The 72,089-nt window shown below is 37.0% G+C and overlaps 1 protein-coding gene across 1 annotated transcript; it reads right to left on the bottom strand.

Annotated features, from left to right (window-relative positions):
• Window positions 1-22,900: 22,900 nt before the first annotated feature.
• LOC145099288 (uncharacterized) lies at window positions 22,901-33,222 on the bottom strand. Its single transcript, XM_079036877.1, has 4 exons — window positions 32,570-33,222; window positions 31,575-32,452; window positions 23,288-23,514; window positions 22,901-23,020 (listed from the first exon to the last, which is right to left on the bottom strand). Exons 1-4 carry the CDS (start codon window positions 33,220-33,222, stop codon window positions 22,901-22,903), a joined length of 1,878 nt encoding a protein of 625 aa, XP_078893003.1.
• Between the last annotated feature and the right edge of the window lie 38,867 nt (window positions 33,223-72,089).

Below are 72,089 nucleotides of genomic sequence, written 5' to 3'. Positions count from 1 at the left end.
GTCCAGCATTTGTTTCCCGATTTCCGATTTGTTTGACATAGAACTTAATTGAACACATCAACTTAGTTCTAATCGGGCCCGGTACATGGGTCAAAACAAAATCATCGGGGGGCCCAGATATCAGCTTCTAATCCAAGAAGGAACATATAAACTTCGACTCATATGTTTGTTCTACCACTCATTGAATTACACACAAAAGTACGTTTTATAACATCGAGTTACCAATGCGGTTTCGTACAGTCAATGCATAACCAACTTGTAAGTAACAAATCATATCTCTAGGTTTGAAGACTTATATGATATTACCGTCTCACGATCACTCGAGATAAAATTCCATGAAGTGATTCCAGTGAGCGTGGGTTGAGTCCAATGCTCAGAACTTATGAGCACTCATGATTGTTGTAGCCTTGTCCAAGACCTCTACAACCAAACATGACAGTCTTGATTCATATCTACTTCCAACATATGACCGACTGTGGAGGTTTGAATAATATGTTATACCAAACAAAATTATTCTGGAAGTCAAAACATGCAAAAGAAATATAGTAAATGATTGACAAGAGATAGCAACACTTTACTCATAAATAAAACTCCTTTTATTCATCATCAAATGTCAATTACACTTTACAAATTTCGAGGTTATCTAACTACTAAATCTAATATCATCCTTCAGCCCTATGCTCCGAGCATGCTGAAGATGCTTAACCCGAGTCAGTCCCTTTGTGAGGGGATCTGCCGGATTCTCATCTGATGATACCCTCTTTGCCAGGAGGTGTCCTTCTTCGATCCGATGTCTAATGAAATGGTATTTTCTGTCGATGTGTCTGGATCTCCCATGATCCCTTGGTTCCTTGGCTAAGGCAACAACACTTTCACTATCACAGAAAATTTCCATTGGCTCTTTAATAGCTGGTACAACTCCAAGGTCTCCAATGAAGTTCTTCAGCCATATCGCCTCCTTTGCTGCCTCGCTAGCTGCAATATACTCTGATTCACAAGTAGAATCTGCCACTGTCTCTTGCTTGGAACTCTTCCAAGAAATTGCTCCTCTGTTTAGGGTAAAGATCCAGCCCGACTGAGAGCGGAAATTATCCCTATCAGTTTGGAAGCTAGCATCACTATACCCTACTACTCTCAAGTCATCACTCCCATCGAGGGTAAGAACCCAGTCCTTAGTCCTCCGTAGGTACTTGAGGATATTCTTTACCGCAATCCAGTGTGCCTTGCCAGGGTTCGCCTGATACCTGCTAACCATGCTCAAGGCAAAAGCTACATCGGGTCGAGTACACGTCATAGCATACATGATCGATCCTACAGCCGAAGCGTAAGGTGTTCGACTCATTTCTGCTATCTCAGCCTCAGTGCTAGGGCTTTGTGTCTTACTCAATCTGGTGTTACTCTGGATGGGTAACTCTCCTTTCTTGGAATCCTGCATGCTGAATCTCTTCAGCACCTTATCCAAGTAGGTACTCTGACTAAGTCCAATTAGTCTTTTACTCCGATCTCTCAAGATTCTTATCCCTAAAATATAGGCAGCTTCACCAAGGTCCTTCATAGCGAAACACTTCCCAAGCCAGGACTTTACTTCCTGCAGGGTTGGAATGTCGTTTCCTATGAGTAGTATGTCATCCACATACAATACCAAAAAGCTAACTATACTCCCACTAGCCTTGACATACACACAAGATTCATCTTCACTCCTAGAAAAGCCAAATTCCTTGACCTTTTCATCAAAGCAAAGATTCCATCTGCGAGGTGCTTGCTTCAATCCATAAATGGATTTCTCAAGCTTACACACTCTATTAGGGTACTCGTTGCTGACAAAACCCTCTGGCTGACTCATGTAAACATCTTCAGCCAACTTTCCATTAAGGAAAGCGGTTTTGACATCCATCTGCCATATTTCATAATCATGAAATGCAGCTATGGCTAACAGAACCCGAATAGACTTAATCTTGGCTACTGGAGAAAAGGTTTCATCATAATCCACTCCAGGAATTTGAGAGAAGCCCTTTGCAACCAGTCTAGCCTTATAAGTGTGTACTTTACCATCCATGTCGGTCTTCTTCTTGAAGACCCATTTGCACCCTACCGTCTTACGACCTGGTACATTTTCAACCAAGTTCCAAACTTGATTATCATACATGGATTGTATCTCGCTATCCATAGCCTCTTTCCATTTAGCAGACTCGGGGCCTGCCATGGCTTCCTTGTAGTTGTTAGGGTCATCTTGACTTACTAGTGTCCCACCACTAATAAGTGTCTCACCTTCTGCAGTAATATGGAATCCATAGTAATGCTCAGGTGCACTCCTAACTCTCGTGGAACGTCTCAGAGGTACAGATTTGTCAATTTACTCAACATGAGTTTCCTTCTCAAGTTGAGGGCTAGAGTTTGAAGTTCCTTCACCGCTTGATTCTTGAATTTCTTCAAGATCAATTTGCCTCCCACTGTCTCCTTGGCTTATAAACTCTCTTTCTCGAAAGACTCCTCTTCTTGCTACAAAGACCACATTGTCACTAGGTCTGTAGAAGAGGTAACCAAAGGATCGCTGTGGGTAACCGATGAAAATACACCTCTCGCTTCGAGGTTCGAGCTTATCATGAGTCTCGCGTCTCACGAAAGCCTCGCAACCCCAAATCTTGATGTGGTCTAGTTTAGGTACTTTACCAGTCCACATCTCGTGAGGAGTTTTGGCAACTTTCTTTGTAGGGACTAGATTAAGAATATGTGCGGCAGTCTCTAAGGCATACCCCCAGAATGAGATTGGTAGCGTAGCTCAACTCATCATGGAACGAACCATATCTAACAAGGTTCGATTACGCCTCTCAGCCACACCATTCAACTGTGGTGTCCTGGGAGGTGTCAATTGTGAGACTATCCCACATTCCCTTAGATAGTCGAGGAACTCTGAACTAAGATACTCACCACCACGATCGGATCGAAGCATCTTAATGTTCCTGCCTAATTGATTCTCAACTTCCTGTTTAAATTCCTTAAACCTCTCGAAAGTCTCTGACTTATGCTTGATGAAGTAGACATATCCATATCTACTATAATCATCAGTAAAATTCAAATAATAACGATTAGCATCCCTTGTGGCATGTTTGAATGGTCCACACACATCCATGTGTATAAGGTCCAAGAAACCTTCACCCCTCTCACACGAACCTGTGAAGGGTGACTTTGTCATTTTTCCAAGTAAGCATGATTCGCAACTATCATCTGACTTTAGGTCAAACGACTCCAAGACTCCATCCTTTTGGAGTTGGCCTATGCGTTTCTTGCTTATATGTCCAAGACGACAATGCCATAAAGATGCTTTATCCAAGTTATTATTAGTAGAATCAATACACAAAACATTATTTCCTAAGTTATCTACAACAGATACAACTTCATACACACCATCACAAGGTAATGCTTTAAAATAAAGAACATTATTAAAGAAAGCATCAATAGAACCAACTTCATTATTAAATGAAATGGTAAACCCTTGTTTGTACAAAGCATGAAAGGAAATAATATTTCTTGCCATTCCTGGCGAGTAACAACATTTATTCAAATCTAAACTAAACCCACTACTTAGCGATAAAGTATAAACTCCAATCTTGGTAACAGGTATAGGTTTCCTATTCCCCATGATCAAGTTTATCCTTCCTTGCTCCACATCCTCACTTCTTCTTAGTCCCTGCAAGTCACAACAAATATGAATACCACACCCGGTATCAAGGACCCAAGAATTAGAATGGGGTGAGTTATTAGAAATGATAGTGTAAATACCTGCATGGTTGGGTTTAACTTTCCCATCCTTCACATCTTGCTGGTATTTTGGGCAGTTCCGCTTCCAATGAGCTTTTTCATGGCAATAGAAGCATTCAGCCTCTTTTGGGTCAGAAGAAGGAGTAATGAAACCTTTCTTGGTTCCACTTGAAGAAGAGCCATCAAGGGTCCGAACCTTGGTACCCTTCGAAAAGCTCTTTCTGTTCCTCCCTCGACTTTTCCCGATTGACAAAACCGGAGTAGAGTTTTGAGTAGAAGTGATAGCAACCGACTTCCCCTTAAGACCTGATTCTGCGGTCTTGAGAAGTCCCTGAAGTTTGCTGAGGGTGACTTCTTCCTTGTTCATGTGATATGTCATGCGGAATTGATCATAGCACGATGGTAAGGAATGCAAAATAATATCTATTGCAAGATCCTCCGGGAAGTTCACATTAAGCTTCAGCAAATGATCCACATACCTTTGCATTTTCTGCATGTGGCTCGTGACGGATTCCCCGTCCTTCATCATGGTTGTTATCATGGAGCAGATGATTTCATACCTCTCTTGTCGTGCACTTTGATGGTATCTTTCCATCAAATCTTGATGCATTTCATAAGGGTAGAAATCCTCATAAGACTTTTGGAGTTCCGCTGTCATCGTGGCCATCATGATGCAAGCCACTTTCGTAGCATCCCTTTCATGTGCCCGAAATTCAGCGATCTCCTGAGGAGTTGCAGTGGACTCATCAATCTCCTTAAGCTCCTTGTCAAGGACATATTCTTTGTCCTCGTAGCGGGTAATCATCCTGATGTTTCTGATCCACTCATTGAAGTTGGATCCATCAAAGGTGACTTTCCCACACAAGTTCATAAGGGTAAAGGAGCCATTAGGATTAGAGCCAGAAGCATTGTTGAAAGACATCTAAAGGAAAGAGAACAAGATTAGTTTAGATATAAGAGAGTCCTTAATAAAACACCCAAATGTAATATTAAGGCTAGGATCCAATCACAATATAATATAACTTAGAAGAGGTATGCCGTAATCTAAGCTATATCATATTTGAAAGGTAGGTGAATGACGATTCACCAATTTCCACCACGAAAACCGCAATATTTTAGTATTAGGTTCTTGAATGGTTCTTAGAAATTCCTAGATTCTTTGAGATTCAATGAACTTTTCAAAGGCATGTTTCAATCTCGAGTGTGCCCTCCAAGTTTTGTGACTGTGATACCGAGGATCACAAAACGAGGTGTGAAGTAACCATGCAAATCACTTGGTACCCTTAAAGTTTATCACTCAATCGATGTGTCGGTTAACCACACACGCTCCATCGATACTATAATAAACCCTAAGTCACCCTTTACCTACCTTGTTAAGTCCAAGTTAGTGTGCCGGTTAACCACACACGCTCCACCAACGACTTAATCAAAGTGTAAAGTGTAATTTCATGGAATAGCACCTTATTCACATTTTTCCTAAAGTAACTAAGATTGGGAATTTAATAAAACATTTAGTTACTTTATAATATTCATCATACTTTGAATGAGAATTAATAAGTCCTTGTCTTACCCGTTTGGCTAACGACCCTCCACCGATCAAGCAAGCGGTGGGTGAGAGTGGACACCCATTAAGTCACCATTTTATAGGCAACAACCTTATACCCACCTTATAGACCGGCTTCGTGAATGAGGCGTACTAGCGGTAAGACGACTTTGTTCTTATACATATATATATTATTATTAAATCATAATAATATAAGTATAAGGGTTGAATTTTAACTTTTAAAATTCTAGGGGGTGGAACTAAAGTTTTAACTTGACTTTACTTGTTCCAAAACTTGAGGGCAAGTTTTGTAAACTTTCAAAACTTTTCATTTCTTGTAACTTATGAGTTTAATAAAGTAATAAAATGAGGACTTTTCATTTTTCCTAACTCTTGTGTTCTTTTAATGGTTTTTTAATCCAAGAGACTTTTGGTTTTCCATAACTTGAGGACAAGTTATGGACTCCATTAAAACACATTATGATCATGAATTAATCTACCACATAGGTTACAAATAATTCCTATGATCATCTAAACATCATAAGAACAAGAATATGAATATGAACACTTTCAAGAATCAAAATCACATTTAATCTTTGTAATTTTGATAACTAGTTGTTGTAAATGAGTTAGAAAAGACATTACACCTTCTAAAACAAGTTTTCAAGTACCAAAACATTTTAGGGTAATGATTCTAATCCATTTCCAGCAATTCAAGTCGAAATTCTGCACTCTGTCGACCCTACTCGCCGAGTAGGTTGAAGATACACATGAACTCGACGAGTCCTCCCCTTGGACTCGCCGAGTCCATCAGTCAGACAGCAGAATTTTCGACTTTCTTCAAATTTTAAGCACAAATAACAAACAAACAAGCCTAGGCTCTGATACCACTAATGGGTTTTGAGCATTCTAACACTTCCTAAGTGTACATGAAACCCTAATAACCTTGGATCTATGTTTGTCTAATTATCATGCAAAGCTGAATTCCAAGGTTATATTCCTATCTAGCATACATGGGGAACAATTTTAACTTGAATCATAGATAGAATAACTTACCTTGTTGTTGCTTGTGTTCCTTGAAACCTTGTGAGCCTAGCACCCCAAGTGTGATGCCTCAAATGCTTCACACAACACCAAATGCTCTTGGAAAGACTCTTGAGATAACACACACTTCTCAAAATCGGCCAAGCCCTCTAGTTTCTTTTTGTGTAGCCGATTTTGGTGGAGAATATGATCCTTATATAGTGTTGACACATCTAGGGTTACACCATGTAAACCCTAATGTGTCATGACTCTTCATTTCCATGACCCATAGGTTTGTAACTCCCATGGAGCATCCTATGGGTAGAACCCAACTTGATAATCCATGAAGCCTCTTAGCCCACTATACAAGATATGGATGATTTACATAATCAACCCATATATTTAATTAGTTATCCTTTGATCACTTAATTAATTCCAAATTAATTCTTGATCAAACTAATCAAATAATATTATTAATATATTAGAACTTATAATATATTAATAATCCCCAAGTGTTATTCCTCTCATTTAGTCTAACCAATTGCATGGTGCCATGCAACCCAAATGGACCATGCCGGGTCGGGTCAAGTACAAGCCCGAAATAGTTATGGACTTAGACACCTTATCCAACAGTTAGAGCATTGCATTTCCGATGCAGCAGCGGCAGGTGCTATCGCAGCATGAACTGGTACGACCTGCTGCTTTTTGGCAGCCTTCTGCGCAACGTTCTTCTTCTTGTCATCCCAGAATTTCCGCTTTTTATCGATGGATTTGGAGGGTTCTGAGATGGCTAGGGTTGTTGTTGTTGACGGGGTACGGACCCCATGGTCAATGAGTCATTGTGCCAATCGTTTAGCACTATCAAAGGTAGCGGGGTTTGAAGCTAGTACATTCTCGTGAAATGGAGGCACCGGCCCCCAAATATACCTTTCCACCTTCTTTGCTTTAGAAGGGACCATTTCGAGACATAGTGCTACCAGATCGTTGAATCTGGCAGTATAGGAGACTATGTCCGAGCCTTTCATGGTTAGGCTCCAGAGCTCTTGCTCCAACTTCTGAACTTCGCCCCTCGGGGAGTACTCTTCGATCATGAGCTCCTTCAGAGCTTCCCAGCCGATATCATTTGCCATTATAAGAGATAATGACTTGACATGGCTATTCCACCATGTCAGGGCTGGGTCCGTGAAGGTGCAGGCGACAAATTTTACTTTGCTGCCTTGCGAACAAGAGCATATCTCAAAGATCAACTCCCTAGCACGTACTGAGCATCTCCCTGAGCAGACTGAGCAGCTGCACTTCCACCACTAGTGCTGCTATTGCTGAACTGCGCTAAGGCTGCCGCAAAACCACATATACTGTAGCTTGAAGGGCTGCAGAATCGTATTGTGGAGGAGTTGGTGGTTGAGTTGGAGTTATTGAAGTAGTGCGTCTTGCTGATCAATGTGGAGGCATATTGTAGCTATAAGATCACCAAGATAAAGATATTGGTGAGAATTTAATAGAGAGAATGATGAGAGTGACTCATGGACTAATCTCCATAGTCTAACAACACAAATGAAAGTATGATTGAATAGAGATCTAGTACTAGAAAAATGAAAGCACTTGGATATTAATTTCCATGAGGTTAGATATCTGTCAATAATATTGGTATTATAGATTTAGCAAGTTTGGGAAAAATGACCTAGGAGTAGGTCCTACATCACACCAGGATAGGAAAATTTTGAAAGAACTAAGACCTAACAAGATTTAACAGAACTAAGACCTAACAAGATTTAACGAGGTGGAGAAGTTTTCATGTTAGCAATGGCTAATTACTTTTCCAAATGGATAGAAACTGGACTCTTTTTTCAAGTTAGAGAAAAAGAATTGATATCCTTCATCAAGTGCAACATCCTAACTAGGTTTGGCATCCCATCTGAAATTATATATTATAATGGTTCTCAATTTATAGAGAAAATTACACAAAACTTATGTGCAAGTTGGGGAATCAAAATGATCACTTCTGTACTTGTTCATCCTCAAGCTAATGCTCAAGACGATTCATCCAAAAAAATCATTGTCAACAACCTAAAGAAAAGACTCACAGAAAGAAGATGAAGTTTACCTGAAGAATTACCCTTAGTTTATTGGGCAGATATGACCACAACCAAGAATTCTATAGGACAAAGACCATATTATTTGGTATTTGGATGTGAAGCTGTGATTCCCCAAAAGTTCATGATCCTTATACCAGAGACAAGATTCAGCACTAATGAAGAAAATGACAAAATGCTAGCTGAAAATATTCACATAGTGGAAAAGCTAAGGGATCTTTTCAACATAAGGATAACAACCTATTATCAACGGATTTCCAAATCTTATGACAAGAATATCAGAAAAGAAGATTCTAGATAGGTGATCTTGTCATTAGAAAGGTTTTCCAAAACACAACAGAACTTAGTACATGTAAACTTGCCCCAAAATGGGAAGGTCCTTACATTATAGATTCATAAGTTGGAAAGGAGGCATACTTGTTGTCTACCCTATATGGTCAAGTATTACCAAGATCTTGGACTGATATACATCTTAAAACTTACTTTACATAGCCCCGGGATCTTGGCCCAATATACTCAGGTATGTTATCTTTTCAATTTCAATTATGATTATATATGTTCATCCTTGATAATGACTTAAACATTGGAGGGGTGTTAGCTAAGATAACACCCACCCTTTACCCAAGATCTTTGTTTTGAAGATACAGAAAAATCAATATACAAGATCAGGCTTAAATACCTTGTTTGGACGCACAAATTCTTGCTATAGTAAAAGGATACGAGGATCAACTTACGCTTTAGTACCTAACAACATCCATATAACCAACTATATGCTAGTACTTAAGCAAGAATCAATGGAATAACACCAATGTGGCATACACCTTAGAACATATACACATGTATTTAACATTAACCTGATAAACTAAAACAAAGGGACCAAACCTAGGATGGGAATATCCCAAGGACCCATGGGCTTCACACTTGTTCTCTTAAAATGGTTGGGACCAAACCTAGGATGCGGATTTTACATGGAAACTGCCTTGTAAGAATTCATCAAGATTGAAACAAGAGAAGGGAGAACAAGAGCAAGAAAATCTTCAGCTTGTCAAAGTTAGAATAAAATCAGTTAATACTATAAAAAGAACACCAAGATAATCTCAAGAAAATTAAGAGTCTTATCATTCGGCATCTTGGAATATTGAAATTCTATAGACATATCTTGTTTGATGACAGTCTAATTATCCCTAATAACCGAGAAAAAAATCTCTTCTCGGAAGGTAATCTCAAGAAATTATGCTCCATATCATAGGCATAATTTCGACGTAAGAAAACAGAATTGTTTCAAAAAATTCAATCCAACATTGGAAGGGAAAAGAAAGTCCAATTTGAGAAGGGAGATAATAGAAACAAATCCAGTACAATGATACAAAATTAAGCTTTAACCTTATATCACAGGATTTGAAAATTGTTTGTGCAGGAGACTTTCCTTCAGAACGAAAATACTCAATTTTGTTGTTTGTAACATTACAAATTCCATTATGACTTTGAGAAAGGATGTCCAAATCAATAAAATCATCACAAATGAAATCCTCATTATCAGCTTTGGATATAAGAATTTCTTTATCAATAACTATGAACAAAAAAGAAAAGAACGATGTGTGCACGGAAGATTAACCATTCGTAAGTAAATTAGAGATTGTAGGATCAATAATAGGAAGGAAGATACCTAATCACCATACTAAAATTCAAATCTCTTGGGAAATCGAATAATCAGTCTGCCTCTTCAGCACACTTCAACTAATTTTTGCGTCTACAAATCTCTAACTCCCTAGATCCTAAATTGAAGATATATGGGGGAAATTGTTTTGGGTCTAAATGAATCTTTAACATCTTGATTTATGCTAACATCTTAAGTAAGATAAAGATCTTAAATTAAGTCAATATCTTGGGACCGCTTTTGTTTTCTTGTAATATCCAATGTTGTAAAACTTGTTAGACGTTCATAGGGCAACTGACTAGCACCTAGCAAGTATTTGCTCGGGGGGGGGGGGTACTCAGATCGGATAAATTATATGAAATTAATTTTAGGAAACTTATATACATAACAAATATAACAAGTTTATTAAAAGTTATAACAAAATAGACGAATATCAATAATAATTATAGATTTTTTTTCTTAAACAGACGAAAATTTTGAGTTCTTTCGATTTTATAGATTTTTTCTAATTTTAACCAATTCCTAATTTTTATAATTTTGACCGAATTGGAGATAATTTTTTGACCAGTTCTAAGGTTTTTTGGCCGATTCCAAATTAGGCGCCTAGACCCATACCCGATTTCGATTAGTCAGTCGGTTAATCGGCCGCCTATGCCGAGCTGTGTAACACTCGTAAATTCTTATGCAGGTATCACATGATTTACTAGAAAAGAATAAGACCATGTCAAAAGCATGTTTTCAAAGCTAGATTCATTTTGTGGACCTTCGAAAAATCCAAGTGAATCATGGATCAAGGAAGATCCCAACAATATCAAATTATTTGTTATTACGTACAAAAGCCTAGGTGATCATCATACACACACGCACATACTCACTCCTACTCTCATTTTCATTCTCTTACCACTTAAGCTCTCTCACACTCACATCATGATTATCTTGGACTTGTAATTTTTATTTTTATTAATGTAAGTTCTAAGGTTGGTAATTTCATAGCCTCCCGAGGTTTTATGGTAGAAATCTAAAAGGATTAAGGGAATTCCTAGTACATCACTGTGTTTACGCAATTGATTTTGCTTATCTAGCATAGTGTGATCAATTACAATAGTTTCTCATATTTAAGTGATTTTTTAATCTAATTTATAGCCAAAATGGAAGGGGTTTTGATAAATAAAATGGTGAGTTTTTCATAAAAACCAGCAACCAAAGCTTTAAAATTTTCTAGTAAATTTTAAGTATATAACAAAACCAAAACCATCAAGGATCCTTTTATAGAAGTGTGAATGATTTAAGAAAACGATAGGGTGTTTAAGTATAACAACCTTTGAAGGCTTTGGATCCTCTTGGATTTGGGGTATTGGTGTAGATAGCAAGAACGAGTAGCTTGAACTTCTCCATAAGTAATCCACCGCCAAGAGTAAGGTACCCAAAAATGCTAGTTTTCGTCTTGTATGACTTTGTTCTTGAATCCTTAAGTGATTAAAAAATTAAAGAATAAAAGGTTAATCCAAAGTAAGCACCAAAAGAAAAACAAGAACTTCAAAAGGGAGCGAACTGCTACCTCTAAGCTAGTTACGGTTTTGGTGAGAAAAGTGAAGAAAATGAATTAGCCAAAATTCATGCAAACAGTATCCTTTTATATCCCATGCAAAGTAAAGCATTTTTATTATAATAAATTAAAGTATTATAAAGCAAAAATCTAAAGGGGGCAAGGTATGGATGCAAGACATGGGAAGATACACAAGTAACCTCCTATTCCTTGAACATTTCGGCCATGGAGAGGGAAGAAGACAAAAATTAACTTATAGCCATTTTAACCAAGGTAGAGTAAGTCTTTGAATTTACCATGGTTAACCAAAGTTTTCAAAACTTTTTACATGACTTATTTTTTGATACCATATCATATAATGACTAGTTTTCTACTTCTTATGATATTGTTTTCATAAAACAAAATTTTTAGTCTAATTATATAAAAGATTTGAATTTATTTACTAATAACCAATTACTTAAAATATATTCAACAAGTACCAACTTGATTAAGGTGTGACCCTATAGGATCATGTGCCATTAGAAATATCACTGACTAATGATTCTTGAGCATAGAGATTCAACAATCTCGCACTTGCACAAGATTCATTAACAACTGACATAGACAGTAGTTGGTGTAACATCCCCTAGTGGTACGTATCACAATATTGTCCACTTTAGGCTAATTTATCACGTAAGGTTCCTAACTTTACGTGCATGCATGACTTAATGAAGCTTTTAAAGCCCAAAAGGACTTAAGAAATGAATTAATGCATGCATGAGACCACCAAAACCATAAAGCTTGCACCTTTATGCCTAAGAAACTCATTATACGACCAGATCTAAAAGAACAAGCACCAAAAATGACTTAACCCATAAAACTAACCCAAAAGGAACCAAAAGCATTGAAACAAATATATGAAGAGATCTAAGTAAGAAGAAGACAAGGTATGAACTTGATACCTCGAAAGACTTGCAAAATGAGTGGTGATTCTATAAACTTCAAACCAAGCAAAGCACCTTCAATCTTCTTTACTTTCTTCAAAAAGAGCAAAATAACCACCAAGTTCTCCACAACAGCTTGAAAAAAAAACAACAATGGAGGCTAAGGGTCGAGATTTAGGGTTTTAGGGAAATGAAGGCTGATAAAAAGGAAAACCCTATGGGCTTAATCACCTTATATAGGGTGCAACACCATAATGTTAGGGTTTCTTAATCTCCTCATATGCCAAGCGCAACCATTGTATGCCTAGTGTACGAGCCCTCGCATCCACGACCATGTCTGCTTAGTATGCTCAGCATATGCCAATGTATGCCTTGCGTACTCGACCTTGCACTAGTATGCGATGTGTACTCCCTATGTACGCCCCATATACTAGGGTTATCCTTATACATTGAATTCATCCGAAGGCCTTAAATTTCTCATTATATGTCCAATTTCGACGATCCTTATATCCATGAAAAGGTAACGAGAAGCTCTACAATTTTATCAACTCATAACTTTTATAAAATTTGCCAAAAAAAATACAATTTCCATAAAATCCCAAGCTGACACTTTACCAAAATACCCCTTGGCTCCAAAACACAAGCCGACCACCCAAATCATCTAAATTACGTCACCCACACCCAAATGAAAAATGATTCAGGACATGGCATTGCACCCGATCTCACATCATCTTGAAGGAGAATGAAGCATTTCCTTAAAAGGGGCATGGATATCTTTCTTGTCAAAATGCATTTTAAATTCTTGAGGGAAACAGATCCCATAAGAACTCCTGGGAGCCCAAAGCGGACAATATTGTGATACGTGCAAGAGAGGGATGTTATAGTTTGTATTTGAGCCTTGGTTTGATGGATTCAGACATACTCTCGGGTGTGTCTGAACTCAAATTGAGGATTTGGTAAGTTTTTTTAAAAGAAAAGTATTTTTGAGAAAAGAGTTTTGTAAGATAAGAAAGGGTGTGGTGCGTGCAATCGGCCGAGCTCAAGTAAGTAATTCCCAAGAATACCCACATATGTTTTTTATAAATATATGCTATGGGAATTTCATGCTAGGATAAGGCTAGAAATACTTTCAGGAATTTCATGATACATTGGCTTGATATGTGATGCCTTGTAGCCTAGGGAACACTGTATGTTATGCAAGATTCAGAATATGTATTGGGATCAGTAATTTTAGGAATTGCATGATAGATTGGCCTGAAATGTCCCAAATCATTTCCTATTTGGGTGTGGGTGACATAATATTGATGATTAGGGTGGTCATATTGTGTTTTGTAGCCAAGGGGCATTGTGGTAAAGTGTCAGATTGGGCTTTTATGGAAATTAGATTTTTGTTCGGGAAATTTTATGGCAGGTATGAGTTGATAAAAGCGTAGAGCTTCTCGTTACCTTTTGGTGGATATATGGATCATCAAAATCGGACTTATAATGAGAAAGTTAAGGCCTTCAGATGAATTTAAGGTATAAGTATAACCCTACGTGAAGCATACATAGGAAGTAAGCAGGGCGTACTAGTGCGAACTCGAGTATGTTGGGCATACACTGGAGCGTACTAAGAAGACATCATCACGGATGCGAGGCCTTCTACGTTGGGTGTATGAGTGTTACCCTTGGCGTATGAGGAAAATTAGAAACCCTAAATTTAGGGTGTTGCACCCTATATAAGGTTCTTAAGTCCATGGTTTGGCATCTTTAACAGCCTTCATTTCCCTACAACCCTAAATCTCGACCCTTAGCATCCATTGTTGTGTCTTTGAGCTCTTGATAAGAATTTGGTGATTATTTTGCATTTTTGTTTTGAAGAAAGTAAAGAAGATTGAAGGTGCATTGCATTGTCTGAAGTTTATAGATCCAGAATCACCACTCATTTTGCAAGTCTTTTGATGTATCAAGTTCATACCTTGTCATATTCTTGCTTAGATCTCTTCATATCTTGGTTTTGATGCTGTTGGTTTGTTTTTGGGTTAGTTTGATGGGTTAAGCAGTTTGTGGGGCTTATTCTTTTAGATCTTGTCATATAATGAGTTTCTTAGGCTTAAAGGTGCAAGCTTTATGCTTTTAGTGGTCTCATGCATGCATTAAGCCATTTGTTAAGTCCATTTGAGCTTTAAGAGCTTCATTAAGTCATGCATGCACATAAAGTTAGTAACTTTACGAAATAAATTAGCCCAAAACAGACAATATTGTGATATGTGCCAGTGTGGGATGTTACACTAACTATTGTCTGTGTTAGTCTTTAATAACTGTTGTGCAAGTGGGAGATTGTTGGATCTCTATGCTCAAGAATCATTATTGAGTGATATGTGTTATGGCACATGATCTTATAGGGTCACACCTTAATCAAGTTGGTACTTATTGAATATTTATTATGTAATTGGTTATTAATGAATAAATTCAAATCTTGTATTTAATTAGAGAAAAATTATTGTTTTATGAAAACAATATTATAAGAAATAGAAAAAACGATATGGTATCAGAATATAAGTCATGTACAAACTTTTGAAAACTTTGGTTAACCATGGTAAATCAAAAGACTTACTCTACCATGGTTAAAATGGCTAGAAAACAATTTTTGTCTTCTTTCCTCTCCATGGCCAAAATGGTTAAGGCATAGGAGGTTACTTGTGTATCTTCCCATGCTGCATCAATACCTTTCCCCCTTTAGCTTTTTTGCTTTATAATACTTTAGAGTATTAAAATGCTTTACTTTGCATGGGATATAAAATGAGAGTGTTTGCATGAATTTTGGGTACTTCGTTTTCTTCATTTTTTTTCACAAAAAACGTAACTAGCTTAGAGGTGGGAGTTCTCTCCCTTTTGAAGTTCATGTTTGCCTTTTGGTGATTACTTTGTGTTGGCCTTTTATTCCTTAATTTTTTAAGCACTTAAGGATTCAAGAACAAAGTCATACAAGAAGAAAACTAGCATTTTTAGGTACCTTACTCTTGGTGGTGGAGTACTTATAGAGAAGTGCAAGCTACTTGTTCTTACCATCCACACCAATACCCCAAATGCAAGAGGATCCAAAGGCTTCAAAGGTTATTATACTTAAACATTCTATTGCTTTTTTTTACATCATTCACACTTGTTTAAAAGGATGCTTGATGGTTTTGGTTTCGTTATATACTTGAAATTTACTAGAAAATTTTAAAGCTTTGGTTGCTGGTTTTTATGAAAAACTCACCATTTTATGTATCAAAACCCCTTCCGTTTTAGCTATAAAATTAGATAAAAAATAACTTAAATATGAGAAACTATTGTAATTGATCACACTATGCTAGATAAGCAAAATCAAATGCATAAACACAGTGATGTACTAGGAAATCCCTTAATCCTTTTGAATTTCCATCATGAAACCTCGGTAGGTGATGAAATTATCAAGCTTAGAACTTACATTAAAAAAAATAAAAATTACAAGTCCAAGCTAATCGTGATGTGAGTGTGAGAGAGCTTAAGTGTTGAGAGAATGAAAATGAGAGTAGGAGTGAATACGTGTCTGTATATGATGATCACCTAGGCTTTTATACGTAATTACAAATAATATGATATTTTTGGGATCTTACCGGGTGTATGATGTGTTATTCCATTGATTTTTGCTTAAGTGATAACATATAGTTAGTAATATGGACGTTGTTAGTTACTAAAGCATAAGTTGATCCTCATATCCTTTGAGTATAGCTAGAATTTGTGTGTCCAAACAAGGTTTTTAAGCTTGACCTCGTAGAAAGATGTTTCGGTATCTTCATAACAAAGATCTTTGGCAAAGGGTGGGTGTTAGTGTTGACGAAAGAGGTCGTGCAAGTAATATAGTCGTAAGACTAGATATCGAACCCACTGGGACAATTCTATTCTAAGGAAGAGTAAACTAGGCAATTGATTGCAAAAGTGATTGATTTTATTAAACTAAGGAAACAATTAAAATAAAATTAAACTAAATTCACCAAGGTAAAAATGAAAACTAAAATAATCGAACAAACAAGGATAACAATTGAACGATTTAACAATTATGAGAAAAACGTGACTCAGTTGACTTGAACGGGTTCAGTGGTTCTTCAAATGCAACTAACTTGTCAAACCAATTATGTTGAAACGAATAACTTAACACCAACAAAAGTTATCAATTACCTCTTGGTCTCATGATTTGATTTAAAAAAAATATATTCACTCATATCTCTTTGTAGTTCATGATTTTAAAAAACATTAAGTCTAATGGTTTTGTTAAAAATGTCCTAACACACGTCTATGTTAAGTTTAAGCAAAATAACAAAACCACACATTTATATTCAAATGATGTCACAAATAAAGCTTCTCTCGAAGTCAATATAAGCATGTAAATATTAAATTTAAACTAAGCAAATTAACTCTAACTAACATTGATCAAGTGATAGCCAAAATCAAAGTTACCCGTCAAAATTTATATTTTTAAAATAAGCACACATTTAAATATGTTATTCGATTTCAACAAAATTAGTTCAACAAAATCAACTACATTAAAATTACCATCTCACCCAAGTCAACTAAACCCTAATAAAACCTACTCTATAAAATTAAAATTGATAATAGTGAATGAACAAAATTTAAACATCATAAATAAAGGAAACACAAAACTACTAAGACACGATAACTTAAATGTAACCGTAGAAAAAGAAACGAAAATAAATAAATTAAAAAGAAGAGTTAGAAAAGGAGAGACTAAATTGAATTACTTATGTTGTATGCTTATGGGCGTAGCGAACAAAAGACAGCTCATGTTTGCCTCTTGAATCGCAACAGTCGTAGTGGCTGAAGGAATAGTGGACCATCTGTAGGTTTTTTTTTTCGTCCGTGTCTTCCTTCTCTCATTTGATCACGTAAACAATTACATATACAAAGCATAAGTGCATGAAGGATCCTCCGACTTTCAAGAATCGAGCAGCATTACCCCTAAGCAATCAACTTTTCAACTTGGTACAACTTTAGCCCTTGATCTTTCACTTTAATTTATTTTTTAATTTTCAGCTTTTATTTTTTCAAACAGCAAACCAACTTCAACTTCAACGTCGATTATGAGCAGGAAACCACCAATTCAACAAAAACTCAAAACTTCAAACTTGTAGATAATTGTGTCTAGTTTTCGAAACATCTTGAATCGCCTAAATCGGAGTACCGATGAGCCAGATATGATGATAATACTGAGACGTGCTCAATCTGTCACACATCTTTTATTCGCCTTTATTTGCTCGTGATGAATTTATCTTCTTTCGAATCCGTCAATTCCTTCTCGAAACCATTTGGACATTATAATATGAGTCCAACTCCCACCAAGACTCGTGGAATATGTGGTGGTGGCCTAAGAAGCTTAGGCAATCTTGTATTCACAAGATAAAATCCGTTATTTCCTTTTAGATTTTTGAACTTCATAAGATGAAGTCAAACTCCCACCATGACCCGTAGACTAGGTGATGGGGACCCCATGAGACACAGGTTTCACTTGCAATAACAACTAAAATGAATACCATCAATTCCGATGCAAAGCACAATCCTAATTTCTGAAAATTTGACAAAGGCATTAAATTGATGCTTGCACCCAGGTTGTACAAACCTATCTTGTCAAATTTTCCAATTTTGCACGGTAGAATGAAACTACTCGGAACATCCTTCTGCACAGGTAATTTGTTTTTGATTATTGATGTGCAACTTTTTGTCATTGCAACGGTCTCAAACTCTCTCCAAAGTCTTTTCCTTGTAAGAACTTACATCATGAACTTGGCATATGTAGGTATCCGTTTTAAAGCTTCAACAAAAGGAATGTTGATATGAAGTTGATAAAGGATATCTAGAAACTTCTTAAATTGCTCATCATCTTCCTTGGACTTATTTTTTCCATGTGGGAAAGGCAAAGTTGTTGGTGCAACTGCCACACCAGTTCGAGCATCTTTTTCTTGGGCCTTCTTTTGTTTTCCAGCTCTTGGACTTGAACTTGTTGGACCTTCCTTGTTCAGTTTCTTCTGCCCGTACTCCTCATCAGTTATGTTTTCAATCTTAACAAACTTTTTTCATCATCTTTCAATGCTTGCTTCTTCTTATCATTCTTAACACTTACCGAGTGTTGATCATCATCGGTGACTGGTAAGTCATGATTCTTTGGAGTTAACTCCTTTCCTGATCGAAGTGTGATGGCACTGCATTGCCTCTTATCATTGCCATTACCTGGATTTTGAGTGTTACTTGGCAACATTCCAGGTTGTCGTGAGTTTAGTGCTTGTGCTAATTTCCCTAATTGATTTTCCATATTTCTCATGCCAATTGCTTGATTCTTCTCACGCCCCCCAGTCTTTTGATATTGTTTGATCATAAACTCCATCAAGGATTTCTCGAAAGGTGACATCTCTTGATTTGATCGAGGTTTGCTTCCTGATTCCTGGTGGAATGCACCTCCTTGTGGTCTCACTTGTTGATTTTGCATTTGGAAAAACCCTGATGGGTGGGTTTTGAGGCCTTTGTTGAAACTGCTCTTGCTGTTGCTGTTGTCTAACCATGAAAAACACAGATTCATGATTTTGTGGCCAATCACTATAATCATGGACTCCTTGACAAACCACACAAAAATCAGCATTCTTCTCTTTCATCCCACTACTTGACATCATATTCTTCCACATACTTTTGATCGAAGCCAGCTCGGCTGCTAATGCATCATTTTGAGCTGCAAGACAAACTTCAGACGTTGTACATCCTTTCGAACCACTTGCATGACCCTATCTATGGGCCATTATAAATTATTGGTTATTATTCTATCCAATATCTCCACACTCTCTTCATAACTCTTTGTAAGCAATGCTCCTCCAGCTGATGTATCTACTAGCATGCGTGTTTGAGCATCCAAACCTTGGTAAAATGTCTCAAGTTTCACATCATCAAAGAGTCGATGTGTTGGCCATTTTCTCAGCAAATTGTTCCATCTCTCCCACACTTCCTATAACGATTCACCATCCATTTGTCGAAATGATGTGATGGAATTTCTTAGATTTGCATTTCGCGTGGGTGGGAATTTTTCTCTTAATTACTCCCAAGTGGTGATGGAATCAAAACGCAAAGACTCAAACCAGTCTCGAGCTTTCCCTTGTAGTGTGTAGGGAAATAATCTTAGTCTAAATGCATCAGCCGTCATGCCTCTATGTTTGAAATTATCACACATCTGGTTAAAGGAACGCAGATGGGACAAAGGCTCATCTCTAGGCATTCCTCCAAAGAGACCATTGTTGTTGATCATCTGAAACATCACGGGTTTGAATTCAAAATTGTCAGCATTAATTGTTGCGCTGACAATCAGCGAGTTTGTTCCTTCGAAACCTCTATTTCCATTATTGTTTTCGTTTCCGTTATCTCCCATTTCTTCTTGAATCCGAAGTCTCCTCAATCCTCTCAAAGTTCTTTAAATCTCCCAAGCAAGCGCAAATTCAGGTGATCTGAATCTTCGACCAACCAGAGTAAAATATCATCATGATGTATAAGAGTCTAAGAACTACCTAATTTTTTAACTTAAAAATCAAAATCGTACCCGACAACGACGCCAAAAACTTGTTGACGAAAACGCATACTCACAAGTATACGAGGTCGTGCAAGTAATATAGTCGTAAGACCAGATATCGAACCCACAGAGACGATCCTATTCCAAGGAAGAGTAAACTAGGCAATTGATTGCAAAAGTGATTGATTTTATTAAACTAAACAAACAATTAAAGTAAAATTAAACTAAATTCACCAAGGTAAAAATGAAAACTAAAATAATCGAACAAACAAGGATAACAATTTAACGATTTAACAATTATGAGAAAAATGGGATTCAGTTGACTTAAACGGGTTCAATGGTTCTTCAAATGCAATTAATTTGTCAAACCAATTATGTTGAAATGAATAACTTAACACCAACAAAAGTTTTCAATTACCTCTCGGTCTCATGGTTTAATTTAAAAAAACAAAAAAATATTCACTCATATCTCTATGTAGTTCATGATTTTAAAAAGCATTAAGTCCAATGGTTTTGTTAAAAATGCCCTAACACAGGTCTATGTTAAGTTTAAGCGAAATAATGAAACTGCACATTTATATTCAAACGATATCACGAATAAAGCTTCTCTTGAAGCCAATATTAGCATGTAAATATTAAATTTAAACTAAGCAATTTAACCCTAACTAACGTTGATCAAGTGCTAGCCAAAATCAAAGTTACACGTCAAAATTTATATTTTTAAAATAAACACATTTGAATATGTTATTCGATTTCAACAAAATTGGTTCAACAAAATCAACTACATTAAAATTACCATCTCACTCAAGTTAACTAAACCTTAATAAAACCTACTCCATAAAATTAAAATTGATAATAGTGAATGAACAAAATTTAAACATCATAAATAAAGGAAACACAAAACTACTAAGACACGAGAACTTAAATGTAACCGTAGCAAAAGAAACCAAAATAAATATACTAAACAAAAGAGTTAGAAAGGGAGAGCCTAAATTGAATTACTTATATTGTATGCTTACGGGCGTAGCCCCTCAACAAAAGAAAGCTCATGTTTGCCTCTTGAATCGCAACGGTCGTGGTGGTTGAAGGAATGCTGGTCGATCTCTAGGTTTGATCACGTAAACAATTTTATATATATATATATATATATATATATATATATATATATATATATATATATATATATATATATATATATATATATATAAAGCATAAGTACATGAATGATCCTCCGACTTTCAAGAATTGAGCAGCATTACCCCCTAAGCCATCAACTTTTCAACTTGGTACAACTTTAGCCCTTGATCTTTCACTTTAATTCAATTTTTAATTTTCAGCTTTTATTTTTTCTAAAAGCAAACCAACTTCATCTTCAACGTCGATTATGAGCAGGAAAACGACCGAGTCAGTGAAAACTCAAAACTTCAAACTTGTAAATAATTGTGTCTAGTTTCCGAAACATGTTGAATCGCCTAAATCGGAGTCCCGATAAGCCAGATATGATAAAAACACTGAGACGTGGTCAATCTTTCAAACATCTTTTATTAGTCTTTATTTGCTCGTGATGAATTAATCTTCTTTCGAATCTGTCAATTCCATGCCGAAAGCATTTGGACATTATAATATGAGTTCAACTCCCACCAAGAATTGTGGAATAAGTGGTGGTGGCCTAAGAAGCTTAGTCAATCTTGTATTCACAAGATAAAATTCGTTAATTCTTTTTATATTTTTGAACTTCATAAGATGAAGTCAAACTCCCACCATGACCCGTAGACTAGGCGGTGGGGAACCTATGAGACACAGGTTGCACTTGCAATAACAAGTAAAATGAATACTGTCAATTCCGATGCAATGCACAGTATGCTATATAATGGATTCCGTGCAAAAAAACCATATCCCACCTACTTGTAGAATAGGCGGAGTGGAACTCAAGAAACTCGAGTTCCGCTTGTGGTGATAAGTGCTGATGAAAGCCATCAATTCAGATGAGAAGAACATGGTGCTATATTATTGATTTCGTGCAAAAAAACCATCTCCCTCCAACCTGTATAATAAGAGGAGGGGAGCTATGAAGCTTAGGTGAACTTGTAAAAATAAGTTAATGAGCTGTCAATTTCTTTAAGAACTTTGGACTTCATAAGAAGAAGCCCAACTCCTATCTTCCTATAGAATAAGAGATGAGAAACTCATGCATTACAGGTCAAAAACCCAACTGAATGGGAACAAAAATAAAAACTGGGAAATATTAAGTCTATTACACTCATTAACATAAATTAATCTTTTTAATCTCAAAAAATGATATAAATTGTAAAATACAGGGACAAAAATGAGCTTTTTAGTTCGTTTAGTGATCGAAAAACGAGAACTAAACAAATCTCTAAACTTTAAACATTGCTCGTCCCGAGCAATAAAAATAGAATACAAAAATACTCCCTGATGACATGTCATTTCACATGATATGATAAATCAAGAACGTATATCGTGACAGCTGATCTCCAAGCATAGCTCGAACTTTTTCCATTCCATGACTCTCACTTCACCACTAACTACCTGGATAGAAAGCAAGGGTTGCACACTCGATTGATTTATTAGAACAAAACAAATAAAAAGAAATGAAATAAGCAACAATGAAAAAAGGAAAATAATTGAAATAAACAAAAAACAAATATAAAACAAAAGCAAAAATTAAACAAAAATAATATTACTAATACTAATAATAATAAAATTAAGAAAACCTAAAGAAAAAGAAAATAAATAAATAAATATATAAAATAAAACAAACAAATTACTCTTCAACCCGCTTCAAATGAAGCACAATCACTTCCTCTTTTGATTATCCAAAATGGTGTTTTTCTTCTTGTTCGATCACCCAAATCCTTTCTCTCGTTATCTCTTTTCAAAATCTCGTTGCCCTGCCATTTCTCATCCCCAAACTTTTAAATTTTGGTATTTTTGTTATTTTGTATTTTAAACTCCTCATGCGTCAACAAATGTTTAATCCTTTTCTTTCCAACCTTCATCAAGTGTTCTGAAGGTTGCTTCATTTCTAAAACATAAACTTTTTCAATGGATGACAAAGCTGATTCAGCCACACGATCAATCAAGTCAGGCTTCTCCTTGACCCGACTCACTACGTTTTTAACTGTGGACTATCTATTTTCCTCAATGTTACGAGTCACCTTACTCAAGTGGACATCCTTTAAATCTGCCAATCTATCCCCGATTCGTATCAATGAGCATTCTTCCACATTAGAAAGCTGTTTCACAGCCTCAAACATATTGAACGTCCTTTGCTCATCATTCACTTTCAGTGTGACTTCTCCGTTCTTGACATCAATTAGTGCTTCATCACTCGCCAAAAATGGCCTACACAGAATTATTGCACAATCATCTTCAGCTTCATAATCTAAGATGATAAAATATGTTGGGATGAAAAGATTATCAACTTTGATAATAATATCCTCTATTTTTCCTTCTAGATATACCATCGATCGATCTGCCAACTGGAGTGAAACTGTGGTCGGTCTAGCTTCACCAAATCCTAATTTCTGAAAAATTGACAAAGGCATTAAATTGATACTTGCACCCAGGTCGCACTGTCACAACTAGGAATTCTATACCATGTCACAACAACAATGATAACAATTGCGAAGCAAAAATGTGAAAGCATGTACGATGCTTATTCAATAACAACAAAACTTCCATCAAACACTTTATACAAGCATTGCAAATAGTCAACAAAAAATTGGAAACCCTAGAAACCCCGGTTTAAGTCCATTATGGACTAGGATTTCCTTTTGGGCTTAGAACTCTTAAATGGGCTCTAATTGGACCCACTTCCATTGATTTTAATATTTTGGGCCATATTGGGCCTAGAATGACATAAAATACCTTAATGGACCTTATTGGGCCATAACTAACCTAATTAGCCGTAATGGGCCATAAAAAACTCATACTTGATGGATATTGGGTCGTGAATTTCTCAAATGGGGCCAATGGGCCAAAAATCATCAAAATGGGCCCATGATATGGACTTAAGCAGAAAAAGGCCCGAAATCTTTCCTTTTCTTTCTTTTGTCGGCCCAAGAAGAAAACAAAAAAAAAGGAGAAACTAGTGAAATAAGGAGGGTTAGCCACCTCCTTATTACCTTATAAATTTCCATACACCGTCCCATACATCCATGCAACTCTCTCTCTTTGTTCTTCTTGTCTTCTTATTGCTCTCGGCCAAGGGGAAAAACACACACACACACAACTCACTTAAACATATCTCAAGAACTCACAGCAACCTCTCCATTCTCCATCAAAATTTTCGAGAATTAGAAGCATTCCAAGGAGGTTATTCCACAAAAATCATCATCTTAGGTAAGTTGATGCTTGGATTAAATCCCGAAACCTTTGACAATGCCAAAAGATTGGCCAAGAAACTGTACGACCACAACAACAAGAAGGGCGAGAAGCTGGTGGAATCTGAAGGCAAGAAGGAGAGTGACAATAAGAAAGGAAAGAATAACAAGAGGAAGGGACGTCAAGGCTAAGAATTGTCCAAGAAGCAACAAAAGGTGACAATTAATGCTACAACCATCCAAGTTCCCTCTACACCACATGCTCCAGTCTCAGCTGCTCCAAGTGCTCCTAGGCAGTATTCTAGAATTCTTCCAAAGTGAAACAAGTGTAGTCTCCATCATAATGGAGAATGCAGAGAGATGCATTGCACCAGCTGCAATCAAAAGGGTCACACGGCAAAATATTGCAAGACATATCCTCCCCAGAATCAGCAGCAAGGAAACAACAGTAACAACCGCAACAAAAACAATAACAACAAAACCAACAACAGCTAAAACAATGCAGGACCGAGCCACACCTGCTATGGATGTGGAAAGACTGGGCATTTCTATCGAAACTGACCCAATAACAACAACCCTGGGCATGGAGGAACAGGAAGAGTGTTGACCATGGGTCAGGGAGAAGCGGTTCAGGATCTCGCTTTTGTCACCGGTACGTTTCTCCTAAACCACACTTATGCATGCATCCTATTTCATACTGGAGCAGAATGAAGCTTTGTGAGCAATAAATTTAAACACTTGTTAAAACAACAACCCCATAAGCTTAATGAAACCTTTTACGGTGGAAATGGCCAATAGGAAAACAGAATCCACTAGGGAAATCTATATTGGATGTACCCTAACCTTAAACCAACACGTCTTTTGAATAAACTTAATGCATGTTTCTATTAGGAGTTTTGATGTGATTATTGGCATGGATTGGTTAAGCCCCCACCATACCGAGATTATGTGCCACGAGAAGGCCGTTCGCCTTCACCTTCCAAATCACAAAACCCTAATTATATAAGAAGGCAAACCTAGCACAAACCTTTGTCTTATCTCGTGCATTAAGGCACAAAAGTACCTGCGAAAGAAGGACTTGACGTTTCTGACTCATATAGTGGATAAATCCAAGGACGAGGTCAATATTAAAGAAATTCCAGCAGCTTGTGAGTTCCCGAATGTCTTTCCTAAAAATCTTCCGGGGATACCCCCAGAAAGACAAGTCGAGTTTCGAATTGATCTTGTGCCAGGAGCTACTCCCATTTCCAAATCGCCTTACAGATTGGCTCCTACAGAGATGCAAGAATTTTCCAGCCAGCTCAGTGAACTTTTGGACAAAGGATTCATCCAACCCAATTTCTCACCATGGGGAGCTCCGGTTCTCTTTGTTAACAAGAAAGACAGATCTTTTAGGATGTGCATTGACTACAGGGAACTAAATAAGCTCACTATCAAAAATCGCTATCCACTACCACAAATCGACAATCTATTTGATCAACTTCAAGGCGCAAGCTATTTCTCTAAGATAGATCTACGATCTGGGTACCATCAACTCAAAGTCCGAGAAGAGGACATCACTAAAACCGCTTTCCAAACTCGTTATGGACATTATGAATTTTTCATAATGCCCTTCGGTCTAACGAATGCCCCTGCCGCATTCACGGACCTAATGAATCGAATCTCCCGACCATTCCTCGACAACTTTGTCATCGTTTTTAATGACAACATTCTAGTCTCTTCTCGAAGCGAAGAGGAGCATGGCCGACATCTCCGATGAATCTTGGAAACCCTGCGAATCGAAAAGTTATATGCAAAACTCTCTAAGTGTGAACTTTTTGGGTCACATTGTTAAGCAAAGCCATCGAAGGATGGGCAATCCTAACGACACCCACATACATTCGCCAATGTTTAGGCCTCGTAGGCTATTATAGGAGGTTCATCCAGAACTTCTCTAAGACAGCCAAGCCACTTACCATGCTTACACAAAAGGGTGTTCCCTTTGAATGGACAGATAAGCAAGAGGTTGCATTCCGAACTCTGAAGCAAGCACTCTGCAGTGCACCGATGCTATCACTACCAAAAGGAACAGAGGACTTTGTAGTTTACTGCGATGTGTTGAATCAAGGTCTACGTTGCGTACTTATGCAGTGTGGGAAGGTGATAGCTTATGCATCCCGACAACTAAAGACACATGAGGTGAATTATACAACCCACGATCTGGAATTGGGAGTTGTGGTCTTTTCCTTGAAAATTGGAGGCACTACCTTTATGGTACAAGATACACCATTTTCACGGACCACAAGAGTCTCCAACACATCTTAAACCAAAAGGAGTTAAACATGAGACAACGAAGATGGGTTGAATTGGTGAACGATTATGAATATGGAATCAAGTACCACCCAGGTAAAGCTAACGTAGTAGCTGACGCCTTGTGTCTGAAGGATTACTCAAATCGCCGTTTGAAAACTCTCTTGATAACCATCCAATCCCACCTAACCTCACAAATCAGAACAGCCCAGTCGGATGCCATGAAGGCAGAAAATAGAACGAGCGAAGTGTTATGTGGAATGGAAAAGAATCTTGAAGTGAAAGAGGACAGAGCACATTATTTCATGAACCGCATTTGGGTCCTTAAACTTGGGGGATTCAGAGAAGTAGTCATGAATGAAGCCCACAAGACACGATACTCCATCCATCCGGGTTCAGATAAAATGTACTTGGATATTAAGCAACATTATTGGTGGCCCAACATGAAGGCAGAGATTGCCACCTATGTTAGCAAATGCCTTACTTGCGCTAAAGTGAAGGTGGAATATCAAAAGCCCTCAGGATTATTACAGCAACTAGTCACTCCCGAGTGGAAATAGGAAAGGATTACTATGGACTTTGTGACCAAATTACCCAAGTCAACAGATGGACTGGACACCATATGGGTAATAGTCGAAAGGTTGACAAAATTTGCTCATTTCCTTCCAATAAAAGGATCCTACAAGATGGAGAGGTTGACAAGGATATACATCAATAAAATTGTGATACTTCACGGAGTGCCAATATCTATCATCTCGGATAGAGATAGTAGATTCACTTCACGTTTTTGGCAATCACTTCAGAAAGCACTGGGAACACATCTCGACATGAGCACTGCTTATCATCCGCAAACGGATGGTCAAAGCGAACGAACCATTCAGACACTTGAAGGCATGCTTCGTGCATGTGTGATAGACTTTGGAAAGTCATGGGATACCTACTTACCCTTAATTGAATTCTCGTACAACAACAGTTATCACACGAGCATCAAAGTTGCTCCTTTCGAGGCGTTGTATGGACGTAAATGTAGATCATTGTTGTGTTGGGCTGAGGTAGGTGGCACCAAGCTAGCGAGAGAACTGGCATCAGGCAATGTGTTAATGGGACCAGAGATCATACGTGAAACGACGGAAAAGATAGTTCAAATCAGGGATCGACTACAAGCATTACACGACCGACAGAAGGGCTACGCTGATAAACGGCAGAAGCCCTTGGCGTTTCAAGTCGGGGATCGGTTGTTGTTAAAATTCTCCCCCTAGAAAGGGGTTATTCGTTTTGGAAAACGGGGAAAGATGAATCCACGATATATCGGACACTTTGAGATTCTTGCCCGAATCGGTCTAGTGGCATATAGATTGCAGCTACCCGCTGAGCTCAGCAGTGTACACCCTGTGTTCCATGTTTCCAATTTGAAAAAGTGTTTATCCAACGAAACCCTCGATATTCCCCTTAAAGAAATAGAACTCAACGAGAATCTCCTGTTCGTCAAAGAACCAGTTGAAATCATGGACAGGGAGGTGAAGCGTACCAAGCAAAGTCGAATTCCGATTGTGAAGGTACGGTGGGACGCGAAGCGTGGGTCAGAATTCACATGGGAACGCGAAGACCAGATGAAGCAAAAGTACCCTCACCTATTCTCGCATTCTCAAATCTAGCTTTAGAAAGAATTTCGGGACGAAATTCCCTCTAACGGGGGGATGATGTCACAACTAGGAATTCTATACCATGTAACAACAACAATGATAACAATTGTGAACCAAAAATGTGAAAGCATGTATGATGCTTATTCAATAACAACAAAACTTCCATCAAGCACTTTATACAAGCACTGCAAATAGTCAACAAAAAATTGGAAACCCTAGAAACCCCGGTTTAAGTCCATTATGGACTAGGATTTCCTTATTCGGCCTAATGGGCCAATAAGCTTCCAATTTGACTATTTTGGGCTTAGATCTCTTAAATGGAATCTAATTGGACCCACTTCCGTTTATTTTAATATTTTGGGCCATATTGGGCCTAGAATGAAATAAAATACCTTAATGGACCTTATTGGGCCATAACTAACCTAATTAGCCCCAATGGGCCATAAAAAAACTCATACTTGATGGATATTGGGCCGTGATTTTCTCAAAAAGGGCCAATGGGCAGAAAATCATCAAAATGGGCCCATGATATGGACGTAAGCACAAAAGGGCCCAAAATCTTTCCTTTCCTCTCTTTTCTCGGCCCAAGAAGAAAACAAAAAGAAAGGAGAAACTAGTAAAATAAGGAGGTTAGCCACCTCCTTATTACCTTATGGATGTACATGCACCATCCCATACATCCATGTAACTCTCTCACTCTCTCTTCTTCTTGTCTTCTTATTACTCTAGGCCAAGGGGAAAAACACACACACACAACTCACTTAACATATCTCAAGAACTCACAACAACCTCTTTATTCTCCATCAAAAATTTTGAGAATTAGAAGCATTCCAAGGAGGTTATTCCAGAAAAATCATCATCTTAGGTAAGTTGATGCTTGGATCCATAATCTAGACTCTTTGTTCTATCAAAAATCTCTTCTTAACTCATATAAACTCATGATCATCATCTTAGAATCCTCTAAGTTCGAGATCCACCCAAGAAAGCTTGCTAGGCCGAAAATAGCATCAAACTTCTTCCCTTTCTTCTTCAAATCGAAATCAACAAGCAAAGGTGAGTTCATACCCCTCTCTTTTCAGTTTTTTACAAGTTTTATGGGGGAGAATACAAGTAAAATGTGTAGATCTATGTGTATGTGTGTGCTATGTATGATTTTATGCATGTATGTGTGGTTGTAAGTGTTTATGTGGTAAATATGCAACAAAAAGAGAAGAAATTACGAAATCTATGGCATAAAGAAGAGAACAAACATGAACTAAGATATATCAAACCAAAGAAGTCAAGAAAACTACCCTCCAAGATTAGGATAAACATATTGTAACATAAAACAAATTTTGGGGCTTAAATTGTCGAATAAACAAAAGTTGGGTGAAAAGTTGCCATTCACGGTTTTCTTGAGGTTCAAAAGAGTCAAAACAGTTAAAATAAATGTTTTTATGAAAACTATGCTCTTCATAGGACTTGAAATGTAAATATTAGCTTAATGGGCCAATTTTTGGGCTTTTCGGCCCATTCAGCCCAAAGTTGCGAAAAACCGGATTTTCAAAGGGATGAAATGATAAATTCCTAAAAACAGGGGATAAAGAGTTAAACAAAATTATTTCAAGGATTAAAATGCTTTTCTTTACCAAAAAGGATAAAAAATGTAAAGTTTTTGGATTTTTGGGCCAAAATTGTAAAAGTTGCAAAAGTTTGGGCTTTACCCGAAAAAGACTTTTCTGGAAGGGCTGAAACTGCCAAACAATAAGTCTTGAGCTAAAAATATCAATTGAGTAAGTCTATAGGTCAAATGTGTCAAGAAAATGATTTAAGGGCTTAAAATGTCTTTTTTTTGTATAAAGGGCTAAAATTGTTATTTTTATTAAAGAAGGGCTAAAAAGGATTCAAACCAACATTTTGAACCAATTATTTTATTTGTAAGATATTTGAGTCAAAAATACCAAAAGTTACAACTCATGAAAATAGAGAAATGAACATACATATAATCCAAATATCGTTATAAACAAATCGACCTGTCTGGTGTCGATACAAAAATAACAATCATCCATTCAAACCTTCCAACAATTATACAATTCCTAAAGCAAGTAAACAATCAAAACTTTGGGATTGAAAGTCCAATCATGCTTGTTGGGCCTTTGTGAGCCATTAACATGATTTTGGTCCCAAGGAATAATAATAAATGTTATTGGGCCTTCTACGACCCAATTTCATATTTAAGGGACCCTTAATGGCTTTTAAGTGCTATTGGGACTTAGTGGCCCATTAGTACTGCTAGTAAGGTCCATGTAAACAAATAGAAGTCGATAATCAATAGTAATCAAAGTCAATTGGGAGTTAGTGAGTAATAACGGGAGGCACCAACGTGTGTCGGTCGTAGTCTGTAGTTATAATCAAAGTCTCCTGGAGGGAGAGTGAGAGTTTGTGTATAGATCTATATGGAGGTGACTCCCCCACACCTCAGATGTTCGCTACAGTTAGACTCGGCCAGTCTAGGGTGACAAAATCTTAAGATCAATTCCGGCGTTAACCAGAGTGCTAAGATAGACGAACTAGTCATTATCATGCATGGTTATAACGACTCACATAAATAAACCCGATATAAAGGTAATTCAAAATCATTCACGTGATGGGTTAACAATTCGAACCGTTATATGATATTTTTATTTTAAAAAACATTGGGTTTTCCGGGGAAGTTCAACATTTTTCACTTGTACGTTTAATACAAAGTTTTTTTCAATTATACATGTTTTGAAATCATGATGCATATATTTACGGATCTTCACACTTTTTATAAACAATGGTCTTTTCAGAAAATATCGGATTTTCTGGGTTGTTTTCGTTCAAACTACACAAAACATTTTCATATCAAACCTGCTTATGAACTCACCAACATTCCATATGTTTACTATTTTTCAAAATAACTTGTATTCCCAGGTAACAGGTAAGCTGAGGACTAAGTACCAAGTATGTTAGTGTGTTATGCTTTTGAAAACTATCAAACAATTTATGTATGGATTTGTAATGTTAAAATAATGTACTTGATGTGAACAATGTCAGTTGTAATATATTGATGCATGGTGACGTTTATGTTATGATTCATGTATATTCATTGTGATGATATTCAATTTAAGTCACGCGAGCCCTCAGACGTTTCCGCCGTCTGGTTCGGGGGTGTGACACGCACAAACCTATCTTGTCAAATTTTCCAATTTTGCACGGTAGAATAAAACTACCAGGATCATCCTTCTTAACAAGTATTTTGTTTTTGATTATTGATGTGCAAATTTTTTTCATTGCAACGGTCTCAAACTCTCTCCAAACTCTTTTCCTTGTAAGAACTTCCTTCATGAACTTGGCATATGTAGGTATCTGTTTTAAAGCTTCAACAAAAGGAATGCTGATATGATGTTGAGAAAGGATCTCTAGAAACTTCTTAAATTGCTCATCATCTTCCTTGGACTTAATTTGTCTATGTGGGAAAGGCAAAGTTGTTGGTGCATCTGCCGCACCAGTTCGAGCATCTTTTTCTTTGGCCTTCTTTTGATTTCCAACGCTTGGACTTGAACTTGTTGGACCTTCCTTGTTTAGTTTCTTCTGCCCATACTGCTCATCAGTTATGTCTTCAATCTTGACATACTCTTTTTCATCATCTTTCAATTCTTGCTTCTTATCAGTATTAACACTTACCGAGTGTTGCTTATCATTGGTGACTGGTAAGTCATGATTCTTTGGAGTTAACTCTTTTCCCGATCGAAGTGTAATCGCATTGCATTGCCTCTTATCATTGCCATTACCTGGATTTTGAGTGTTACTTGGCAACATTTCAGGTTCTCTTGAGTTCAGTGCTTGTGCTAATTGCCCTAATTGATTTTCCAAATTTTTCATGGCAATTGCTTGATTCTTCTCATGCCCCTTAGTCTTTTGATCTTGTTTGATCATAAACTCCATCATGGCTTTCTCGAAAGGTGACATCTCTTGATTTGATGAAGGTCTACTTCCTGATGCCTGGTGGAATGCACCTCCTTGTGGTCTCACTTGTTGATAAAACCCTGATGGATTTTGAGGCCTTTGCTGAAACTGCTCTTACTGAGGTTGCATATGTTGCTGTTGCTCTCCATCCCATGAGAAATTAGGATGATTTCTCCATCCTGGATTGTATGTTTCAGAATATGGATTGTTTTACCTTGGGAAATTTTGTCTAACCATGAAAAACACAGATTCAGGATTCTGTGTGCAATCACTATAATCATGGACTGCTTGACAAACCGCACAAAAGACATCATTCTTCTCTTTCATCCCACTACTTGAAATCATATTCTTCATCATACTTTTGATCGAAGCTAACTTGGCTGCTAATGCATCATTTTGAGCTGCAAGACGAACTTTAGATGTTGTACTTCCTTTCAAACCACTTGCATGTACCCTATCTGTAGGCCACTGGAAATTATTGTTTGTTGTTCTATCCAATATCTCAACACTCTGTTCATAACTCTTTGTAAGCAATCCTCCTCCACCTGATGTATCTACTAGCATGCGTGTTTGAGCATCCAAACCTTGGTAAAATGTCTCAAGTTTCACATCATCATGGAGTCGATGTGTTGGACATTTTCTCAGCAAATTGTTCCATATCTCCCACACTTCCCATAACGATTCACCATCCATTTGTCGGAATGATGTGATGGCATTTCTTAGATTTGCATTTCGCATGGGTGGGAATTTTTCTCTTAATTCCTCCCAAGTGGTGACGGAATCAAACGGCAAAGACTCAAACCAATCCCGGGCTTTCCCTTGTAGTGTGAAGATAAATAATCTTAGCTTAAATACATCAGCCGTCATGCCTCTTTGTTTTGTTGGGATTAAAACCCCAATTGTGATTTGATGAACAAGATGCGGAAAATAAGAACAAACACAAATAATGAAGATTATGTCGAATGATCACTCGATTTATTGAAATATGAGGAATAAATTACACTTAAAGCATAGACTAATGAATCTAACACTACATAAGAAACCTCACGTGGCGGCTACATTTTGCCTCACACTCTTAACCCTAATTATGAATAATACATGACTATTTATAGGGAAAAGACAAGTCTTGGGCTTTTAACCTAGAATTCATCAAAGGGGCCCATTGCCATCATCCATGGAGTGCTTTGAAACCCTACAATCTCCCCCTCAAAGTATGGAATGGATGACAATGCTTTAACTTCCAAAACAAGCATCTAGCAAATAAAAAGATCTGCAACGAGGAATATATGAAGCAATCCACGAATCTTGATTCTTCAATAGTCATCAAACACGAGCTCTAGGATATATAAATCAAGCACTGAAGTAATGTCTTTAAACTTCATTTTCGAATGTAATCCCAATGAATCTTCATGAAAACCAAACCCGCCATAAAAACCCATTTCAGAACAAAGAAACTGAATCACTTCTTGTCTTTGAAGAGCTCCCCCTCCAAGTCACAATGATCTTCAAATAAGCTAATGATATAAGCCATCAAAAAATATCATGTAACAACCAAAACTTTAAGATTCGTAATGCCACTTGATCGAGAAAATACAAGAAGTCGGAGATATAACAAGTCCTTAGCAGAGCTCGATGAAAAACTTCCGCTGTAAAGGATACTTCTCTGTAAAAGCTTTAGTAGAGCTCGATGAAGAACTTCTGTTGTAAAAGCTACCTTCATAATTCTCCCACAAGCTTTATAAAAAATCTTCAACTTTGAAAAGTCACAAATCTAATTTCGAATGGCCATACTAAATTCTCCCCCGATTTATAATCAAAAACATGATTATAAAGCCTTCAAATGGTCATGAGAATGATCTTGAATGGATAAAAATTTACTATGCTCCCCCGCGACAAAAAGATATACACAATGAAGTATAAAATCCGAAAAAATCGTGAAAATTTGACGTTATCACAAAAAAAACGACTTTCCGAACCGCCAAGACTTGATGGAATATTTATTTTTCTGTTCACGAAAAAATATGAGCGTTGAAAAATCCAAAACTGTTCACCAGCCCTTAAAATTGCAAATTTTTCGAAAAATGGGCTGAAATTGTCACTTGCTGAAAAATATGGACTGAAATTGTAATTCTGCATCAATACTCCCCTTTATTTCTGACAAAATCTGGAAATCGTCCATAATCGCCAAGATGTGAAAACAATAGGGACCCGAAGTGTCATTTCATTGAAGTTTCAGGGACCATTAATGTCACTTGATATCTTCTTCCCCAATTTAGACGCCTGATAAAAGGGATGCGCGACTGGAACAAATGCTAGACCCCAAAATTAATACCCGCAAATCATACTTTCGTTTCAAGTACAAGCAACCGAACCTAAGTTCGTTTCAAGACCGCCATTTATTCACCTGAAGCGAACACAACCGAACGTTCGGTTCGTTTCTTATTTCCATATCAAGCTTCATCAGGCGAAACTCCTTTCGCTTTCGGTTCATCCTTCGTTCGCTCCAACCATTAACAAGCGAACCCAATTTCATCGATACAAAAGCAAAACCGAGCATCACGATTACAATAAGGAGCGAAACCTTAGCCAAGCTGAACCATAGGGTCGCTTTCGGTCCTCCCCTCTTTTGTTCCAAGTGCTTTCGTTCCAAGGGCTGACAAACGAACCCAATCATAGGTTCGCTTCCGATCGCAGATAAGGATTTCACACTGATCTTGACTTTTCTGTTGACCAATATTTGTCCCAATTGAGATTGATTCGTTTGCAGTTCATGAAACACCCATATCACAGTCCATTTCGTTCGTTTTTCGTTTCTAGCACAAACACGCGAACACTAAATCATTCCAGGTTCGTTCGTGGTTCACCTCCAATAGTCAATTTTGACTTTTTGCCTTGACTGGTGTTCTTCCAATTGAGTTCCAATTCCAATTTCATTCGTTCCCAGTGAGATTCGATTTCAATAGTTTCCAATATCACTCTTCCAATTCCCAGTGAGATCAAACATTACAGTTTTGTCCAATAAAACCACAACCCAGTTATGTTCATCCGATCTTTATCTATTCATCACTGGTATTCAAAATTGCCAAACACCCAATCGCTTTAAAGAAATCGTCAAAGCACATACGATCAAGGATTCACAAAAATTGGTTCCCAAACAAAACCGATTGAAACAAGTAGGTTATTTAACCACAGACTCGTACAAGAAACACCAAGATCGATCAAAGATTGATTACTAAATGAACACGCTGTAACATGGAGAATTAAGTCGATTGAAATAGCTAGTAATCGAAACTGTGAAAAACCCAAACATAATTTTCGATCGATTAAATTACAGGAACACATAATCGACATAAGATTAAACAAACAAGGGATGAACGCTTGCGGATCAGACAAATGAACAGTGAAAGGGATCCATGGGTTTATAGTATGAGACAAATGAACAGTACAGTGATGATGGGCTCGTGACAATTACGACATCGGATGAATACAGAAAAAAATTGGGGTAAATCGATCGAATAGATCCAGATTAACAGTAGATGAACAATGAACAACATAAATCTCCATGAACAGTAGATCGAACAAAAATCTTGATTCCATGCAGCCAAAACACCAATAATCTTCAATATATGTGCAAAAAATCACCAAATTAAGAACCGATACTTCAAAAATCAATAGATCTTCAAAGACCCGCTCTGATACCACTTATTGGGATTAAAACCCCAATTGTGATTTGATGAACAAGATGCGGAAAATAAGAACAAACACAAATAATGAAGATTATGTCGAATGATCACTCGATTTATTGAAATATGAGGAATAAATTACACTTAAAGCATAGACTAAAGAATCTAACACTACATAAGAAACCTCACGTGGCGGCTACATTTTGCCTCACACTCTTAACCCTAATTATGAATAATACATGACTATTTATAGGGAAAAGACAAGTCTTGGGCTTTTAACCTAGAATTCATCAAAGGGGCCCATTGCCATCATCCATGGAGTGCTTTGAAACCCTACATGTTTGAAATTATCGCACATCTGGTTAAAGGAACGCAGAAGGGACAAAGGCTCGTCACTAGGCATTCCGCCAAAGAGACCATTGTTGTTGATCATCTGAAACATCACGGGTTTGAATTCAAAATTTTTAGGATTAATTGTTTCGTTGACATCCGACGGGTTTGTTCCTTCTAAACCTATGTTTCCATTATTGTTTTCGTTTCCGTTATCTCCCATTTCTTCTTGAATCCGAAGTCTCCTCATCCTCTCAAAGTTCTTTCAATCTCCCAATCAAGCTTAAATTCAGGTGGTCTGAATCTTCGACCGACCAGAGTAAAATATCATCAAGATGTTTAAGAGTCTAACAACTACCTAATTTTCTAACTTAAAAATAAAAATAGTCCCCGGAAACGGCGCAAAAAACTTGTTAATGAAAACGCGTACTCGCAAGTATACGAGGTCGTGCAAGTAATATATTCGTAAGACCAGATATCGAATCCACATGGACTATCCTATTCTAAGAAAGAGTGAACTAGGCAATTCATTGCAAAAGTGATTGATTTTATTAAACTAAGGAAACAATTAAAATTAAATTAAACTAAATTCACCAAGGTAAAAATGAAAACTAAAATAATCGAACAAAAAAGGATAACAATTGAACGATTTAACAATTATGAGAAAAACAAGATTCAGTTGACTTAAACAGGTTCAAAGGTTCTTCAAATGCAATTAATTTGTCAACCCAATTTTGTTGAAATGAATAACTTAACACTAACAAAAATTATCAATTAGCTCTCGGTCTCATGATTTGATTTAAAAAAACAAAAAAATATTCACTCATATCTCTATGTAGTTCATGATTTTAAAAAGCATTAAGTCCAATGGTTTTGTTAAAAATGCCCTAACACACGTCTATGTTAAGTTTAAGCAAAAGAATGAAACTGCACATTTATATTGAAACGATGTCACAAATAAAGCTTCTCTCGAAGCCAATATAAGCATGTAAATATTAAATTTAAACTAAGCAAATTAACCCTAACTAACATTGATCAAGTGCTAACCAAAATCAAAGTTACCCGTCAAAATTTATATTTTTAAAATAAGAACACATTTGAATATGCTATTCGATTTAAAGAAAATTAGTTCAACAAAATCAACAAAATTAAAATTACTATCTCACCCAAGTCAACTAAACCCTAATAAAACTTACTCCATAAAATTAAAATTGATAATAGTAAATGAACAAAATTTAAACATCATAGATAAAGGAAAGAGAAACTACTAAAAGTCTAAGACACGATAATTTAAATGTAACCATATCAAAAGAAACTAAAATAAATAAATTAACAGAAGAGTTCGGAAGAGAGAGACTAAATTGAATTACTTATGTTGTATGCTTAGGTGCGTAGCCCCCTCAACAAAAGAAAGCTCATGTTTGCCTCTTGAATCGCAACAATCGTGGTGGCTGAAGGAATGGCGGCTGATCTCTAGGTTTTTTTTCGTCCATGTCTTCTTTCTCTCGTTCGATCACGTAAACAATTATATATATATATATATATATATATATATATATATATATATATATATATATATATAGATAGTAGGTGTTAGACCTATGTATTATATTTGTTTAATTAAAAAAAAAATTAAATATGAAATTTTAATAATTTGAAAAAGTTTGAATTTATAAGAAAAATTAGAAAAAATTTTAAATTATTAAAGTTAGTAAGGTTTTAATGTATTGAATACATTACATATACAAACCATTTTTAAAAAATACTTTACATATATATTACCTTACATCTTAAATACGAAATTTTAATATAATAAAATGAAATATACAATAAAATGACAAATGGAAAATAGAAAATTTAAAAATATAGAAAACGTCATGTGTCTAAATGAAGGAGAAGATGAAATGTGACAAAAAACCTTCATTTATTATGAGACGGTTCAAATAAAACCAGTAAATAGTGTGAGAACGTAAAAAAACTTTTTATGTTATTATTCTGCAATAAATTTTGTATCGACAATGCGCATATACAAAATTCAATACAAAATCATAACATAAACATAGTGTTTTTACGTTCTCACATCATTTACTGTTTTTATTTGAACTTACTTCTATATAATATGTATATATATATATACACACACACACACATAGAGAGAGAGAGAGAAAGTATAAGTGCATGAATGATCCTCCAACTTTCAAGAATTGAGCAGCATTACCCCCTAAGGCATCAACTTTTCAGCTCGGTACAACTTTAGCCCTTGATCTTTCACTTTAATTAAATTTTTAATTTTCAGCTTTTATTTTTTCTAACATGAAACCAAGTTCATCTTCAACGGCGACTATGAGCAGGAAAATGACTGATTCAGTGAAAACTCAAAACTTCAAACTTGTAGATAATTGTGTGTTTTTTCCGAAACATCTTGAATCGCCTAAATCGGAGTCCCGATGAGCCAGATATGATGAAAAAACTGAGACGTGGTCAATCTACCAAACATCTTTTATTCGCCTTTATTTGCACGTGATGATTTTACCTTCTATCGAATCTATCAATTCTGTGCTGAAACCATTTGGACATTATAATATGAGTCCAACTCCCACCAAGACTCATGGAATAAGTGGTGGGGGCCTAAGAAGCTTAGGCAATCTTGTATTCACAAGATAAAATCCGTTAATTCCTTTTAGATTTTTGAACTTCATAAGATGAAGTCAAACTCCCACCATGACCCATAGACTAGGCGGTGGGGAACCTATGAGAGACAGGTTGCACTTGCAATAACAAGTAAAATCAATACCGTCAATTCTGATGCAAAGCAGAATGTGCTATACTATGGATTTCATGCAAGAAAACCATCTCCCACCAACCTGTAGAATAGGCGGAGTGGAACTCAAGAAACTTGAGTTGTACTTGTGATTGCACGTGGTGATGAAAGCCGTTAATTCAGATGAGAAGCACATGGTGCTATATTATGGATTTCTTGCAAGAAAACCATCTCCCACCAACTTGTAGAATAGGAGGGGAACTAAGAAGCTTAGGTGAACTTGTAAAAACAAGTTAATGGGCTGTCAATTCCTTTAAGAACTTTGGACTTCATAAGAAGAAGCCCAACTCCCATCTTCCTATAGAATAAGAGATGAGAAACCCATGCAATATAGATCAAAAGCCCAACTGAATGGGAACAAAAATACCAACTGGTAAATATTAAGTCTATTACACTTATTAACATAAATTTGAAGGGTTTTGAGCATTCTAACACTTCCTAAGTGTACATGCATCCCTAATAACCTTTGATCTATGTTTGTCTAATTATCATGCAAAGTTGTTTTTCCAAGGTTATGAACCTATCTAGCATACGTGGGGTACAATTTTTCTTTGTATAAAAGATAGAACTACATACCGTGTTGTTGAAAGTGTTCCTTGAAACTTTATGAGCCTAGCAACCCTAGTGTGATGCCTCAAATGCTTCACACAACACCAAATACTCTTGGAATGACTTTTGAGAGAACATAGACTTCTTAAAATTGGCCTAGCCCTCTTGTTTCACATGTGTAGCCGATTTTGGTGGAGAATGGGACTCTTATATAGTGTTGACACATCTAGGGTTACACCATGTAAACCCTAATGTGTCATGAATCGTCATTTCCATGACCCATGGGTTTGTAACTCCCATGGAGCATCCATGGAGCATTCTATGGGTGGAACCCAACTTGATAATCCATGGAGCCTCTTAGCCCACTATACAAGATATGGATGATTTACATAATCAACCCATATATTTAATTAGTTATCTTCTCATCACTTAATTAATTTCTAAATTAATTCATGATCAAACTAATCAAATAATATTATTAATATATTAGAACTTATAATATATTAATAATCTCCAAGTGTTATTTTCTCTCATTTAGTCTATCTAATTGCATGGTGCCATGCAACTCAAATGGACCATGCCGGGTCGGGTCAAGTACTTACCAGAAATAGTTATGGACTTAGACACCTTATCCAACAGTCTCCCACTTAGGATAAGTCTAATAACTATAACTGCAATACTTCAGGAACCGATCAGCAATCATAGCTCTTTCAAGGTCTATCGCAACTGAGAAGATGTTGATACGCCGTTGAAGATAAGTGATCATATAATCCTCTGTTCTCGATATCAGCCAGACAAATACATGGAAGAAGGTCTTACTTATTGTCTAGCAGTTTGTTTCCCTATTTCCCAATTTGTTTGACAAAGAACTTAATTTAACATATCAATTTAGTTCTGACTAGGCCTAGTACATAGGTCAAAACAAAATCATCGAGGGGCCCAGATATCAGCTTCTAATCCAAGAAGGAACAGATAAACTTCGACTCATACATTTTTCTACCACTCATTGAATTATACACAAAAGTACGTTTATAACATTGAGTTAGCAATGCGTTTTCGTACAATCAGTGCATAACCAACTCGTAAGTAACAAATCATATCTTTAGGTTTGAAGACTTATATGATATTACTGTCTCACAATCACTCGAGATAAATTCCATGAAGTGATTCCAGTGAGCGTGGGTTGAGTCCAATGCTCATAACTTATGAGCACTCATGATTGTCGTAGCCATGTCTAACACCTTAGACCTCTGCAACCAATCATGACAGTCTTGATTCATACCTACTTCCAACATATGATCGACTATGGGGGTTTGAATAATATGATATACCAAACATAATTATTCTGGAAGTCAAAACATGCAAAAGAAATATAATAAACGATTGACAAGAGATAGCAACACTTTACTCATAAATAAAACACCTTTTATTCATCATCTAATGCCAATTACACTTTACAAATTTCGAGGTTATCTACCTACTAAATCTAATATCACCCTTCAGCCCTATGCTCCGAGCATGCTGGAGATGCTTAACCCGAGTCAGTCCCTTCGTGAGGGGATCTGCTGGATTCTCATCTGACGATACCCTCTTTGCCACGAGGAGTCCTTCTTCTATTCGATGTCTGATAAAATGGTATTTTCTGTCGATGTGTCTGGATCTCCCGTGATCCCTTGGTTCGTTGGCTAAGGCAACAACACTTTCACTATCACAGAAAATTTCCACTGGCTCTTTAATAGCTGGTACAACTCCAAGGTCTCCAATGAAGTTCTTCAGCAATATCGCCTCCTTTGTTGTCTCGCTAGCTACAATATACTCTGATTCACAAGTTGAATCAGCCACTGTCTCTTGCTTGGAACTCTTCCAAGAAATTTCTCCTCCATTTAGAGTAAAGACCCAATCTGACTGAGAGCGGAAATTATCCCTATCAGTCTAAAAGCTAGCATCACTATACCCTACAACTCTCAAGTCATCACTCCCACCGAGGATAAGGACCCAATCCTTAGTCCTTCGTAGGTACTTGAGGATATTCTTTACCGCAGTTCAGCGTGCCTTGCCAGGGTTCCCGTGATACCTACTAACCATGCTCAAGGAAAAGGCTACATCAGGTCGAGTACACGTCATAGCATACATGATCGATCCTACAGCCGAAGCATATGGTATTCAACTCATTTCTGCTATCTCATCCTCAGTACTAGGGCTTTGTGTCTTACTTAATCTGGCATTACTCTGGATGGGTAACTCTCATTTCTTGGAGTCCTGCATGCTGAATCTCATCAGCACCTTATCCAAGTAGGTACTCTAACTAAGTCCAATTAGTATTTTACTCCGGTCTCTTAAGATCCTTATCCCTATAATATAGGCAGCTTCTCCTAGGTCCTTCATAGAGAAACACTTCCCAAACCAGGACTTAACTTCCTGCAGAGTTGCGATGTCATTTCCTATGAGTAGTATGTCATCCACATACAATACCAAAAAGCTAACTATACTCCCACTAGCCTTGACATACACACAAGATTCATCTTCATTCTTAGAAAAGCCAAATTCCTTGACTTTCTCATCAAAGCAAAGATTCGATCTGCGAGGTGCTTGCTTTAATCTATAAATGGTTTTCTCAAGCTTACACACTTTATTAGGGTACTCGTTACTGACAAAACCTTCTGGCTGACTCATGTAAACATCTTCAGCCAACTTTCCATTAAGGAAAGCGGTTATGACATCCATTTGCCATATTTCATAGTCATGAAATGCGGCTATGGCTAACATAACCCTAATAGACTTAATCTTGGCTACTGGAGACAAGCTCTCTTCATAATCTAATCCAGGAGTTTGAGAGAAGCCCTTTGCAACCAGTCGAGCCTTATAAGTGTGTACATTACCATCCATGTCGGTCTTCTTCTTGAAGATCCATTTGCACCCTACTGTCTTACGACCTGCTACAGTCTCAACCAAGTTACAAACTTGATTGTCATACATGGACTGTATCTCGCTGTCCATTGCCTCTTTCAACTTGGCTGACTCAGGGCCTGCCATGGCTTTCGCATAACTGTTAGATTTATCCAGACCTATCAGTGTCTCATCACTGATAAGTGTATCACCTTCCGCAGTAATATGGAATCCATAGTAATGCTCAGGTGCATTCCTAACTCTCGTGGAATGTCTCAGAGGAACATACTCGTCAATAGGCTCAACAGGAGTTTCCTCCTCAAGTTGAGGGCTAGGGTTTGAAGTTCCTTCACCACTTGACTCTTGAAGTTCTTCAAGGTCAATTTGCCTCCCATTGTCTCCTTGGCTTATAAACTCTCTCTCTCGAAAGACTCCTCTTCTTGCTACAAAGAGCACATTATCACTAGGTCTGTAGAAGAGGTAACCAAAGGTTCTTTGTGGGTAGCCGATGAAAATACACCTCTCGCTTCAGGGTTCTAGCTTATCATGAGTCTCGCGTCTCACGAAAGCCTCGCAACCTCAAATCTTGATGTGGTCTAGTTTGGGTACTTTACCAGTCCACATCTCATGAGGAGTTTTGGCAACTTTCTTTGTAGGGACTAGATTAAGGATATGGGCGGCAGTCTCTAAGGCATACCCCCAGAATGAGATTGGTAGCGAAGCTCGAATCATCATGGAACGAACCATATCCAACAAGGTTCGATTATTCCTCTCAGCCACACGATTCAACTGCGGTGTCTTGGGAGGTGCCAATTGTGAGACAATCCCACATTCCCTAAGATAGTCGAGGAACTCGGAACTAAGATACTCACCACCTCGATTGGATCGAAGTATCTTAATGTTCCTGCCCAATTGATTCTCGACTTCCTCTTTAAATTCCTTAAACTTTTCGAAAATCTCTGACTTATGCTTGATTAAGTAGACATATCCATATCTATTGTAATCATCAGTAAAAGTCAAATAATTGTTGGATTAATTTCTAAGTCCATAACTATAATTGGTAAGACTTGACCCGACCCGGCATGGTCCATTTGGGTTGCATGGCATCATGCACTTGGATAGACTAAATGAGAGAAATAAGACACTTATGGTTATTAATATACAATAAGTTCTAGTATATTAATAATATTAATAAGATTATTTAATTAGTATTGATCAAGAATTAATCTAGGATTAATTAAGTGATCAAAAGAAGACTAATTAAATATATGGGTTGATTTTGTAAATCATCCATACTTATATCGTGGGCTAATGCTCCATGGATTATCCAGTTGGGCTAAAACCCATATGATGCTCTATGGATGCTCCATGGTGTTTTGTACCCATGGATCATGGAAATGAAAGGCCATGTCAATTAGGGTTTACATGGTGTAACCCTAACTATATATGCATCTTATTCTTGACCAAAATCGGCACTAGTGAGTGTAAAAGAAGGGCTAGCCGATTTCATGAAGTGTAAATTTTTCTCAAGTCAGTCCAAGTGTATTTGGTGTTGTGTGAACCATTTGAGGTGTCACACTTGGGGGACTAGGCACTCAAGCTTCATGAAGACATTCTACATCAAAGAGGTATGTATTCTATCTTGTTATATTAGTTGTTTTGTATGCTAGATTAGGATCATACCTTGGATGTTCATATTTGCATGTATAATAGAGAAAACATAGATCCAAGGTATTTAGGGTTGCATGTACACTTAAGAGTGTTAGAATGCTCAAAACCCAACAGTGGTATTAGAGCCTAGGCTTGTTTTCTTGTTATACTTGCAAAAGTAGCTGAAAAATCGAGTTTTGATGCTGTCTGCTCAGCAGACTCGTCGAGTCCAAGGCAAAATGCACCCAAATCGCTGAGTTGGTTCGTGCAGTCGACGAGTTGGACCCCTAGACAGCATATATTCGACTTTTTTGGCTGAAATTGGACTAGGAACATTACCCTAAGATGTTTTTGGACTTATAAACTTGTTTTTGATTTGGTAATGATCATGCTAATCCAATTTCATAGATAATTGTCAATAGATTCATGTTTTGTATTAGTTTAAGGTTTAGACTAATTACATGAAGAAGTTTGATTTGAATTATCTTATTCTTATGAGTTACTTAGATTAATAGAAAGTTATGTGAAATTATTGTTTTCAATCCAAATTAATCTAAGAGTTAATTCTAAAATGTGTTTTTGTAACTTGCCCTCAAGTTATATGAAAAGTCACATTTAAGTTTCATAAAACTCATAAAAGTTGGCAAAGGTTACAAAATGAAGAGTCTAGTTCTAATTAAATGGTTTTATGACTCCATAACTTGTCCTCAAGTTATGGAGGACCAAGAGTCTCATCATTAAATAAAAAAAATGTAACCTTAATTAATTCCATAAGTTATAAAATAAAGAAAAGTTAATTCTTTTATTAGTTTAAAGTCTTCCATAACTTGTCCTCAAGTTATGGAACTTGAAGAGTTTTTGGATTAAAACTACTTTAAACACAAAAGTTATGGAATTAATTAGTTTTGAATAGTTTCAAAACATGCCCTCAAGTTTTGGAATTTGAAAAGTTTTCACTTATGAATACTTTAATTCCAAGTTAACCCTTAGAATTTTAAAAGTTAAAATTCAACCCTTATACCTTATAATATTATAAGTTAATAATATATATATATATATACATATATATATATATATATATATATATATATATATATATATCTATATATATATATATATATATATATATATATATATATGTATGTATAAGAGTAAAGTCAGTCTTACCGTTAGTAGGCCTCGTTCACGAAGCCGGTCTATAAGGGGGGTATAAGGTTACTGCCTATAAAATGGCAGTTAAATGGGTGCCCACTCTCACCCACCGCTTCCTTGACTGGTGGAGGGTCGTTAGCCGAATGGTTTTGACAGGACTATAATTCTCCCTTCATTAAAAGTATTAATGATAAATACTAAGTAACTAAACTCTTAATAATACCCAATCTTAGTTACTTAGGAAAATGTGAATAAGGTGCTAATCCATGAAATTACACTTTGCACTTTGTTTAAGTCGGTTAGTGGAGCGTGTGTGGTTAACCGGCACACTAACTCGTATTTAACAAGGTAGGCAAAGGGTAACTTAATGTTTATCATAGTATCGATGGAGCGTGTGTGGTTAACCGGCACATCAATTGAGGGGTAAACACTTAAGGGTACCAAGTAATTTTCATGATTATTCACACCTTGTTTTGTGATCCTCGGCATCCCAGTCACAAAACCTGAAGGGCACACTCGAGATTGAAACATGCCATTGAACAATTCAATGAATCTCAAAGATCTAGGAGTTTCAAATCTAATTAAAACCTAATAATACATTTCGTTTATCTTGGTGGAAATTGGTGAATCGTCATTCACCTACCTTCAAATATTTTATAGCTTGGATTACGACATCCCTCTTCTAAGTTATAAAATAGTTTGTAGGGTCCTAGCCTTAATATTTCATATTGGGTGTCATATTAAGGACTTAAAATCAACTATCTTGAATATCTCCCAAAAGATGTTTGGTTTAGACATTTATGATCTTCCCAAATCTCTTGAAACAAGCTTTCCTAAATGAAGATGATGTCCCATGGAAATCACACTTCTTTCACCTCCTCCAATTATTCTCCCTAACCCACAAGGTTATGGTCACTCAAGCCCTATTGGCAAGGCAAGGTCTAGGTGTGATCACATCTTGGAGATGTATTCACATATTGACAAGCTGGGAGAGTTGGGTGTCAAAGTCTTGAGAAAGTTGGTGGTTCAATCACTTTCTAAGTCACATAGTGAGTTTCTTTGGGACTCCTATGAAACAGACTCTGACAAGACCCTTAATGATCTTATCTATTTGCTAAGATCATCATCCTAAAACTTTATGGACATTGACAATGGTGACACTGGAAATCCAGAAAAAGCTCTCTCTTCCCAATGGAAAGGGATCGGCCATAGTCAACTCGATTGACCAAATGGTAAAGAGAAAGGCTAAGTGTGTGATAGTCCCATGTTCCATTACCAAAGCGTCCATATGTTAAATTGCCAAAGGAAGGGGCATTAGTTGCGAAGCTGCCAATTTACCTAAGGATGTTAAAGTCAATAAGTTTGATTCTACTTCAGGTAAAGTCCATTATCTAACTCTGCTAAGTTTCTATTCTGAGATTCTTGATACATGATGTGACTGGGTCACATGGTGATGTTTTAAGAATCAAAGAAAAGTAAAGAAACTTAAAGAAATAATATGTTGAATCTGATAGCGTAGATGGATTTCTATCGCATAGTTTGAAGATTGGATTCTTGAGCTACTTCTTAGGAGTTATGAGACATTGCTTAGGAATAGATAACAACAAGTTTTCATATGGATTGTAAGGATAGTTTTTCCGCAAAGGTTTTAAAATAAAAGGAAAAATGATGATTTTATTTATTTTAAAATATCCTTACAATGGCATTTGAGGAAAAATTGTTTCTTATATGATTCCATTAATAGCAAGAGTGGAAATATGAAATTGATTCTTTCATTTGTGGTAATGTCTAAATTTACCAAATAAGGAAAGATTCTCATCACCCAAGTTTCAATTGGACCAGAACTTGGAATCATGCAAGTTGTATAGCATGATGAATGAGAACTTTCAAGTATTGGAAAATTAAGACTAATTACTTGTTCACGTGGATGTGTGAGTCATGTAAATAACTAAGGGATTGAGTACACATTCTTGAGCACTGGTCAAGTCCACCACAAAGATCGATAAGACTATTCGTCATAGTTTACTAAAGCTCGGTAAATATGATTATACTTACAAGCTTAAGTGTAATTCCGAGACATTGGAAAAAGGTTCCAATGTAAGGTAGAGCGAATAACAAGAATCAACTTAGGCAGAAAGATAAAAGTTTCTCAAATCTGAAAAGATGGGAGAGTGCTTTAGTATCAGTTTTGTGATCATCTTAATGATTAAGAAACCATATCAAAATTAGTTCTCTAAGGAAGAGGAATCTTGAATTGTTGAAATGGTTAAATCAAGAAGATGAGTCATACTTCGTTCCAATACAAGTCTTAGAGTCATACTCCAAGATTGTAATTTGAGTGACATGTCTTAGAGAAGGTTTAAAACACATGGGAAATGTAAGAGTAAAGTTTTCTACTCTTGTACATTTGAAATTGGTAAGTTGTGATGATTTGGATAAAACAAAGACCAACTAAAGCCAATTGTGTGAAGTGTTTGTCTTGATTAGAATCCGCACTATCTCTTGAATATCTGACATGAAAGTCTTATATGTCAAGAGGATAGTGGGAGTCTTAAAAGTCTTCATTAGCACACAACTTGAGGTTTATAACCTATCGTGTTGAAATATTCTGTTCCCATTCCGGTTAAAGTTGGCTTTGCATATGAGTTCTTAGAGTTCTCAATTGGGTGCATAACAACTTGGAAGCAATGGCAGGCCCTTGAGCTGCCAGATAGCAAAAAATTATATTGAGTTTAGTCCATATGAGTTTGGATTTGTCATTATCCTTGTCATGTGACTATGGTTTTGAAAATTCACATGTATAAGAACACATACACCATTAAATCTAAGTGTCATAAGGTTTCTCTCCGATTCATGAAAATGATGGTGAGGAAACACTTTCACTAAGTACATTTTAGCTAGATAGCAATTGTAATATTTGCATTCTCAAAGTCGTTAGTGGAGCGTGTGTGGTTTACCGGCACACTAACATGGACTTGTGAGAAGTGGCAAAGGTCTAAACAATTGTGACTATGATTACGACATCCCTTTTCATAGTTCTTAAAAATTGTTTAGACACACCTTTCAGCTATCTAAGAAAAGGTGTATGATTATGATAAAGTTTTATCAAAGCAATCTAGTATCAGAAGTCTGAACTTTCGTAAGAAAGTCAATAAATTATTGATTTCTAGAAGTCGAGCTGATTTCTGAGTACATGTCAAAGCTAGTGGGAGCATAAGTGTATGATTCAACAAGTAGTAGAACAAGCCATATGAGTCGAAGTTTATCCATTCCTTTTACCTTCGGGATAAAAGCGATATTTGTGGGCCCCTCGATGATTTGATGATGACAAATGGAAGTGCTCGGCCGGGCCAGGACTGATTTGATTTGTTCAATTAGTCAGTCGTCATAAATCGGAAATCGGGAAACAACAAATGGACAGAGAGAATGATTATAATCCATGTCTCAGTCCATATGATATCAAGAATGGAGGAATATATGATCCCTTATCTGATGGACAAGTCATTGACAAAGGTCGGAGTTCATCGACAAGGTCAGAGTTCGACAGAAGCTTTTGAGTGCTACGATTGCTGATCGGTTCCTTAAGTCATACGCAATAATAGTTTTAGACTTATCCAAGTGGGAGACTGGTGGATTAATGTCTAAGTCCATAACCATAACTGGTAAGACTTAACCCGACCCGGCATGGTCTATTTGGGTTGCATGGCATCATGCACTTGGATAGACTAAATTAGAGAAATAAGACACTTATGGTTATTAATATATTATAAGTTCTAGTATATTAATAATATTAATAAGATTATTTAATTAGTACTGATCAAGAATTAATATAGGATTAATTAAGTGATCAAAAGAAGACTAATTAAATATATGGGTTGATTGTGTAAATCATCCATACTTATATAGTGGGCTAATGCTCCATGGAATATCTAGTTGGGCTAAACCCATATGATGCTCCATGGTGTTTTGTACCCATTGATCATGGAAATGAAAGGCCATATCAATTAGGGTTTTCATGGTGTAACCCTAACTATATATGTATCTTATTCTTGACCAAAATCGGCACTAGTGAGTGTAAAAGAAGGGCTAGCCGATTTCATGAAGTGTAGATTTCTATCAAGTTATTCCAAGTGTATTTGGTGTTGTGTGAACCATTTGAGGTGTCACACTTGGGGCACTAGGCACTCAAGCTTCATGAAGACATTATACATCAAAGAGGTATGTATTCTATCTTGTTATTAGAGGTGCACACAAAAACCGGATCCTCGAAATGAAACCGATCCGATCCAAAAACCGGTTTCGGTTAAAACCGGTTTTGACCAAACCGGATCGGATTAAACCGGTGACCAGATTCAAACCGGTTTGACTTTTCGGACTCGAAATCGGATTTACCCCCGGATCATAAACCGGATTCTACCAAAACCGGTTCTTAAACCGTCGAAAAATCTGGTAAAAACAAAAAAAGTCCGGATCAAACCGATTTCACATCGGATTCGGATTGTTGACCTGATTCGGATCGGATTTTGACCGGATTCTGATCGGATTTGCCGGATCGGATTGTTGACCAGATCGGATTGTTGACTAGATCGGATCGGATCGGATCCTGGGTTTGTGCATCTCTACTTGTTATATTAATTGTTTTGTATGCTAGATTTGGATAATACCTTGGAAGTTCATATTTACATGTATAATAGAGAAAACATAGTTCCAAGGTATTTAGGGTTGCATGTACACTTAGGATTGTTAGAATGCTCAAAACCCAACAATAATAACGATTAGCATCCCTTGTGGCATGTTTGAATGGCCCACACACATCAATGTGTACAACATCCAACAAACCTTCACCCCTCTCACAAGAACCTGTGAAGGGTGACTTTGTCATTTTTCCAAGTAAGCATGATTCGCAACTATCATCTGACTTTAGGTCAAATGACTCCAAGACTCCATCCTTTTGGAGTTGGCCTATGCGTTTCTTGCTTATATGTCCGAGACGACAATGTCATAATGATGCTTTATCCAAGTTATTATTTACAGAATCAATACACAATACATTATTTCCTAAGTTATCAACCACAGATACTGTTTCATACATGCCATCACATGGTAATGCTTTAAAATAAAGAACATTATTAAAGAAAGCATTAATAGAACTAACTTCATTATCAAATGAAAAGGTGAAACCCTGTTTATACAATGCATGAAAGGAAATAATATTTCTTGCCATTTCTAGCGAATAAAAACACTTATTCAAATCTAAAATAAACCCACTACTTAGCGATAAAGTATAAACTCTAATCTAGGTGATAGGTAAAGCTTTCCTATTCCCCATGATTAAGTTTATTCTTCCTTGCTACACATTCTCATTTCTTCTTAGTCCCTTCAAATCAGAACATATATGAATACCACAACCGGTATCAAGGACCCAAGAGTTAGAATGGGGTGAGTTATTAGATAAGATAATGTAAATACCTGCATGGTTGGGTTTAACTTTCCCATCCTTCATATCTAGCTGGTATTTTGGGAAGTTTCGCTTCCAATGTGATTTTTCATGGCAATAGAAGCATTTAGCCTCTTTTGGGTCAGAAGAAGGAGTGACGAAACCTTTCTTGGTTCCACTTGAAGAAGAGCCATCAAGGGTCCTAGCCTTGGTACCCTTCGAAGAGCTCTTTCTCTTCTTCCCTCGACTTTTCCCGATTGCCAAAACCAGTGCGGAGTTTGGAGTAGGAGTGTTAACAACCGACTTCCCCTTAAGACCTGTTTTTGCGGTCTTGAGAAGCCCCTGAAGTTTGTTGAGTGTGACCTCTTCCTTATTCATGTGATATACCATGCATAATTGATCATAGCAAGATGGTAAGGAGTGCAAAATGATATCTATTGCAAGCTCCTCAGGTATGTTCACATTAAGCTTCAGCAATCAATCCACATACCTTTTCACTTTCTGCATGTGGCTCGTGACGGATTCCCCGTCCTTCATCATGGTTGTTATCATGGAGTAGATGATTTCATACCTCTCTTGTCGTGCACTTTGATGGTATCTTTCCATCAGATCTTGGTGCATTTCAAAAGGGTAGAAGTCCTCATAGGACTTTTCAAGTTCCGCTGTCATCGTGGCCATCATGATGCATGCCACTTTGGTAGCATCCCTTTCATATGCCTGAAAGTCAGCGATCTCCTGGGGAGTTGCAGTGGTCTCATCAATCTCCTTAAGCTCTTTGTCGAGGACATATTCTTTGTCCTCGTAGTGGGTAATCATCTTGATGTTTCTAATCCATTCATTGAAGTTGGATCCATCAAAAGTGACTTTCCCACACAAGTTCATAAGGGTAAAGGAGCCATTAGGATTAGAGCCAGAAGCAACATTGTTTGAAGACATCTGAAGGAAGAGGACAAGATTAGTTTAGATATCAAGAGAGTCCTTAACAAACACCCAAATGTAATATTAAGGCTAGGATCCAATCACAATATATTATAACTTGGAAGAGGTATGCCGTAATCCAAGGTATAACATATTTGAAAGGTAGGTGAATGATGATTCACCAATTTCCACCATGAAAACCGATATATTAAATATTAGGTTTTTGATTGGTTCTTAGAAATTCCTAGATTCTTTTGAGATTCAATGAACTTTTCAAAGGCATGTTTCAATATCGAGTGTGCCCTCCAAGTTTTGTGACAAGGATACCGAGGATCACAAAACCAGGTGTGAAGTAACCATGCAAATCACTTGGTACCCTTAAAGTTTATCACTCAATCGATGTGCCGGTTAACCACACACGCTCCATCGATACTATCATAAATATTAAGTCACCCTTTGCCTACCTTGTTAAGTCCAAGTTAGTGTGCTGGTTAACCACACACGCTCCACTAACGACTTAGACAATGTGTAAAGTGTAATTTTATGGATTAGCACCTTATTCACATTTTTCCTAAACTAACTAATATTGGGAATTTAATAAAAGTGTTTAGTTACTTTATAATATTCATCATAATTTTAATGAGAATTTATAAGTTCTTGTCCTACCCGTTCGGCTAACGACCCTCCACCAGTCAAGCAAGCGGTGGGTGAGAGTGGACACCCATTAAGTTGCAATTTTATAGGCAACAACCTTATACCCACCTTATAGACTGGGTTCGTGAATGAGGCATACTAGCGGTAAGACGACTTTAATCTTATACATATATATATATATATATATATATATATATATATATATATATATATATTATTAACTTATAATATTATAAGTATAAGGGTTGAATTTTAACTTTTAAAATTCTAAGGATTGGAACTAAAGTTTTAACATGACTTTACTTGTTCCAAAAGTTGAGGGCAAGTTTTGTAAACTTCCAAAACTTTTGATTTCTTGTAACTTATGAGTTAATTATGGTATTAAAAACGAAGACTCTTCATTTTATAACCCATGTGTTCTTTTAATGGTTTAAAAGCAAAGTGACTTTTGGTTTTCCATAACTTGAGGACAAGTTGTGGACTCCATTAAAACACATAATGATCAAGAATTAATCTACCACATTGGTTACAAACAATTCCTATGATCATCTAAACATCATAAGATCAAGAACATGAATATGAACACTTTCATGAATCAAAAATTACACTTAAAACTTTGTAATTTTGATAACTTGTTGTTGTAAATGGATTAGAAAGAACATTAATCCATCTAAAACAATTTTTCAAGTACCAAAACAGTTTAGGTTAATGTTCCTAGTCCATTTCCAGCAACAAAAATCAAAATTCTGAAAACTGCAGCCTCTACTCGTCGAGTGCAAGAACTGACTCGACGAGTAGCTTGCATTTGGTCATGGACTTGTCGGGTCCCCCCCCATGGAATCGACGAGTTCATACGAGCAAAAAGCCTAGGCTCTGATACCACTGAAGGGTTTTGAGCATTCTAACACTTCCTAAGTGTACATGCAGCCCTAATAACCTTGGATCTATGTTTGTCTAATTATCATGCAAAGTTGTTTTTCCAATGTTATGAACCTATCTAGCATACATGGGGTACAATTTTTCTTTGTATAAAAGATAGAACTACAGACCTTGTTGTTGAAAGTGTTCCTTGAAACCTTGTGAGCCTAGCACCCCAAGTGTCATGCCTCAAATGCTTCAAACAACACCAAATACTCTTGGAAAGACTTTTGAGAGAACACACACTTCCTAAAATCTGCCTAGCCCTCTTGTTTCACATGTGTAGCCGATTTTGGTGGAGAATGGGACACTTATATAGTGTTGACACATCTAGGGTTACACCATGTAAACCCTAATGTGTCATGACTCTTCATTTCCATGACCCATGGGTTTGTAACTCCCATGGAGCATCCTATGGGTGGAACCCAACTTGATAATCCATGGAGCCTCTTAGTCCACTACACAAGATATGGATAATTTACATAATCAACCCATATAGAACTTATAATATATTAATATATTAGAACTTATAATATATTAATAATCTCCAAGTGTTATTTTCTCTCATTTAGTCTATCCAATTGCATGGTGCCATGCAACCCAAATGGACCATGCCGGGTCGGGTCAAGTACTTACCAGAAATAGTTATGGACTTAGACACCTTATCCAACAAAATTAATCTTTTTAATCTCAAAAAATGATGTAAATTGTAAAATTTGGGGAAAAATATGCTTTTTAGTTCATTTAGTGATCGAAAAACAAGCACTAAATAGTTAGCTTAGCTAATGCCCTCCAATTCTTAAGTCATTATCAAGGATGAACATATATAAATATAAATGGAATTGAAAAGAAAACATACCTAAATATAATGGGCTAAGATCCTGGGGCTATGTAAAATAAGTTTTAAGATGTATATCGATCCAAGATCTTGGTAATACTTGACCATATAGGGTAAACAACAAGTGTGCCTCCTTTCCAACTCCTGAGTCTATAATGTAAGGAGCTTACCATTTTGGGTCAAGTTTAAATGCACTAAGTTTTGTTGTGTTGTTGAAAACCTTTCTAAGGACAAGATCACATATCTGGAATCTTCTTATTCTGATATGGACACTTGAAGAATGCAAGTTGGATCATCATGATCATAGATGGCACATCTAGGTCATATGTGGGGTATCAAGATTTTGGTGGATCATTTCGAATATTGATTTCTCATCAGAAACATTGTTGGCTCATCTACAACTCTTTCTTTTAACTAGAGTTAATGGGTCAACATAAATACTTGGTGGCTCAACTCAAGTCAATGGATCAACATGATCATATTGATGGCTAACCAAGACTCCACATGGCACATCATGTACATTGAAGGCACGTCTAAATGCTTAAATGCACATGTAATTCATTCATGGTCCATCTTGAACAAGTATTCGTCATATTCATGTTCAAGACACATTTCAACATTCAAGAAACAACTCAACTTGGTGAACAACACTTTTGGAAGTTGATGACATCTAAGAAGACAATTGAGCAACATGACGCTCATGTTGCTCATCATATTTTCAATGTTGATCAAGAAGGATCAATAATTATGAAGACTCATAACTTGGGTGGAACCCTAACGAAATACTAATAGAATTCGAATATTCTATCCATTCCCTGTTAAGTAGGAAAATTTGTCAACTAATTACTAAGTCATGAAGATGTGTCAGCACCTGATTGGTTAAGCCATGTAATGGGCTTTTCCAAAGCCTATACATAGGCCCCTTGGGATCCATTATAATGTTTCGATTTTCTGCTCTTTTCTGCTCCTTCCTGCTCATTATGCACAATTGTTGCTTAGATTAGTTTTCTAAGAGCCATTTGAGTGTTTTAGGTTGTCTATCATTCAAACACTTGTAACTGATTCTTGGTGAATATGAGACTCTTTGCAATCATTGATATTTATCATATAAAAAACGTTTTATCATTAAATAGGTGATTCACATCTCTTTATTTTCCGCATTACTTGCCACTTGATGATTATGAAACTTTGTTTCAGTATTTTCAACACGTGTACTACTCTAGTCTAGGTTATCTGAATTCTTCTCATTTTTTCAGTTGGTATCAGAGCCAAGGTTTGTTATTGTGCCAAGACATCTTGGTGCTCACAAACTAAAGTTGCATGTCGCTTATGCGAGTGTTGCTCACGAAGCCTTGTTGCTCATGAAGCCTTGTTGCTCATGAAGCCTTGTCGCTCACGAAGCCTTGTTGCACCAAGCGAGTATGAGAGTAAGAATTTGTGAGAGAGTGAAAAAGAAATAATGATAAGTAGAACTGAGGTATTTATAGGTGAAGGTTTCTAGGGTTTCTCAATAGGCCGAAATACGGCTTACATGGGCCAACTTGTGGGCCCAGAAGGCTTGGATGGTACTCAAGTATAAATAGGATATTGTCAACTTGAGTCACGAGTGCGAGAATGATGCCTTGAGAATCAAGAAAGAAAAGGTGGTGCATGCATGGATGTTATCTTTGAGATGTGCATGGAACGTAAGGAAAGACCTACTCGAAACGCGCATGACATACTTGACATGTGCATGCCCTACCAGAGATGTGCATGGCCTACTTAAGATATGCATGGCCTACTTAAGATATGCATGGCCTACTTGAAACCTGCATGGCTCATTAAAAACGTGTATGGCCTATTCAAAACGTCCATGACACATTTATTATGATATTTGTGGAATTAATGAACCGCATGGGCGTGATGCATGTTGTTGATCATGTGCCAATGTTCTTGATCATGCTCCAATGTTTTTAAACATGTTCCAATGTTCCTGAGCATGCTCTAAAGCTCTTGAACAGGCTTTAATGTTCTTGAACATGCTCCAAATGACTGAAGAAGCTCCAAGGAGGTCCAAGTGATCAAGATTCTTCAAATTGGTGAATTTTCTCCAAGATACTTCTAGCTGATCGAGATGATGAAGATGGTCCTAGATGCCTCAAGATGATCAAGTTGATGAAGATGGTCCAAGATGCCTCAAGATGATCAAGTTGATGAAGATGGTCCAAGATGCCTCAAGATAATCAAGTTGATGAAGATGGTCCAACATGCCTTAAGATGATCAAGATGAATGAAGATGCTTCATTTATTCATCCAGTTGGTCCAAATAAGAGGAGATGGTACAAGATGGTCCAAGAGCATGCAATTGCTCTAAGTTTACTGAAGATGGTCCAAGTGACCAAGATCATCTACTTGCTCCAAAGCACTTCTAGTTTGTCCAAGATGGTTCTTTAAAGATTTTGATCTTTTCCTTCTTCATGATATATAATAATACTCCATAAACCAAGATAAGCACATATAGCTTTCTTGAAAAGGATGGTACACTTGTCATAAGATGCTCCACATGATCAAGGATGTTCCATGATCATGTAAGTGATATTCTATATCAAACGTACCTGTTTTACCTTAGATTCTTAGGAATGAGTTTAAATAGAAAGTATGAAAATGCAAACACTAAATAATCTATCTTTACGTGTAGTGTGTGTGCATATGGATACAGAATCTGAGAAAGAAATAGGAACATGCGGTGAAGTGTGTGCATGTGAAAAAAAACATTAAGCATACACTAGAACTTATTTAGAGGCATTGAGGATTATCTTACTATTACATACAGATTTATCAAGCAAATAAATTCTTTGTATGATTCTTCACTTCGTGTTGTAAAGAATTCCCTCGTTGATTATTATGTTTTGAATTCCTTAACATCACACAAAATAACCCGATTTTTACTCACCAATTATGTCTCGTCACAATGCATATATTTGTGTCTAAGGCCTAGTTACTTCCCAAGCCCTAAATACTGACAATCCTCATAAGGGTTCCCTACTTATTTTAAATAACATTCATTTTTGGTATTCCTACCACATATACCTTTTTATTGACCCTTTTCGTTTCAAAAGGTATCGCCAAATTCCAAGTGACACTAATTTAAAAGAAAAAATAAAATATATATAATAGTTGACCTAATAATATAACTAGATTTTTTTTGAATCTTTTCTTATAACTCTAACTTTGGCAAAGTACACAAGCAAATGATTCTTATCTTTACATCTACTTGTACTTTAGTTCTTGACTTTCTAAGAAATTCATTGGAGTGGTCGGAATCGCTTAGGTCACTAATGGAGTCCAAGACTTTCTATGAAACCCTTTTAAAAAATATTTCTTCCCATCCATCCAAGGTTTTAGAATTAGGTGGATAGATATAAATATATCTCTGGGGGAATACTCATCGGGTCCCAAAGGTCACAGAGTGATTCCAATCCTGAACTATAACTTATTGAGTATATATAACTAGACTCAAAGTGCATAAATTAAACAGATAAACTTGGAACTTGACTCTCTTTGTTTTAACTAAGAAGCTTTTTCATTGGGTATAGATATTCACAAAGCAAAAAAAAATTATGTCCCTCAAACTACACAAGTTCTTGTTTTTATCTGATGAGTTCACTAGGACTGGGAAGCCACAAATATACTATAACATATTGGCTTGACTAAACCTTAGAGTTCGCCTCAAATTATCCCACATAACATTAGTACTTGATCTATGTTATAACTCTAAGTAGAGTATATCCATGAAGCTTGTTAATGGTTACTAAAGTACCAATATTAGTTGTGTACTGAAGCAAACTGAAGAACCACAAAATTTGGTATTAAAGTCTGGAGCAACTAACCTTCTTCATTTGCTAGTTGTGATGACAACATGCATTTTCCTAACAAAAATAAAAATAAAATCCTTTTGGTATTTCTTTTTAAGTAAAGAGAAAAGTACAGAAATGAAGGGCAGTATGACCTTTCTGAATATTATATTTTAGAAAGTGATACCTATTATCAATGTGCTTATTCGTTGAGTGGTTTACTGGGGTCACAACTGGCATTTTGCTAGGAAATTCTATTCCCATGTAAACATCATCCATTGTAAAAGCATGTACTCTTAGTGAATACTATACTCTATTCTCGTTCAAATACATCTTATATGTTCAAATAAGGGTTGGAAACCCTAGAAATCCCGACTCAAGTTCATTATGGACTAGGATTATCTTATTGTGTCTAATGGACCAATAAATCTCCAACTTCACCATGTTGGGCCTAGGAACCCTAATTGGCCCCTAAATGGACCACATTCCTAAAACTTTAGCATTTTGGGCCATCTGGACCTAAAAGGGCTCTTTTATCTCAAATGGGCCTTATTGGGCCATAAATGTTTCCAGTAGTCCTAATGGGCCGAAAAATATCAATTAGACTTCATAAATTCGAATTAAGCCAAGGAAGCCTAAAGCATTTCCTCTTCATTCGCTTTAACCCATTCTTGGCCCATATAGTTACTTACACAAAAAAAAGGAAAAAGAGGATTATCCTCCCTTGACACCTCATTGTTGCATGGTGGATTTCCATGCAACATCACCTCAAATCTCTCTCCTCTTCCCCCCCTTCTTCTACTCACGGCCAAGACACCCACCATTCACCTCCATTTCTCAATTCAAGCTACTTCAAAAACACTCTCTAGAAGTCCTCCTTCTTCCATCAAAATTTCGAGATTTGTCGGTGCATTCAAGAGGATTCTTCACCAGATCATCATCCTTGGTAAGTTTTTGCTTAGATCCATGGTTTAGATTCTTGATTACTTCAAAAATCTTCTCTTACCTCATGGAATTTCATGATCTTGCATCTTATAACCCATCTAAGCTCAAAAACCTCTCAAGAAGCTTGCTAGGGCCGAGAATCACATCATCTGCTTCCATTTCTTCTTCAAACCGAGAACAACAAAGCAAAGTGAGTTCATACCCCCTTGTTTTTGGTTTTTTTACTTTGTTTTGGGGGAGAATACAAGTTGTGTTGTGTAGATCTATGTGTGTATGCATGAATATGTGTGTCTTTCATGATTTATTTGGTGGTTATGTGTTATTTACTTCATAAATCTAAAAATATGTTAAGAATATTAAGTTTATCACTTGGATCTACATGAAAATCTTGAGAAAAGTATGTTTTATCACATATAATACATGTAAACTAGTAGATCTGGGTTTTAAACACTTAAAATAGTAAAAATGAGTGTTGTGTTCCAAGATCTATGAACTAAACTAAAAAATCAGCTCTTCACAAAAAAGTTTTGGTCCAATCTCTAACTGTTTTGACCATCTAAATGATAATATTTTTCAAAACTATTTTACATGAAAAACCTTCAGTTTTATACCTTTAAAATGACTACTTTTATGTTTTCATACGATTTTTCTACAATTTTTGGCGAATTTTACAAAACTGCCTATCAGATTTGAAGTAATTTCGGACTAGCCTGTGAAGGAGAGCAATTTCACACAGTTTAGAAGCCATTAAAAATTATGAGAAATATTGTGAACAATGTAAACAAAATGTATAAAACTTCCAGAATTTACAGATCCAAATTTCAACTTACGATGATTTTTCTACGAATTTTTCAACAACTAGGTCAGAAAAGCCCAAAACTAGAAAAATGTGTGTTTTCACAAACATCAAGCCAAAAATGATATTTTTGACAAAAATGGGTTTAAAATGTTATTTTTACCACGAACTAGTCATCAACACAAGTTTTGAACAAAATGGAGACTAAAGTGTTATTCTTACAAAAATTGGGACTTAATTGTTAATTTTTGGCTTATTGGGCCACGAACGTCATTTTTACAAAAGTGGGCTTTTATCTAATTTTAGTGAATACTTGAACCAAAACCAATGATAAACTAACAAAAGGATTTATTTGATAACTTTCTAGGTTATTGGGCCTTAGTTGCCCATTTATATGTTTGATAGGTCCTAAATACTATTTATATGTTTATTGGGCTTCATTGACCCATTAACGTGTGCGACAGACCTTGGATACTATTGTATGCTATTTGGGCATGTAAATACCTTACATGTGAAATGGGCCTTAGTTGTCCTTTCATATATATTTTGGGCCCATGTTATATAATATCATTCCAATTGGGCCTTGAAATGATTTACATGTTTAGCGATGCCTTAGTGGTTCACTTACATTGTTCATTGGGCCTAGATTTAGTTTATACTTTTCTTCGTGTAAATTCGATTAAGGATCTAGTGAGTTATGTCGGTTGGCACCTATTAAGTGTACGATCGTAGCCTGTAATTATAACCAGAGTTTCTTGGAGGGAGAGCTGGGATTTGTGTATAGATCTATACGGGGATGACATCCCACACATGAGCTGTTCACTACAGTTAGACTAACTCAGTCTAGGGTGACGAAAACCTTCTAATCAAAACCGGCGTCCAACAACACCAAGATAGGCGAAATTGTCATTATTTATTATGGTTATGATGGCTCACTTAGAGGAATTAACGTTATGAAGTTTACGGAAGACCATTCTCTTTTCTCTTGGATTACAAGGAAACATACTTGTACTGGTACTCAACCTCGGGGTTTGGTATGATAACTTTTTCTTTTACAGACAACATCGGGTTGTCTGGGAACATTCTCTTTACATGCTCTTTACATTCCCTCTACATTCTCTTTACCCTTTCAGTCAAATAAACAATAACATACATGCAATAATACAAGATCTGACACAAATCATTTTCTGGTGGTTTCAAAGTTATACAAATCATTTTCACAAACATGCTTATGAACTCACCAACATTTTTATGTTCACCTTTTTAAATTAACTTGTATTCTTAGGAAACCGTTGAAGCAGGATGAACGAAACAAACTAATGGATATTGTGTTATATTTTGTTTCATTATACTCTGACTATTTTGGCATGTAATATCCAAATACAATACTCGATGTAAACAATGAATGTTGTTATATTACATGTGTGATGATGATGATGTTATGTTTCATTTATATTCACTGTAATGATATTTCAAGATGAAGTCACGCACAAGCCCCCAGACGTTTCCGCCGTTTGGTTCGGGGGTGTGACAACTGGATTGTGAGAGATTACAATTGCACTCTTAGAGTCACAATAGATTGGGATATGTTGCATTTTAAATTAATCCATAATGTCTCAGTTGTGTTTACATCCATAGCACTTCAGAACAACAGATGGCAGCAACAACATATTTAGCTTCTACAGTAGAGGTTGAAACACATGTTTGCTTCTTCAAGGTCCAACTGACCAATCTACCTTCTAAGAATTGAGAGCTACCTGAAACCATGGACTGGATGGTTGGGAGGACTGTAAAGTACCTTTAAGAATGGAACCATTCAAAGGTGGTTCCGCCTTGAAAGACGCAGTGACTGGTGTTATGACTGGTCCATATTAATGATGGGAGGTTGGGGTAAAAGGTTCAAAAGATTCTAAAATACTTTTAGGGATAGAATCATTTGAAGATGGTTCCCCCTCAATCAGAGCTTTGGTGGAAAAGGGAGTCTTTTGATTTTTGATGAGGTTGAGAAACATCAGGAGAAGCTGTTTTTGTGAGCTTTTCTGATTCTAGGGCAGAAGGTCGAGTTGGAAAGAGGAAATCAAAATCTACTTCAATAGCATGGACTGGAGAAGAAGCATTAGCAAATGATGGCTCGTTCATTTTATTAGATGGTACTAACATTTGAGGACCAAAGTGGTTTGGATCCAAAACCCTTACATAACTTTCATCAAAAGTGATATCATTGCTTTCCTCTATCACCCTGGTTCTTTTGTTCAGAACCCTATTGGCTGCAACATGAAGGCAATATCCAAGAAAGATACCTTCATCAACCTTGGGTACAAATTTCCCTAGTTGACCCGTCTTGTTCTTAATGTAGCAACGACAGCCAAAGATGTGAAAGAATTTGATATTAGGCTTCCTATTTTTCATTTCTTCATAGGGAGTGCCTTTAAGCCTGTTGTTGATTAGGGATCTGTTTTGAGTGAAACAGGCAGCTGCAATGGTTTCAGCCCAAAAGTATTGTGGTAGGTTGGCAAAGATCAACATTGATCGAGCAGCTTCACATAGTGTCCTATTTTTCCTTTCAACTACACCATTCAGTTGTGGAGTGTATGGGTGTAGAAAAGTTGTGCTCAATACCTTTGGATACAAGAAAGATATCTAAGGTGGTGTTCTTGAATTCGCCAGCATTGTCACTTCTCAGTATTCTAAGTGGCTTGCCTACCCTAAGTTCTATGTAGTGAATAAAGTTTATTAGCTCATTGGTGGTTTCAGATTTGTTTCACAGAAAGTACACCCAAGTGAATTTGGTGTGGTCATCCACAATCACAAGAATGTATTTCTTACCACTTAAGTTAGGAACTGTAGTGGAACCACACATATCAATATGTATAAGCTGAAGAGGTTCATATACACTGTGTTCTGCTTCTTTTAGGAGATTTGGAAATTTTTCCTTGTTCACAGTTAGCAAAAAGTATATCATTCTCAAGTTTTAACAACGGTAGTCCTCTCCCAAGATCTTTTCTAATGAGTTTTTAGATATAACCAAAGTTGAGGTGAGAGACTCTTCTTTGCCACAACCAACTGATGTCAGAGGCAACTTTTGAAAGAAGACAAATATATGGGGCTCCCTTAATCAATTCAATATCAAGAGGATACATGTTCCCATTTCGCAAGGAATCAACAAGGATGCGCTTCTTGGTATTCATAATCAAACTCTAGGTTTTTGTGAACATAACCTCATGATTATTGTCACACAGTTGTGCAACACTGATAAGGTTATGCTTAAGACATTCTACATATGCTACACTCTTAACGGTAATGTTCCCGTTTGATATGTTTCCATGTTGTTGGGTCAAAATTATGGTTTATACTTTGCTTTTCTAGGAAAATGTATTTTTCAGTGTTTACGGTTTCGTTTACGGTCAGGTGGGTGTTTATGGCAGTAAACAGGTTTACGGTCGTAAACCCATTTACCGCCCATGTTCCCCATATTCATATAAATAGATGTTAGGTGCGTGAGGAGTGCATGAGTTGACAAGGAGCTTAAGTGTGTGTATTCTAAGGTATGTTCTAGAGAGATAAACAAAAGAGAATAAAAGAGTGTGTGTTAATCTATTGTAAGGATCTTCATTGTCATCATCAATACGTAATAGATTAAAGTTATTCTTCTTCTCCTTCTCTTCTATTTTGACCATAATTAGGTTTATGGTCCGTCTTCCTATAAATATAGGTGTAATGGGTGAGGAGTGGGGTGAATGCATTAGTGGAGAGGAGCTTATGTGTGTGAAACATAAGGTGTGTTCTAGAGAAAGAAAGTGAATCTTGTGTAAGGAACTTCAATCGTCTCATCAATACATTTAAGATTCAAGTTCTTCTTCTTCTTCTTTTGTTCTATTTTGATCTAACATCATCAAATTGATTGGGATTCCGCACCATCAATTGGGTCCGATTGATACACAAGCATATTTGGGGATTTACACATGTCCCATAGCTTCTCCCTTCATGTTGTTTCCAAAAGTAACATACTGACCTGGCGTTGTGATTTTGAAATCTCTGAGATATCCGTTATGCCCAGTCATGTGCCTGGAGCATCCACTGTCAATGTACCATGTATCGTCATGTGGTACCTCGGCACAGAAATCCTGCATTTAGAGAGAATGTTTAGGTATCCATGTTTGTTAGGGTCCTTGAGTGCTAGCTTCCATCGTACTTGTGGGAGCTAGGATAGTCTTTTCATGTTTTGCATCAACCACTTTGGGTGTTGCTTGGTTTTTAGTGACCTTGGTTTTAGTTTTCTTAGAGGTCTTCTTTTGAGATTTGGTTTGTGAAAAAATGGAGAGTTGGTGAACTGAGTAGGAATTCCTATAGAAAGGAAATCCATAGTTCAGAGGCATTCCAAATTGATCAAACATGGGAAACTGGGTATTTCCCCGGAATTGATTGATCATTGGAAACCCAAAGTTTCCCCCAAACATGTGATTCCCTCCTATAGACGGAGAAAACCCACAATATGGACCAATAATATAATTCATAGGGTAATTACTATTATGATACATGAAAGGGTTGGTTTGAACAGGTCTTGGTCTCATCATTTCAGACAAATCAGGAAGATTGTTAGGTCAGAAATTATTCTGATAGTGAATTCCAGTTTGGATTGGAAAACCAGAATTTGAGAAACCATGATTGGAAGGAGAGGTTCTCCGAGTCCTTGAAGTTTTTGGGGGACTGGTATGTCTGGTCTTCCCTTGGGTTGGCTTAGCCTTAGGTACTCTCTTGGTTTTCCTATCCTTTTCATAACTTGTAGGCTTAACTACTTTGGGTTTTGAAGGATGAACTACAGTTGGACCTTGTTCTTTAGAGACATTAATTTTCTCTTTTCCCTTGTCTTTAGAGACATTAGTTGGCTTTACAATTGTTTCATGTTGTTTAGCACTAGGTGAAGAGATTTTGATTTGAATAAAAGGTTTCTTCAGTATTTCAACAATAGTTTTCTCATTACTCACAGTCTTTAAGGTATCATCCTTGTTGACTGGAATTGGAGATTTCTCAGTCTGTTGTTTCTTAGAATATTTACATCCTAAGTCCTTTGTTCCAGAGACGTAAGCATTAAGAGATGGAAATGTTTCTTGACTGAGGAATTCAATGGGTTCAGTTTTGGAATATCCTATTGGCTCGTATGATTTGGGCATTTTATCACTAGATTTAGAGTCAGGGATATTTCATTTTTCAGAAGTGGCATTTTCTGAATTGAAACTTTCCATGGTGGGACACTCAGGAGAGAATTCTACTAGAGAGTCAAAATTAGAGTCCAAGTCTGGAAAATCATGGGACAATGTGTCTTCTAATGGGATCATTGAGGCTGAAGTGGCAATTACATCAGGATTGTAAGTTACCGTCTCTTCATGGTTCTCATTGTCTCCAGTGAAGAGACTTGGATCGCTTGCTAACAACTATAGTTGAGTATTGAGACCCATGATTTCCTTGTTCATTTCATCATAACCAAGAGCATATTTGACCCATGATGGTTTTAGTACCTTAAGAATAGCATGCGAGTTCTGTTGAAGAAGGCTTTTGGATGCCTTATAACTATTGATTTTTGTATTGGTTTGCGCGTACATCTCACGATTGTCTTTTGCAATAATGTCACATTAATTAAATACAATTTCATGTTGTTCAACTGACATAAGTTGTGCCTCAGTTTTGATTGCAAGGTCATTTTCTAACTTAGCCATACGACATCTCAATTCTTCAAGTCTGAACTGAGTGTCGGTCAGTTCATCTATGTAGTAACGGACACGATGTTCAGCATTGGTGAAATATTCTTTTATTATTTTATAAATATGGTCAATGTCATCATGAAAGTGCTTAACATTTAAATGATTATCATGAAGCATAAAGTGTACCTTTTCAACAACTTCTTGATGGAGAGAAGAATGTTCTTTGTCATCATCAGCCATGATGCAGAAGTAGTTCTTGTAGGCTTTAGTTTCTTCTGCTTGATCCACTTCCTCATTTGTTTTTCAGACTTCCACTTTTGGAGTTTCCATGACCACGAAAGCTTTGTCTTTTGACTTCTTCTTAATCTGGTCCTCCTTTTGAAGGTAGTATGCTTCGTCTATGACCTTCTTAGTTTCCATTTTGCAATCCTTGGCAAACTAATTTTCACCTTGACACTTATGGCACCTGATTACTTTATTATCGTCATGGGACTTCAACTTGTTATCTTAAACCCGTGTGTTCATCCTCTGAGAATTGTAACTTTCAGAATTTGAATTCTGAGAGTTGAAGCGTTTTTCACTATTGCTTCCGCCTTGGAAGTTTTTGGAGTTCTGATGATAGTGTTGGGGTTGCTGATAACTTTTTGCTCTAAAGTTACCAGTTGGCTTGTTCACAAACTTCTTGAAGTTTGGATTACACTTGGTCAGGAGTGCCATACATTCTTCGTATTCCTTTCGCTCATCAATTTGAGAAGATTTCATTGTGGTTCCAACGAAAGCTTGATGATTAGCCATGTACCCATTCTCGATCTGAAGAGGTTATTGAGTTGGCATGTAAGGACTTTGGTTGTACTGATGAGCCATACTCGAACTTTGATATGGATATGCTCCATATCGTTGGTAGGCTAACTTATAAGCAAAGTGATTTCAGATTGGATTGTGATGTGCAATCAAGTTTTGAGAATGATTTGTCATGGGTGTTGAATTTCCCAGGGCAAATCCTTGATTATCAAAGGGAGTTGCTTGAGCTAGCTCGTTGACTTTTGGTTCATGTTGTTGCAATTCGGGATACAAATCAAACAAAGACATGGTGTCTAGATTAGTTGTAGTTTGCAATATGATCATGTGCACTGTATCCCATTTTGGAGATAAACCATTCAAGAATTTCAGATTGAAATCCTCTTGCGATCTTTCTCCTTTGAGTTTCTTCACCCTGTTAACAACAATGTTGTACCTATAATATACATCGTAGAGAGTTTCATCAGGTAAAATCTAGAAGTTGTGCATGTCTGTTATTGCAGCTTTCTTCCTGTTTGCATGGATTTTATGTGACAACCCTATATTTTTCCAAAAACAGTGTAATGCTCAAATGTCAAATGCAACGAAAACTATTTGGAATCAACTAAATTAACCTCAAAAATAAAGTATTCAAATATCTAAGTTGGGATGCATCAAATATTAGATATCGTGCCAAGGTTTCCAAAAACGTAAAGAACGTTCAAAACCAGGTTATATTGAAGAAAATATAATCAATCGTATATTTACGACACACCGTTAAAACGCTATTTAACGTAAAAAGTGAAATTTCAATAAAATGCATTTTAGCCTTAAGTATCTAAACAAAAGATGAAGAGTTCGTTAAACTGTAAACGTACATAAAAAGATCGCCCAAATTGGACCTCGTATGAAGAAGTTAAGATTTTTCCTATGTTTCGTAACAGTAGTAGAGGGCTAAAAACTCGAATTGAAGATCGAGTGTTTGTTAGCTATCGCCACCTAAACGAAAGTTGAAGATCTCCACAATAGGAGTAAAATGATAAAAAGACAAACGAAAACCGACGTCGAATAAAGAAACTATGGATTTTTAACGGACTTTAGCAGTCCCGGCCTATTAAAAATATATCATTAAAAATAAATTCAAAACTAGCCGACAGAGTCTAAATGAAAGTTGTAGAGCATAATCTCACCTACGCGTGGATATAAAGAACGCGAAAAACGGAGCCCGTACGCGAAAGTTACGGAATTTAGAAGATGGGAGACTAGAGTACGCCCAGTTACGCCCAGCGTACTAGACCCAGAGTCGAGTCCCATTGGCTGCAAGTCTACGCTTAGCTAGACCGGAGTCGTAAGCCGTGACGCATTTTTACGCCCCGCGTAACCTAAGTACGCCCCGCGTAACGCGTACGCCCAACATACTCCGGTGGTACGCCCAGCGTACGTGACTTTCCAGCACTATAAATAGAGAGCATCAGCTACGGGTTTTGGCACACTATCTCAAACTCCCACATACTCTCTCATACTTTCAAGCTCCAGAAGTTGTCTCGACGCCCTCGGTTTCCGTACCCGAGCCCCCGACGAAAGATCTACGCTACCGAGATCCCCGAAGAGCCCGAAGACGCAACTTTCCACGGTCAAAGTTCTGCTCAACTCTAGCCTCTCTCTCTTTAAACCAAACGAGTGACTTCATACCCCTACCTTTCAATTCTTTTCATGTTTTAGGGGGGAAATACAAGTACATTACAAGTCAAAGTATCATTTTATAAACGTAAACTTAATATCTATCTTATAGAGTATCGATACAAACATCTTTATGTTTAAAAGAGCTATTATATCACCAAGTTATTTTTACTAAATGGAAACATATTTTCTGAGAAACTATAATGAGTATAGTTAACATGTTATTCATACATTTTTACATATACATCTTGACAAGCGAAATACTTTCAAATAAAGTAAAGTCTTTCTTATTGTAAATCTATTTATACCAAGCAATGCGAGATATTCAAACTTCAACGTACTCTTATGTATGCATTTCAAGGCCTGTATTATATACCATAATCTCTTGGAGGGAGAGCGTGATACTTGTGTATAGATCTATACGGGATTGACAACCCCGCAACTAAACTATTAGCTATAGTTAGACCAGCAGGTCTGGGGTGACAAATGTCATAACACTACAACACTTGAAGAATGTTGTTACAGGCAGTCAGTGTCAATAGTATGGTTATAAAACTCACATAAAAGTATAAAAGCAAGAGATTCATATATGCATTTAGTTTTCCACATTATTTTTAGCACAAAATTTATCATTATTATTCAAGTATGAAACATACTAACGCACTCCAACTCTGGGAACTTTTCAAACCATTTATAGAAAATATTGGATTTTCTGAAAACCTGGTTCATCGATTTACTACCAAAAGGACATACTTTTCAATACAAAACACTTATGAACTCACCGACTTAATTGTTGACACTTTTTCGAAACCACTTGTATTTCTCAGGGAGTCAGTAATACAGGTAACCACCAGCTTTTGAAGAAGGAACGCTAAGGACGTTTATCATTAAACATTTATATCATCATATTGTAATATTCTTTTGCAAATATGTATAATGTAACAATATACGTTTTTATTATATATATGATGGTTGTGTTACTTTCTTTACAATATTCAATTGTTGTGATACTACGTGAAGTCATCCACCCCCGAATGTTTCCGCCATTCTGGTTTGGGGGTGTGACAGATTGGTATCAGAGCATTGTTTATAGTGAACTAAGTATATCGAACCACATAAGATATACAAACTATAAATGCAAAGGGGACCAAAAACCCTCTGACAAAACGTTTTCATGAACAATATATTTTCTTTTAAAAATATACATCTTTACTCGCGTGTATTAGTCTCGTATCATGACAAGTTTTCTAAAAAGTATTAAGGCAAGTTGCGACACTACGATTGGGCCTCGGGGTAGGTAATCAGGTCGAGAATAAATATAGCCTGATCAACTATATTTATCCTGGATTTGACCAATGTACGTCGAGGAATGGTCGTAGTGGACAACAAGCCAAAAACTTACCAAATACAAATTATTTTAGATTCGCCAATTTGAAATACTATAGGAGTATTGTTAAAAATAATTATACAATGAAACATTTGCGCTCCGTAAGGATATAGTTAAACGTAGGAAGTCGTTAAATAGAAATTTATTTTCTTATAAAATTCTCATACCTCTATCCTAGTACAGAAAAATGGCCGGATTCCATTTACCGGGAGATCCCTACTACCCAAACCAAGGCAACGACGGCTGGATAGAAGAAGACCCGGAGGAAGACCCAGAGGAAATCGAAGAGGAGGTCGAGGAAGAACTCGAAGAGGAAGTCGAAGAAGAATTCGAAGTCGAAGTCGAAGAGGAATTTGAAGTGGACGAGGAGGTCGAGGAAATTACTAGTGGAACAAACTCCGAGCCAGAAGTAATCGACCCTCCCATCCCTCATCCTCCCGAAATCAGACCATATCAACCGGGACCCAGTCCCATGTGGGGAAGCCACCTCTACTACTGGAGCCGCTAGCAAGGTGTACGCCCTCCCTTCGCCATGTGTCGAGATTTTTACAATGTCTGTGGGGGAGGCTCAGCCGATCGAGCACTTCCTGTTATTGTGGGCGTTATAGCTACCCAGAACTACCAGGCGGACAAGCAAGCAACCAGAGTTCGCGAGGTCAATGCTGCTACTCAGGGTAACGCCGCAGATATCTGCCGTCTGGAAGGACTACATGAGAATATCCAAATCTACACAGGGACGCTTCAGAATCAAATGATAACGGCACTAGCAGAAATAAGAGAGATGAAGGAAAAACAAGCAGATCTCGAGAGGCGCCTAATGGGAGTCAAACAGTCGGATGCCGAATCTAGCTCCAAACGTGCAACACGCCGCAAGTAGAGCTTGCTCAAACCCCAACAATTTTGTTATAAAATAGGACTTCGGATAAAAGTTTTTCCCTTATTTCCTTTTGTATCTGTAATCGGAGACCTCTAGGTAGGTCAAATTTTCCAAACAAGAAGCGTAATGTAATACACCTCAGGTGTGACCTATATATATAAATATGAAGTACTTCTTTGTATACCTCTCAGAACTTATGGGATTAATTACTATACCTACCTTGAAACCATAAACTAAAGTCAAAACAAATTACAAGATACAACTAACACACGATTGTTAAAAACATTATAAACTGATAGTATTCATTCTTATTTTCTCTACCAGAACATGCCTTCTCGTAGATCAACACCCAGAAACTCAACTTTAACACCACCTCCACCACCTGCTCCAATTATGGATGCCGTTATGTTCCAACTGCTGTAACCGCATCGATGGCTCAAATGAGCAACAACGGATCGGGAGGAGGAACAAACAGCTTTACAAATGGCCAAGGTCAAGGCCGTTCAGGGGTATGCACTTACAAAGACTTCACCAACGGAAAACCTATTCCCTTTTATGGGACTGGGGGAGTATTGGCTGTATCTCAATGGATAGAGAAAACGGAAGATGTATTCAAAATTTGCACATGCCCTGAAGAAAGAAAAGTAAAGTTTGATGCTTTTACTTTCCCTGAACGCGCCCTGACATGGTGGAACGACCACGTCAAGACACTAACCCTAGTGGTGGCGAACTCCATGGGTTGGGAAAACTTGAAACGAATGCTCCTTCGAGAGTACTGCCCAAGAGGCGAGATTCAGAAGCTTGAACAGGAACCGTGGGGCCTTTCGATGGTAGGCTCGGACATCGCAGGTTACACCAACAGGTTCAGTGATTTAATAACACTTTGCCTAGGAATGTTGATCCTGGAAAGCCAAAAGGTCGAGAGATACATCTAGGGACTATCATCCCAACTTCAAGGAGGTGTGTTAGCTTCCAAACCCATGACCTTCGACATCGCCAAGGAACTGGCGCAGTCTCTCGTTGATCATGGTGTCTGTCAAGGAGTCACGGCTATCATGGTTGAACCAACCAAAGGGAACAGCAACAACGAGATCAATGCCAACAACAACAGCAAGAAGAAATTTTGGAACAAGAGAAAGGGGCGAACTTCGCAAGAACCTTCAAAGAAACAAATGGTTGCGGTTCATGCTGCTACTACTCCCACCACAACTCCTGCTACCCCTATGCCAACAATACCATATGCGGGGAACCTGCCCAAGTGCAGCAAATGCAACTACCATTACCACGGTAATTGCCGCGAGATGCACTGTAAGAACTGCGACAAGAAAGGGCACACAGCCCATTTTTGTAAGGCACCAGCGCGACCAGTCACTCAAGTTCCTGGTACTGGGATAAGCCAGGCATGTTATGGGTGTGGGGAAACTGGGCACTTCAAAAGGGACTGCCCCAAGACAAGGAACGATGGCGGTGTTGGGAGAGTGCTGGCAATAGGCCAAAATGAAGCAATAGCCGACCCAACGGTGGTTACGGGTACGTTTCTCCTCAACAACATTTATGCATGCATACTCTTTGACTGCGGTGCGGAGAGAAGTTTTGTGAGTCATAAATTCAAACACTTACTTAATCAAAGACCCCAACCACTCAATAAAATATTCACTGTAGAAATGGCTAATGGTAAAACGGAAAGCACAAGCGATATGTACGTAGGGTGCACATTAAATTTAAACGAACACTTATTTCAAATCGACCTATTGCCCATTTCGATAAGACGTTTCGATGTCATCATCGGTATGGATGGGTTGAGCCTTCACCATGCCGATATACTTTATCACGAAAGGGTCGTTCGCCTCAATCTGCCAAACGGCGAAACTCTTGTCATTTATGGTGACAAACCTAGTTGAAAT

The sequence above is a fragment of the Lactuca serriola genome, chromosome 4 (assembly GCF_051521515.1).
Source record: "Lactuca serriola cultivar US96UC23 chromosome 4, Lser_US96UC23_V15, whole genome shotgun sequence".
Lineage (NCBI taxonomy): Eukaryota > Viridiplantae > Streptophyta > Magnoliopsida > Asterales > Asteraceae > Lactuca > Lactuca serriola.
This window is presented reverse-complemented; position numbering and strand designations above follow the sequence as displayed.

Excerpts from the sequence above, each read along its gene's own strand:
- LOC145099288 (XM_079036877.1), bottom strand. The coding sequence starts at position 33,222 with ATGACGGCTGATGTATTTAAGCTAAGATTATTTATCTTCACACTACAA. Across the intron at positions 23,515-31,574 it reads TGGAAAATTTGACAAGATAG|ATTATGAAGCTGAAGATGAT; the intron begins GTTTGTGCGTGT and ends TTATCATCTTAG. Across the intron at positions 23,021-23,287 it reads AGGATGTCCACTTGAGTAAG|GGCAACGAGATTTTGAAAAG; the intron begins GTGACTCGTAAC and ends GAGAAATGGCAG.